Source organism: Schistocerca americana, unplaced genomic scaffold, assembly GCF_021461395.2.
Source record: "Schistocerca americana isolate TAMUIC-IGC-003095 unplaced genomic scaffold, iqSchAmer2.1 HiC_scaffold_17, whole genome shotgun sequence".
Lineage (NCBI taxonomy): Eukaryota > Metazoa > Arthropoda > Insecta > Orthoptera > Acrididae > Schistocerca > Schistocerca americana.
Window position 1 is genome coordinate 4,335,259 of NW_025725790.1, and position 72,089 is coordinate 4,407,347.

A 72,089-nucleotide genomic window follows, 5' to 3' on the forward strand; every position below is an offset into this window, starting at 1 on the left:
TCTATTGCTGCCTCGGTCACCTTATGGTCGTTCTCCTGTAAGTCTAGATTGTCGAATCCGACGCAAAACTGATAATTAATTGTAACGTACAGGGCCTCCTAATGACGATGGAACACTCAAATTGCGTCGAGATTCGCTACATCGACCTTCAGCCGACCTGTCACCAAGGGTCGTTCTCCTGTGTGTCTAGATTTTCGAGTCCGACGCAAAACTGATTGTTAATGTAACGTACAGTGCCTTCAAATGACAATGGAACACAGAAATTGCGTCGAGATTGAATACATCGTCCTCCAGCCGACTAGTCTCCAAGGGGATATTGCTGCCTCGGGCACCGTAAGGTCCGACTCCTGTGGGTCTAGATTTTTGAATTCGACTCAAAACCGATAGTTAATTGTAACGTTCAGGGCCTCCTAATGACGATGGAACACTTAAATTGCGTCAATATTCATTACATCGTTCCCCAGCCGATTTGTCTGTAAGGGTCTATTGCTGCCTCGGGCACCTTATGGTCTTTCTCCTGTGTGTCTAGATTTTCGAACCCTACGCGTAACTGATAGTTAATTGTAACGCTCAGGGCCTCCTAATGACGATGGAACACTCAAAATACATCGAGGTTCAATACATCGTCCTCCAGCCGACGTGCCTCCAAGGGGATATTGCTGCCTCGGGCACCATATGGTCCGTCTCCTGTGAGTCTGGAATTTCGACTCCGACGCAAAAATAATAGTGAGATATAACGATCAGCGCCTCCTAACGATGACGGAACACTCAAATTGCGTCGAGATTCAACACATCGTCCTCCAGCCGACTAGTCTCCAAGGGGATATTGCTGCCTCGGGCTCCGTATGGTCCGACTCCTGTGAGTCTAGATTTTTGAATCCGACGCAAAACTAATAGTTAATTGTAACGTTCAGGGCCTCCTAATGACGATGGACAACTCAAATCGTGTCGAGATTCAATACATCGGCCACCAGCCGACTTGTCTCCAAGGGTCTATTGCTGCCTCGGGCACCTTATGGTAGTTCTCCTGTGAGTCTAGAGTTTTGAATCCGACGCATAACTGATAGTTAATTGTAACGTTTAGCGCCTCCTAATGACGATGGAACACTCAAATTGTGTCGAGATTCAATACATCGTCCTCCAGCCGACTTGTCTACAACTGGATATTGCTGCCTGGGGCACTATGTTGTCCTTCACTGTGAGTCTAGATTTTCGAATCCGACGCGATACTGATGGATAATTGTAACGTTCAGGTCCTCCTAATCACGATGGAACAGTCAAATTACGTCGAGATTCCATACATCGGCCACCACCTGACTTTTCAACAAGGGTCTATTACTGCCTCGGGCACCTTATGGTCGTTCTCCTGTGAGTCTAGATTTTCGAATCCGACGCATAACTGATAGTTAATTGTAACGTTCAGGGCCTCCTAATGACGATGGAACACTTAAATTGCGTCAATATTCATTACATCGTTCCCCAGCCGATTTGTCTGTAAGGGTCTAATGCTGCCTCGGGCACCTTGTGGTCGTTCTCCTGTGAGTCTAGATTTTTAAATCCGACGCAAATCTGATAGTTAATTCTGACGTTCAGGCCCCGCGAATGACGATGGAACACTCAAATTGCTTCGAGATTCAATACATCGTCCTCCAGCCGAATTGTCCCCAAGGGCATATAGCTTCCACGGGCGCCATACGTTCCGTCTTCTGTGAGTCTAGATTTTCGGATCCGACGCGAAACTGATAGTTAATTGTAACGTTCAGGGCCTCCTAATGACGATTTAACACTCAAATTGCGTCGAGATTCATCACATCGCCCTCCTGCCGATTTGTCTCCAAGGGTCTATTGGTGCCTCGGGCACTTTATGGTCGATGCCCTGTAAGTCTAGATTGTCGAATCCGACGCAAAACTGATAGTTAAATGTAACGTGCAGGGCATCCTAATGACGATGGAAAACTCAAATTGCGTCGAGATCAATACATCGTCCTCCAGCCGACTTGTCTCCAAGGGGATATTGCTGCCTCGGGTACCATATGATACTTCTCCTGTGGGTCTAGATTTTCGAATCCGACTCAAAACCGATAGTTAATTGTAACGTTCAGGGCCTCCTAATGACGATGGAACACTTAAATTGCGTCAATATTCATTACATCGTTCTCCAGCCGATTTGTCTGTAAGGGTCTATTGCTGCCTCGGGCACCTTATGGTCTTTCTCCTGTGAGTCTAGATTTTCGAACCCTACGCGTAACTGATAATTAATTGTAACGCTCAGGGCCTCCTAATGACGATGGAACACTCAAATTACATCGAGGTTCAATACATCGTCCTCCAGCCGACGTGCCTCCAAGGGGATATTGCTGCCTCGGGCACCATATGGTCCGTCTCCTGTGAGTCTGGAATTTCGACTCCGGCGCAAAAATAATAGTGAGATATAACGATCAGCGCCTCCTAACGATGACGGAACACTCAAATTGCGTCGAGATTCAACACATCGTCCTCCAGCCGACTAGACTCCAAGGGGATATTGCTGCCTCGGGCTCCGTATGGTCCGACTCCTGTGAGTCTAGATTTTTGAATCCGACGCAAAACTGATAGTTATTTGTAACGTTCAAGGCCTCCTAATGACGATGGACAACTCAAATCGTGTCGAGATTCAATACATCGTCCTCCAGCCGACTAGTCTCCAAGGGGATATTGCTGCCTCGGGCTCCGTATGGTCCGACTCCTGTGAGTCTAGATTTTTGAATCCGACTCAAAACTGATAGTTAATTGTAACGTTCAGGGCCTCCTATTGACGATGGAACACTCAAATTGCGTCGAGATTCAATACATCGGCCACCAGCCGACTTGTCTCCAAGGGTCTATTGCTGCCTCGGGCACCTTATGGTCATTCTCCTGTGAGTCTAGATTTTTGAATCCGACGCATAACTGATAGTTAATTGTACTGCTTAGCGCCTCCTAATGACGATCGAACACTCAAATTGTGTCGAGATTCAATACATCGTCCTCCAGCCGACTTGTCTACAACTGGATATTGCTGCCTCGGGCACTATGTTGTCCTTCACTGCGAGTCTAGATTTCCGAATCCGACGCGATACTGATAGATAATTGTAACGTTCAGGTACTCCTAATCACGATGGAACAGTCAAATTACGTCGAGATTCCATACATCGGCCACCACCTGACTTTTCAACAAGGGTCTATTACTGCCTCGGGCACCTTATGGTCGTTCTCCTGTGAGTCTAGATTTTCGAATCCGACGCATAACTGATAGTTAATTGTAACGTTCAGCGCCTCCTAATGACGATGGAACACTCAAATTGCGTCGAGATTCAATACATCGTCCTTCAGCCGACTTGTCTCCAAGGGTCTAATGCTGCCTCGGGCACCTTGTGGTCGTTCTCCTGTGAGTCTAGATTTTTAAATCCGACGCAAATCTGATAGTTAATTCTAACGTTCAGGCCCCGCGAATGACGATGGAACACTCAAATTGCTTCGAGATTCAATACATCGTCCTCCAGCCGAATTGTCCCCAAGGGCATATAGCTTCCACGGGCGCCATACGGTCCGTCTCCTGTGAGTCTAGATTTTCGGATCCGACGCGAAACTGATAGTTAATTGTAACGATCAGCGCCTCCTAACGATGACGGAACACTCAAATTGCGTCGAAATTCAACACATCGTCCTCCAGCCGACTAGTCTCCAAGGGGATATTGCTGCCTCGGGCTCCGTATGGTCCGACTCCTGTGAGTCTAGATTTTTGAATCCGACGCAAAACTGATAGTTATTTGTAACGTTCAAGGCCTCCTAATGACGATGGACAACTCAAATCGTGTCGAGATTCAATACATCGTCCTCCAGCCGACTAGTCTCCAAGGGGATATTGCTGCCTCGGGCTCCGTATGGTCCGACTCCTGTGAGTCTAGATTTTTGAATCCGACTCAAAACTGATAGATAATTGTAACGTTCAGGGCCTCCTATTGACGATGGAACACTCAAATTGCGTCGAGATTCAATACATCGGCCACCAGCCGACTTGTCTCCAAGGGTCTATTGCTGCCTCGGGCACCTTATGGTCATTCTCCTGTGAGTCTAGATTTTTGAATCCGACGCATAACTGATAGTTAATTGTACTGTTTAGCGCCTCCTAATGACGATCGAACACTCAAATTGTGTCGAGATTCAATACATCGTCCTCCAGCCGACTTGTCTACAACTGGATATTGCTGCCTCGGGCACTATGTTGTCCTTCACTGTGAGTCTAGATTTTCGAATCCGACGCGATACTGATAGATAATTGTAACGTTCAGGTACTCCTAATCACGATGGAACAGTCAAATTACGTCGAGATTCCATACATCGGCCACCACCTGACTTTTCAACAAGGGTCTATTACTGCCTCGGGCACCTTATGGTCGTTCTCCTGTGAGTCTAGATTTTCGAATCCGACGCATAACTGATAGTTAATTGTAACGTTCAGCGCCTCCTAATGACGATGGAACACTCAAATTGCGTCGAGATTCAATACATCGTCCTTCAGCCGACTTGTCTCCAAGGGTCTAATGCTGCCTCGGGCACCTTGTGGTCGTTCTCCTGTGAGTCTAGATTTTTAAATCCGACGCAAATCTGATAGTTAATTCTAACGTTCAGGCCCCGCGAATGACGATGGAACACTCAAATTGCTTCGAGATTCAATACATCGTCCTCCAGCCGAATTGTCCCCAAGGGCATATAGCTTCCACGGGCGCCATACGGTCCGTCTCCTGTGAGTCTAGATTTTCGGATCCGACGCGAAACTGATAGTTAATTGTAACGTTCAGGGCCTCCTAATGACGATGGAACACTCAAATTGCGTCGAGATTCATCACATCGCCCTCCTGCCGATTAGTCTCCAAGGGTCTATTGGTGCCTCGGGCACTTTATGGTCGTTCTCCTGTAAGTCTAGATTGTCGAATCCGACGCAAAACTGATTTTTAAATGTAACGTGCAGGGCATCCTAATGACGATGGAAAACTCAAATTGCGTCGAGATCAATACATCGTCCTCCAGCCGACTTGTCTCCAATTGGATATTGCTGCCTCGGGTACCATATGATACTTCTCCTGTGGGTCTAGATTTTCGAATCCGACGCGAAACTGACAGTTAAATGTAACGTGCAGGGCTTCCTAATGACGATGGAACACTCAAATGGCGTCGAGATTCGTTACATCGACCTTCAGCCGACCTGTCTCCAAAGGTCTATTGCTCCCTCGGGCACCTTATGGTCGTCCTCCTGTGCGTCTAGATATTTGAATCCGACGCAAAACTGATAGTTAATTGTAACGTTCAGGGCCTTGAAATGACAATGGAACACTCAAATTGTCTCGAGATTCAATACATCGTCCTCCAGCCGACTAGTCTCCAGGGCGATATTGCTGCCTCGGGCACCGTATGCTGCGACTCCTGTGCGTCTAGATTTTTGAATCCGACGCAAAACTGATAGTTAATTGTAACGTTCATGGCCTCCTAATGACGATGGAACACTCAAATTGCGTCGATATTCAATATATCGACCTCCTGGCGACTAGTCTCCAAGGGGATATTGCTGCCCCGGGCACCTTATGGTCGTTCTCCTGTAAGTCTAAATTGTCGAATCCGACGCCAAATTGATAGTTAATTGTAACGTTCAGGGCCTCCTAATGACGATGGAACACTCAAATTGCGTCGAGATTCAATACATCGACCTAGAGCCGACTTGTCTCCAAAAGGATATTGCTGCCTCGGGCACCTTATGGTCCCTCTCCTGTGAGTCTAGATTGACGAATACGGCGCGAAACTGATAGTGAATTTTAATGTTCAGGGCCTCCTAATGACGATGGAACAATCAAATTGCGTCCAGATTCAATAAATCGTCCTCCAGCCGATTTGTCTCCAAGGGGGTATTGCTGCCTCGGGCACCATATGGTCCGTCTCCTGTGCGTCTTGATTTTCGAATCCAAGGCGAAACTGATAGATAATTGTAACGTTCAGGTCCTCCTAATGACGATGACACACTCATATTGCGTCCAGATTCAGTACATCGTCCTTCAGCCGACATGTCTCCAAGGATCTACTGCTGCCTCGGGCACCTTATGGTCGTTCTCCTGTGAGTCTAGATTTTCGAATCCGACGCAAAACTGATAGTTAATCGTAACGTTCAGGGCCTCCTAATGTCGATGGAACACTCAAATTGCGTCGAGATTCAATACATCGTCCTCCAACCGACTAGTCTCCAATTGGATATTGCTGCCACGGGCACCGTATGGTCCGAATCCTGTGAGTCTAGTTTTTCGAATCCGACGCAAAACTGACAGTTAATTGTAACGTTCAGGGCCTCCTAATGACGATGGAACACTCAAATTGCGTCGAGATTCAGTACATCCGCCACCAGCCGACTTCTCTCCAAGGGTCTATTGCTGCCTCGGGCATCTTATAGTCGTTCTCCTGTGAGTCTAGATTTTCGTATCCGACGCATAAGTGATAGTTAATTGTGACATTTAGCGCCTCCTAAAGACAATGACACACTCAAATTGCGTTGAGATTCAGTACATCGTCCTCCAGCCGACATGTCTCCAAGTGGATATTGCTGCCTCGGGAACCATTAGCTGATAGTTAGTTGTAACATTCAGGGCCTCCTAACGACGATGGATCACTCAAATTGCGTCGATATTCAATTCATCGTCCTCCTGCCGACTTGTCTCCAAGGGTCTATTGGTGCCTCGGGCACTTTATGGTCGTTCTCCTGTAAGTCTAGATTGTCGAATCCGACGCAAAACTGATAGTTAATTGTAACGTGCAGGGCATCCTAATGAAGATGCAACACTCAAATTGCGTCGAGATTCAATACACCCGACTTGTCTCCATGGGGATATTGCTGCCTTGGGCACCTTATGGTCGTCCTCCTGTGAGTCTAGATTTTCGTATCCGACGCATAACTGATAGTTAATTGTAACGTTCAGGGCCTTCAAATGACAATGGAACACTCAAATTGCGTCGATATTCAATTCATCGTCATCCTGCCGACTTGTCTCCAAGGGTCTATTGGTGCCTCGGGCACTTTATGGTCGTTCTCCTGTAAGTCTAGATTGTCGAATCCGACGCAAAACTGATAGTTTATTGTAACGTGCAGGGCATCCTAATGAAAATGCAACACTCAAATTGCGTCGAGATTCAATACACCCGACTTGTCTCCATGGGGATATTGCTGCCTTGGGCACCTTATGGTCGTCCTCCTGTGAGTCTAGATTTTCGTATCCGACGCATAACTGATAGTTAATTGTAACGTTCAGGGCCTTCAAATGACAATGGAACACTCAAATTGCGTCGAGATTCAATACATCGTCCTCCAGCCGACTTGTCTACAATTGGATTTTGCCGCCTCGGGCACTATATTGTCCTTCCCTGTGAGTCTAGTTTTTCGAAACCGACGCGAAACTGATAGATAATTGTAACGTTCAAAGCCTCCTAATGACGATGTCACACTCATATTGCGTCGATATTCAGTACATCGTCCTCCAGCCGACTTGTCTCCAAGTGGATATAGCTGCCTCGGGAACCATTAGCTGATAGTTAATTGTAACATTCAGGGCCTCCTAATGACGATGGGACACTCAAATTGCGTCGAGATTCGTTACATCGACCTTCAGCCGACCTGTCACCAAGGGTCTATTGCTGCCTCGGGAACCTTATGGTCGTTCTCCTGTAAGTCTAAATTGTCGAATCCGACGCAAAATTGATAGTTAATTGTAACGTTCAGGGCCTCCTAATGACGATGGAACATTCAAATTCCGTCGAGATTCAATACATCGTCCTTCAACCGACTTGTCTCCAAAGGTCTGTTGCTCCCTCGGGCACCTTATGGTCGTCCTCCTGTGAGTCTTGATTTTTGAATCCGACGCAAAACTGATAGTTAATTGTAACGTTCAGGGCCTCCTAAGGACGATGGAACACTCAAATTGCGTCGAGATTTGTTACATCGACCTTTAGCCGAACTGTCTCCAAGGGTCTACTGCTGCCTCGGGCACCTTATGCTCGTTCTCCTGTAAGTCTAAATTGTCGAATCCGACGCAAAATTGATAGTTAATTGTAACGTTCAGGGCCTCCTAATGACGATGGAACATTCAAATTGCGTCGAGATTCAATACATCGTCCTAGAGCCGACTTGTCTCCAAGGGGATATTGCTGCCTCGGGCACCTTATGGTGCGTCTCCTGTGAGTCTAGATTGTCGAATCCGGCGCGAAACTGATAGTGAATTCTAACGTTCAGGGCCTCCTAGTGACGATGGAACACTCAAATTGCGTCGAGATTCAATAAATCGTCCTCCAGCCGATTTGTATCCAAGGGGGTATTGCTGCCTCGGGCACCATATGGTCCGTCTCCTGTGCGTCTTGATTTTTGAATCTGAGGCGAAACTGAAAGATAATTGTAACGTTCAGATCCTCCTAATGACGATGACACACTCAAATTTCGTCGAGATTCAATACATCGTCCTAGAGCCGACTTGTCTCCAAGGGTCTATTGCTGCCGCGGGCACCGTATGGTCCGACTCCTGTGGGTCTATATTTTTGAATCCGACGCAAAACTGACAGTTAATTGTAACGTTCAGGGCCTCCTAATGATTATGTCACACTCTTATTGCGTCGATATTCAGTACATCGTCCTCCAGCCGACTTGTCTCCAAGTGGATATAGCTGCCTCGGGAACCATTAGCTGATAGTTAATTGTAACATTCAGGGCCTCCTAATGACGATGGAATACTCAAATTGCGTCGAGACTCGTTACATCGACCTTCAGCCGACTTGTCTCCAAGGGTCTATTGCTGCCTCGGGCACCTTATAGTCGTCCTCATGTGAGTCTAGATTTTCGTATCCGACGCAAAACTGATAGTTAATTGTAACGTGCAGGGCATCCTAATGAAGATGCAACACTCAAATTGCGTCGAGATTCAATACATCGTCCTCCACCCGACTTGTCTCCATGGGGATATTGCTGCCTTGGGCACCTTATGGTCGTCCTGCTTTGAGTATAGATTTTCGAATCCGACGCAAAACTGATAGTTAATTGCAACGTTCAGGGCCTTCAAATGACAATGGAACACTCAAATTGCGTCGAGATTCAATACATCGTCCTCCAGCCGACTAGTCTCCAAGGGGATATTGCTGCTTCGGGCACTGTATGGTCCGACTCCTGTGGGTCTAGATTTTTGAATCCGACGCAAAACTGATAGTTAAGTGTAACGTTCAGGGCCTCCTAATGACGATGGACATTCAAATTGCGTCGATATTCATTACATCATCCTCCAGCCGACTTGTCTCTAATTGTCTATTGCTGCTTCGGGCACCTTATGGTCTTTCTCCTGTGAGTCTAGATTTTCGAATCCTACGCATAACTGATAGTTAATTGTAACGCTCAGGGCCTCCTAATGACGATGGAACACTCGAATTGCATCGAGGTTCAATACATCGTCCTCCAGCCGACAAGTCTCCAAGGGGATATTGCTGCCTCGGTCACCGTATGGTTCGACTCCTGTGAGTCTAGATTTTTGAATCGGACGCAAACCTGATAGTTAATTGTAACGTTCAGGGCCTCCTAATGACGATGGAACACTCAAATTGCGTCGAGATTCAATACATCGGCAACCAGCCGACTTGTCTCTAAGGGTCTATTGCTGCCTCGGGCACTTTATGGTCTTTCTCCTGTGAGTCTAGATTTTCGAATCCTACGCATAACTGATAGTTAATTGTAACGCTCAGGGCCTCCTAATGACGATGGAACACTCATATTGCGTCGAGATTCGTTACATCGACCTTCAGCCGACCTGTCTCCAAGGGTCGTTCTCCTGTGTGTCTAGATTTTCGAATCCGACGCAAAACTGGTTGTTATTTGTAACGTTCAGTGCCTTCAAATGACAATGGAACACTCAAATTGCGTCGAGATTGAATACATCGTCCTCCAGCCGACAAGTCTCCAAGGGGATATTGCTGCCTCGGGCACCTAATGGTCGTTCTCCTGTGAGTCTAGATTTTCTAATCCGACGCATAACTGATAGTAAAATGTAAAGCTTAGCGCCTCCTAATGACGATGAAACACTCAAATTGTGTCGAGATTCAATACATCGTCCTCCAGCCGACTTGTCTACAACTGGATATTGCTGCCTCGGGCACTATATGGTCCTTCCCTGTGAGTCTAGATTTTAGAAACAGACGCGAAACGGATAGTAAAATGTAACGTTCAGGGCCTCCTAATGACGATGGAACACTCAAATTGCGTCGAAATTCAATACATCGTCATCCAACCGACTTGTCTCCAAGGGTCTATTGCTGCCTCGGTCACCTTATGGTCGTTCTCCTGTAAGTCTAGATTGTCGAATCCGACGCAAAACTGATAGTTAATTGTAACGTACAGGGCCTCCTAATGACGATGGAACACTCAAATTGCGTCGAGATTCGTTACATCGACCTTCAGCCGACCTGTCTCCAAGGGTCGTTCTCCTGTGTGTCTAGATTTTCGAATCCGACGCAAAACTGGTTGTTATTTGTAACGTTCAGTGCCTTCAAATGACAATGGAACACTCAAATTGCGTCGAGATTGAATACATCGTCCTCCAGCTGACTAGTCTCCAAGGGGATATTGCTGCCTCGGGCACCGTAAGGTCCGACTCCTGTGGGTCTAGATTTTTGAATCCGACTCAAAACTGATAGTTAATTGTAACGTTCAGGGCCTCCTAATGACGATGGAACACTCAAGTTGCGTCAATATTCATTACATCGTTCTCCAGCCGATTTGTCTGTAAGGGGCTATTGCTGCCTCGGGCACCTTATGGTCTTTCTCCTGTGAGTCTAGATTTTCGAACCCTACGCGTAACTGATAGTTAATTGTAACGCTCAGGGCCTCCTAATGACGATGGAAAACTCAAATTGCATCGAGGTTCAATACATCGTCCTCCAGCCGACGTGCCTCCAAGGGGATATTGCTGCCTCGGGCACCTTATGGTCCGTCTCCTGTGAGTCTGGAATTTCGACTCCGACGCAAAAATAATAGTGAGATATAACGATCAGCGCCTCCTAACGATGACGGAACACTCAAATTGCGTCGAGATTCAACACATCGTCCTCCAGCCGACTAGTCTCCAAGGGGATATTGCTGCCTCGGGCTCCGTATGGTCCGACTCCTGTGAGTCTAGATTTTTGAATCTGACGCAAAACTGATAGTTAATTGTAACGTTCAGGGCCTCCTATTGACGATGGAACACTCAAATTGGATCGAGATTCAATACATCGACCACCAGCCGACTTGTCGCCAAGGATCTATTGCTGCCGCGGGCACCTTATGGTCGTTCTCCTGTGAGTCTAGATTTTTGAATCCGACGCTAAACTGATAGTTAATTGTAACGTTTAGCGCCTCCTAATGACGATGGAACACTCAAATTGTGTCGAGATTCAATACATCGTCCTCCAGCCGACTTGTCTACAACTGGATATTGCTGCCTCGGGCACTATATTGTCCTTCACTGTGAGTCTAGATTTTCGAATCCGACGCGAAACTGATTGTTAAATGTAACGAGCAGGGCATCCTAATGACGATGGAAAACTCAAATTGCGTCGAGATTCAATACATCGTACTCCAGCCGAATTGTCTCCAAGGGGATATTGCTGCCTCGGGTACCATATGGTACTTCTCCTGTGGGTCTAGATTTTCGAATCCGACGCGAAACTGATAGTTAATTGTAACGTTCGAGGCATCCTAATGAAGATGGAACTCTCAAATTCCGTCGAGATTCAATACATTTTCCTTCAGCCGACTTGTCTCCAAGGGACTATTGCGGCCACGGGCACCTTATGGTCGTTCTCCTGTGAGTCTAGATTTTCGAATCCGACGCATAACTGATAGTTAATTGTAACGTTTAGCGCCTCCCAATGACGATGGAACACTCAAATTGTGTCGAGATTCAATACATCGTCCTCCAGCCGACTAGTCTCCAGGGGGATATTGCTGCCTCGGGCACCGTATGCTGCGACTCCTGCGCGTCTAGATTTTTGAATCCGACGCAAAACTGATAGTTAATTGTAACGTTCAGGGCCTCCTAATGACGATGGAGCACTCAAATTGCGTCGATATTCAATATATCGACCTCCAGGCGACTAGTCTCCAAGGGGATATTGCTGCCTCGGGCACCTTATGGTCGTTCTCCTGTAAGTCTAAATTGTCGAATCCGACGCAAAATTGATAGTTAATTGTAACGTTCAGGGCCTCCTAATGACGATGGAACACTCAAATTGCGTCGAGATTCAATACATCGTCCTAGAGCCGACTTGTCTCCAAGGGGATATTGCTGCCTCGGGCACCTTATGGTCCCTCTCCTGTGAGTCTAGATTGTCGAATCCGGCGCGAAACGGATAGTGCATTTTAACGTTCAGGGCCTCCTAATGACGATGGAACACTCAAATTGCGTCCAGATTCAGTACATCGTCCTTTAGCCGAAATGTCTCCAAGGATCTATTGCTGCATCGGGCACCTTATGGTCGTTCTCCTGTGAGTCTAGATTTTCGAATCCGACGCAAAACTGATAGTTAATCGTAACGTTAAGCGCCTCCTAATGACAATGACACACTCAAATTGCGTCGAGATTCAGTACATCGTCCTCCAGCCGACTTGTCTCCAAGTGGATATTGCTGCCTCGGGAACCATTAGCTGATAGTTAGTTGTAACATTCAGGGCCTCGTAATGACGATGGAACACTCAAATTGCGTCGATATTCAACACATCGTCCTCCTGCAGACTTGTCTCCAAGGGTCTATTGGTTTCCTCGATCACTTTATGGTCGTTCTCCTGTAAGTCTAGATTGTCGAATCCGACGCAAAACAGATAGTTAATTGTAACGTGCAGGGCATCCTAATGAAGATGCAACACTCAAATTGCGTCGAGATTCAATACACCCGACTTGTCTCCATGGGGATATTGCTGCCTTGGGCACCTTATGGTCGTCCTCCTGTGAGTCTAGATTTTCGTATCCGACGCATAACTGATAGTTAATTGTAACGTTCAGGGCCTTCAAATGACAATGGAACACTCAAATTGCGTCGAGATTCAATACATCGTCCTCCAGCCGACTAGTCTCCAAGGGGATATTGCTGCCTCGAGCACCGTATGGTCCGTCTCCTGTGAGTCTGGATTTTCGACTCCGACGCAAAAATAATAGTGAGATATATCGATCAGCGCCTCCTAATGATGACGGAACACTCAAATTGCGTCGAGATTCAATACATCGTCCTCCAGCCGACAAGTCTCCAAGGGGATATTGCTGCCTCGGGCACCGTATGGTCCGACTCCTGTGAGTCTAGATTTTTGAATCGGACGCAAAACTGATAGTTAATTGTAACGTTCAGGGCCACCTATTGACGATGGAACACTCCAATTTTGTCGAGATTCAATACATCGGCCACCAGCCGACTTGTCTCCAAGGGTCTATTGCTGCCTCGGGCACCTTATGGTCGTTCTCCTGTGAGTCTAGATTTTCGAGTCCGACGCATAACTGATAGTTAATTGTAAAGTTTAGCGCCTCCTGATGACGATGGAACACTCAAATTGTGTCGAGATTCAATACATCGTCCTCCAGCCGACTTGTTTACATCTGGATATTGCTGCCTCGGGCACTTAATGGTCCTTCCCTGTGAGTCTAGATTTTAGAATCAGACGCGAAACTGATACTTAATTGTAACGTTCAGGGCCTCCTAATGACGATGGAACATTCAAATTGCGTCAATATTCATTACATCGTCCTCCAGCCGATTTGTCTCTAAGGGTCTATTCCTTCCTCGGGCACCTTATGGTCTTTCTCCTGTGAGTCTAGATTTTGCGAATCCTACGCATAACTGATAGTTAATTGTAAAGTTTAGCGCCTCCTAATGACGATGGAACACTCAAATTGTGTCGAGATTCAATACATCGTCCTCCAGCCGACTTGTCTACAACTGGATATGGCTGCCTCGGGCACTATATGGTCCTTCCCTGTGAGTCTAGATTTTCGAATCCGACGCATAACTGATAGTTAATTGTAACGTTTAGCGCCTCCTAATGACGATGGAACACTCAAATTGTGTCGAGATTCAATACATCGTCCTCCAGCCGACTTGTGCTTCACTGTGAGTCTAGATTTTCGAATCCGACGCGATACAGATAGATAATTGTAACGTTCAAGGTCTCCTAATGACAATGACACACTCATATTGCGTCGAGTTTCAGTACATCGTCTTCCAGCCGAGTTGTCTCCAAGTGGATATTGCTGCCTCGGGCACCATAGGTTGCGTCCCCTGTGAGTCTAGATTTTCGAATCCGACGCGAAACTGATAGTTAATCGTAACGTTCAGGGCCTCCAAATGACGATGGAACTCTCAAATCGTGTCGAGATTCAATACATCGTCCACCAGCCGACTTGTCTACATGGGGATATTGCTGCCTCGGGCACTAAATGGTCCTTCCCTGTGAGTCTAGATTTTCAAATCCGACGCAAAACTGATAGTTAATTGTAACGTTCAGTGCCTCCTAATGTCGACGGAACACTCGAATTGCGTCGAGATTCAATACATCGTCCTCCAGCCGACTTGTGTCCAAGGGTATATTGGTGCCTCGGGCACTTTATGTTCGTTCTCCTGTAAGTCTAGATTGTCGAATCCGACGCAAAACTGATAGTTATTTGTAACGTTCAGGTCCACCTAATCACGATGGAACACACAAATTACGTCGAGATTCCATACATCGGCCACCATCTGACTTTTCAACAAGGGTCTATTGCTGCCTCGGGCACCTTATGGTCGTTCTCCTGTGAGTCTAGATTTTCGAATCCGACGCATAACTGATAGCTAATTGTAACGTTCAGCGCCTCCTAATGACGATGGAAGACTCAATTTGTGTCGAGATTTAATTTATCGTCCTCTGGCCGACTTGTCAACAAGGGTATATTGCTGCCTCGGGCACTATATTGCCCTTCCCTGTGAGTCTAGATTTTCGAATCAGACGAGAAACTGATACTGAATTGTAACGTTCAGGGCCTCCTAATGACGATGGAACATTGAAATTGCGTCCCGATTCAATACATCGTCCTCCAGCCGACTTGTCCCCAAGGGGATATTGCTGCCTCGGGCACCATATGGTCCGTCTGCTGTGAGTCTAGGTTTTCGAATCCTACGCGAAACTGATAGTTAATTGTATCGTTTAGGGCCTCCTAATGACGATGGAACACTCAAATTGCGTCGAGATTCAATACATCGTCCCTCAGCCAAATTGTCTCCAAGGGTTTATTGCTGCCATGGGCACCTTATGGTCGTTCACCTGTGAGTCTAGATTTTCGAATCCGACGCAAAACTGCTAGTTAATTGTAACGTCCTGGGCCTCCTAATGACGTTGGAACATTGAAATTGCGTCCCGATTCAATACATCGTCCTCCAGCCGACTTGTCCCCAAGGGGATATTGCTGCCTCGGGCACCATATGGTCCGTCTGCTGTGAGTCTAGGTTTTCGAATCCTACGCGAAACTGATAGTTAATTGTATCGTTTAGGGCCTCCTAATGACGATGGAACACTTAAATTGCGTCGAGATTCAATACATCGTCCTTAAGCCGACTTGTCTCCAAGGGTCTATTGCTGCCTCGGGCACCTAATGGTCGTTCTCCTGTGAGTCTAGATTTTCGATTCCGACGCAAAACCGATAGTTAATTGTAACGTTCAGGGCCTCCTAATGACGATGGAACACTCAAATTTCGTCGAGATTCAATACATCATCCTCCAGCTGACTTGTCTCCAAGGGGATATTGCTGCCTGGGGCACTATTTGGTCCTTCCCTGTGGGTCCAGATTTTAGAATCAGACGCGCAACTGATAGTTAATTGTAACGTTCAGGGCCTCCTAATGACGATGGGACACTCAAATTGCGTCGAGGTTCACTACACCGTCATCCAACCAACTTGTCTACCTCGGGCACCTTGTGGTCGTTCTCCTGTAAGTCTAGATTGTCGAATCCGACGCAAAACTGATAGTTGCTTGTAACGTTCAGGGCCTCCTAATATCGACGGAACACTCGAATTGCGTCGAGATTCAATACATAGTCCTCCAGCCGACTTGTGTCCAAGGGTATATTGGTGCCTCGGGCACTTTATGTTCGTTCTCCTGTAAGTCTAGATTGTCGAATCCGACGCAAAACTGATAGTTATTTGTAACGTTCAGGTCCTCCTAATCACGATGGAACACTCAAATTACGTCGAGATTCCATACATCGGCCACCACCTGACTTTTCAACAAGGGTCTATTGCTGCCTCGGCCACCTTATGATAGTTCTCCTGTGAGTCTAGATTTTCGAATCCGACGCATAATTGATAGTTAATTGTAACGTTCAGCACCTCCTAACGACGATGGAAGACTCAAAGTGTGTCGAGATTTAATTCATCGTCCTCTGGCCGACTTGTCAACAAGGGTATATTGCTGCCTCGGGCACTATATTGGCCTTCCCTGTGAGTCTAGATTTTGTAATCAGACTAGAAACTGATAGTTAATTGAAACGTTCAGGGCCTCCTAATGACGATGGAACACTCAAATTGCGTCCAGATTGAGTACATTGTCCTTCAGCCGAAATGTCTCCAAGGATCTATTGCTGCCTCGGGCACCTTATGGTCGTTCTCCTGTGAGTCTAGATTTTCGAATCCGACGCAAAACTGATAGTTAATCGTAACGTTAAGCGCCTCCTAATGACAATGACACACTCAAATTGCGTCGAGATTCAGTACATCGTCCTCCAGCCGACTTGTCTCCAAGTGGATATTGCTGCCTCGGGAACCATTAGCTGATAGTTAGTTGTAACATTCAGGGCCACCTAATGACGATGGAACACTCAAATTGCGTCGATATTCAACACATCGTCCTCCTGCAGACTTGTCTCCAAGGGTCTATTGGTTTCCTCGATCACTTTATGGTCGTTCTCCTGTAAGTCTAGATTGTCGAATCCGACGCAAAACAGATAGTTAATTGTAACGTGCAGGGCATCCTAATGAAGATGCAACACTCAAATTGCGTCGAGATTCAATACACCCGACTTGTCTCCATGGGGATATTGCTGCCTTGGGCACCTTATGGTCGTCCTCCTGTGAGTCTAGATTTTCGTATCCGACGCATAACTGATAGTTAATTGTAACGTTCAGGGCCTTCAAATGACAATGGAACACTCAAATTGCGTCGAGATTCAATACATCGTCCTCCAGCCGACTAGTCTCCAAGGGGATATTGCTGCCTCGGGCACCGTATGATCCGTCTCCTGTGAGTCTGGATTTTCGACTCCGACGCAAAAATAATAGTGAGATATATCGATCAGCGCCTCCTAATGATGACGGAACACTCAAATTGCGTCGAGATTCAATTCAATCGTCCTCCAGCCGACAAGTCTCCAAGGGGATATTGCTGTTTCGGGCACCGTATGGTCCGACTCCTGTGAGTCTAGATTTTTGAATCGGACGCAAAACTGATAGTTAATTGTAACGTTCAGGGCCACCTATTGATGATGGAACACTCCAATTTTGTCGAGATTCAATACATCGGCCACCAGCCGACTTGTCTCCAAGGGTCTATTGCTGCCTCGGGCACCTTATGGTCGTTCTCCTGTGAGTCTAGATTTTCGAGTCCGACGCATAACTGATAGTTAATTGTAAAGTTTAGCGCCTCCTGATGACGATGGAACACTCAAATTGTGTCGAGATTCAATACATCGTCCTCCAGCCGACTTGTTTACATCTGGATATTGCTGCCTCGGGCACTATATGGTCCTTCCCTGTGAGTCTAGATTTTAGAATCAGACGCGAAACTGATACTTAATTGTAACGTTCAGGGCCTCCTAATGACGATGGAACCATCAAATTGCGTCAATATTCATTACATCGTCCTCCAGCCGATTTGTCTCTAAGGGTCTATTCCTTCCTCGGGCACCTTATGGTCTTTCTCCTGTGAGTCTAGATTTTGCGAATCCTACGCATAACTGATAGTTAATTGTAAAGTTTAGCGCCTCCTAATGACGATGGAACACTCAAATTGTGTCGAGATTCAATACATCGTCCTCCAGCCGACTTGTCTACAACTGGATATGGCTGCCTCGGGCACTATATGATCCTTCCCTGTGAGTCTAGATTTTCGAATCCGACGCATAACTGATAGTTAATTGTAACGTTTAGCGCCTCCTAATGACGATGGAACACTCAAATTGTGTCGAGATTCAATACATCGTCCTCCAGCCGACTTGTCTACAACTGGGTATTGCTGCCTCGGGCACTATATTGTGCTTCACTGTGAGTCTAGATTTTCGAATCCGACGCGATACAGATAGATAATTGTAACGTTCAAGGTCTCCTAATGACAATGACACACTCATATTGCGTCGAGTTTCAGTACATCGTATTCCAGCCGAGTTGTCTCCAAGTGGATATTGCTGCCTCGGGCACCATAGGTTGCGTCCCCTGTGAGTCTAGATTTTCGAATCCGACGCGAAACTGATAGTTAATCGTAACGTTCAGGGCCTCCAAATGACGATGGAACACTCAAATCGTGTCGAGATTCAATACATCGTCCACCAGCCGACTTGTCTACAGGGGGATATTGCTGCCTCGGGCACTAAATGGTCCTTCCCTGTGAGTCTAGATTTTCAAATCCGACGCAAAACTGATAGTTAATTGTAACGTTCAGCGCCTCCTAATGACGATGGAAGACTCAATTTGTGTCGAGATTTAATTCATCGTCCTCTGGCCGACTTGTCAACAAGGGTATATTGCTGCCTCGGGCACTATATTGCCCTTCCCTGTGAGTCTAGATTTTCGAATCAGACGAGAAACTGATACTGAATTGTAACGTTCAGGGCCTCCTAATGACGATGGAACATTGAAATTGCGTCCCGATTCAATACATCGTCCTCCAGCCGACTTGTCCCCAAGGGGATATTGCTGCCTCGGGCACCATATGGTCCGTCTGCTGTGAGTCTAGGTTTTCGAATCCTACGCGAAACTGATAGTTAATTGTATCGTTTAGGGCCTCCTAATGACGATGGAACACTCAAATTGCGTCGAGATTCAATACATCGTCCCTCAGCCAAATTGTCTCCAAGGGTTTATTGCTGCCATGGGCACCTTATGGTCGTTCACCTGTGGGTCTAGATTTTCGAATCCGACGCAAAACTGCTAGTTAATTGTAACGTTATGGGCCTCCTAATGACGTTGGAACATTGAAATTGCGTCCCGATTCAATACATCGTCCTCCAGCCGACTTGTCCCCAAGGGGATATTGCTGCCTCGGGCACCATATGGTCCGTCTGCTGTGAGTCTAGGTTTTCGAATCCTACGCGAAACTGATAGTTAATTGTATCGTTTAGGGCCTCCTAATGACGATGGAACACTTAAGTTGCGTCGAGATTCAATACATCGTCCTTCAGCCGACTTGTCCCCAAGGGTCTATTGCTGCCTCGGGCACCTAATGGTCGTTCTCCTGTGAGTCTAGATTTTCGATTCCGACGCAAAACCGATAGTTAATTGTAACGTTCAGGGCCTCCTAATGACGATGGAACACTCAAATTTCGTCGAGATTCAATACATCATCCTCCAGCTGACTTGTCTCCAAGGGGATATTGCTGCCTCGGGAACTATATGGTCCTTCCCTGTGGGTCCAGATTTAAGAATCAGACGCGGAACTGATAGTTAATTGTAACGTTCAGGGCCTCCTAATGACGATGGAACACTCAAATTGCGTCGAGGTTCACTACACCGTCATCCAACCAACTTGTCTACCTCGGGCACCTTGTGGTCGTTCTCCTGTAAGTCTAGATTGTCGAATCCGACGCAAAACAGATAGTTGCTTGTAACGTTCAGGGCTTCCTAATATCGACGGAAAAATCGAATTGCGTCGAGATTCAATACATAGTCCTCCAGCCGACTTGTGTCCAAGGGTATATTGGTGCCTCGGGCACTTTATGTTCGTTCTCCTGTAAGTCTAGATTGTCGAATCCGACGCAAAACTGATAGTTATTTGTAACGTTCAGGTCCTCCTAATCACGATGGAACACTCAAATTACGTCGAGATTCCATACATCGGCCACCACCTGACTTTTCAACAAGGGTCTATTGCTGCCTCGGCCACCTTATGATAGTTCTCCTGTGAGTCTAGATTTTCGAATCCGACGCATAACTGATAGTTAATTGTAACGTTCAGCACCTCCTAACGACGATGGAAGACTCAAAGTGTGTCGAGATTTAATTCATCGTCCTCTGGCCGACTTGTCAACAAGGGTATATTGCTGCCTCGGGCACTATATTGGCCTTCCCTGTGAGTCTAGATTTTGTAACCAGACTAGAAACTGATAGTTAATTGAAACGTTCAGGGCCTCCTAATGACGATGGAACACTCAAATTGCGTCGAGATTCAATACATCGTCCCTCAGCCAAATTGTCTCCAAGGGTTTATTGCTGCCTCGGGCACCTAATGGTCGTTCTCCTGTGAGTCAAGATTTTCGATTCCGACGCAAAACCGATAGTTAATTGCAACGGTCAGGGCCTCCTAATGACGATGAAACACTCAAATTGCGTCGAGATTCAATACATTGTCCTTCAGCCGACTTGTCTCCAAGGGTCTATTGCTGTCCCGGGCACCTTATGGGCGTTCTCCAGTGAGTCTAGATTTTCGAATCCGACGCGAAACTGATTGTTAACTGTAACGTTCAGGGCTTTCTAATTATGATGGAACACTCAAATTGCGTCGAGACTCAATACATCGTCATTCAGCCGACTTGTCTGTAGGGGTCTAATGCTGCCTCGGGGACCTTATGGTCGTTCTCCTGTGAGTCTAGATTTAAGAATCCGACGCAAAACTGATAATTAATTGTAACGTTCAGGGCCACCTAATGACGATGGAACACTCAAATTGCGTCGAGATTCAATACATCGTCCTTCAGCCGACTTGTCTCCAAGGGTCTATTGCTGCCCCGGGCACCTTATGGTCGTTCTCCAGTGAGTCTAGATTATCGTATCCGACGCGAAACTGATTGTTAATTGTAACGTTCAGGGCTTCCTGATTAGGATGGAACACTCAAATTGCGTCGAGATTCAATTCATCGTCATTCAGCCTACTTGTCTGCAGGGGTATATTGTTGCCTCTGTCTCCATATGGTCCGTCTCCTGTGAGTCTAGATTATCGTATCCGACGCGAAACTGATTGTTAATTGTTACGTCCAGGGCCTCCTAATGACGATGGAACAATCAAATTGCGTCGAGATTCAATACATCGTCTTTCAACCGACTTGTCTCCAAGGGTCTTATGCTGCCTCGGGCACCTTATGGTCGTTCTCCTGTGAGTCTAGATTTTGGATTCCGACGCAAAACTGATTGTTAATTGTAACGTTTAGGGCCTCCTAATGACGATGGAACACTCAAATTGCGTCGAGATTCAATACATCGTCCTCCAGCCGGCTTGTATCCAAGGGGATATTGCTGTCTCGGGCACCATATGATCCTTCTCCTCAGCGTAGATTTTCGAATCCGTCCCTAAAATGATAGTTAATTGTAACCTTCAGCGCCTCCTAATGCCGATGGAACACTCAAATTGCGTCGAGAGTCAACACATCGTCCTCCAGCCGACTTGTATCTAAGGGGATATTGCTGTCCCGGGCACCAAATGATCCTTCTCCTGTGAGTCTAGATTTTCCAATACGACGCCAAAATGATAGTGAATTGTAACGTTCAGCGCTTCCTAAAGACGATAGAAAAATCAAATTGCGTCGAGATTCAATACATCGGTCTCCAGCCGACTTGTCTCCAAGGGGATATTGCTGCCTCGGGCACCTTATGGTCGTTCTCCAGTGAGTCTAGATTTTCGAATTCGACGCGAAACTGATAGTTAATTGTAACATTCAGGGCCTCCTAATGACGATGGAACACTCAAATTGCGTCGCGAACCAATACATCGTTCGCCAGCCGACTTGTCTCCAAGGGTCTATTGCTGCCTCGGGCACCTTGTGGTCGTTCTCCTGTGAGTCTAGATTTTAGAATCCGAAGCATAACTGGTAAATAATTGTAACTTTCAGGGCCACCTAATGGCGATGGAACACTCAAATTGCGTCGAGATTCAATGCATCGGCCTCCAGCCGACTTGTCTCCAAGGGGATATTGCTGTCTGGGGCACCAAATGATCCTTCCCTGTGAGTCTAGATTTTCGAAACCGACGCAAAAATAATAGTGCGATGTAACGATCAGCACCTCCTAATTATGATGGAGCACTCAAATTGCGTCGAGATTCAATACATAGTCCTCCAGCCGACTTGTCTCAAGGGGATATTGCTGCCTCGGGCTCCATATGGTCCGTCCCTGTGAGTCTAGATTTTTGAATCCAAAGCGAAACTGATAGTTAATTGTGACGTTCAGGGCCTCCTAATGACGATGGAACACTCAAATTGCGTCGAGATTCAATACATCGTCCTTCAGCAGACTTGCCTGCAATGGTCTATTACTGCCTCGGGCACCTTATGGTCGTTCTCCTGTGAGTCTAGATTTTCGAATCCATAGCAAAACTGATTGTTAATTGTAACGTTCAGGGCCTCCTAATGACGATGGAACACTCAAATTGCGTCGAGATTCAATACATCGTCCTCCAGCCGACTTGTCTCCAAATAGTTGCCTCGGGCACCATTTGGTCCGTCTCCTGTGAGTCTAGATTTTTGAATCCGACGCGAAACTGATAGTTAATTGTAACGTTCAGGGCCTCCTAATGCCGATGGAACATTCAAATTGCGTCGAGACTCAATACATCGTCCTTCAGCCGACTTGTCTCCAAGGGGAGATTGCTGCCTCAAGCACCTTATAGTCCGTCTCCAGTGAGTCTAGATTTTCGAATCCGACGAAAAACTGATAGTTAATTGTAACATTCAGGGCCTCCTAATGATGATGGAACACTCAAATTGCGTCGCGAACCAATACATCGTTCTCCAGCCGACTTGTCTCGACGGGTCTATTGCTGCCTCGGGCACCTTATGGTCGTTCTCCTGTGAGTCCAGATTTTGGAATCCGACGCAAAACTGATTGTTAATTGTAACGTTCAGGGCCTCCCATTGACAATGGAACACTCAAATTGCGTCGAGATTCAATACTTCGTCCTCCAGCCGACTTGTATCCAAGCGGATATTGCTGTCTCGGGCGCCAAATGATCCTTCTTCTGTGAGTCTAGATTTTCGAATCCGACGCCAAAATGATAGTGAATTGTAACGGTCAGCGCTTCCTAAAGACGATAGAAAAATCAAATTGCGTCGAGATTCAATACATCGGTCTCCAGCCGACTTGTCTCCAAGGGTATATTGCTGCCTCGGGCACCATATGGTCCGTCTTCTGTGAGTCCAGAATTTTGAATCCGACTCGAAACTGACAGTTAATTGTAACGTTCAGGGCCCCCTAATGACGACGGAACACTGAATTTGCGTCGAGACTCAATACATCGTCCTTCGGCCGACTTGTCTCCAAGGGTCTATTGCTGCCTCTGGCACCTTATGGTCCGTCTCCAGTGAGCCTAGCATTTCGAATCCGACGAAAAACTGATAGATAATTGTAACATTCAGGGCTTCCTAATGACGATGGAACACTCAAATTGCGTCGAGAGTCAATACATCGTCCTCCAGCCGACTTGTCTACAAGGGAATATTGCTGCCTCGGGCTCCATGTGGTCCGTCTCCTGTTAGTCTAGATTTTCGAATCCCACGCAAAAATGATTGTTAATTATAACGTTCAGGGCCACCTAATGACGATGGAACACTCAAATTGCGTCGAGATTCAATTCATCGTCCTCCAGCTGACTTGTATCCAAGGGGATATTGCTGTCTTCGGCACCATATGGTCCTTCTCCTCAGCGTAGATTTTCGAATCCGACCCTAAAATGATAGTTAATTGTAACGTTCAGCACCTCCTAATGACGATGGAACTCTCAAATTGCGTCGCGATCCAATACATCGTTCTCCAGATGACTTGTCTCCAAGGGTCTATTGCTGGCTCGGGCACCTTATGATTGTTCTCCTGCGAGTCTAGATTTTCGTACCCGACGCCAAACTGATAGTTAATTGCAACATTCCGGTCCTCCTGATGACGATGGAACACTCAAATTGCGTCAGGATTCAATACATCGTCCTCCAGCCGACTTGTATCCATGGGGATATTGCTGCCTCGGGCACCTTATGGTCGTTCTCCAGTGAGTCTAGATTTTCGAATCCGACGCGAAACTGATAGTTAATTGTAACATTCAGGGCCTCCTAATGACGATGGAACACTCAAATTGCGTCACGAACCAATGCATCGTTCTCCAGCCGACTTGTCTCCAAGGGTCTATTTCTGCCTCGGGCACCTTAAAGTCGTTCTGCTGTGAGTTTAGATTTTCGAATCCGACGCGAAACTGATTGTTAATTGTAAATATCAGGGCTTCCAAATGACGATGGAACACTTAAAATTGCGTCAAGATTCAATACATCGTCATTCAGCCGACTTGTCTCCAAGGGTCTATTGCCGCCTCGGGCACCTTATGGTCGTTCTCCTGTGAGTATCGATTTTCGAATCCGAAGCGAAACTGATTGTTAATTGTAACGTTCCGGTCCTCCTGATGACGATGGAACACTCAAATTGCGTCAGGATTCAATACATCGTCCTCCAGCCGACTTGTATCCATGGGGATATTGCTGCCTGGGGCACCTTATGGTCGTTCTCCAGTGAGTCTAGATTTTCCAATCCGACGCGAAACTGATAGTTAATTGTAACATTCAGGGCCTCCTAATGACGATGGAATACTCAAATTGCGTCAAGAACCAATACATCGTTCTCCAGCCGACTTGTCTCCAAGGGTCTATTGCTGCCTCGGGCGCCTTGTGGTCGTTGTCCTGTGAGTCTAGATTTTAGAATCCGACGCATAACTGGTAATTAATTGTAACGTTCAGGGCCACCTAATGACGATGGAACACTCAAATTGCGTCGAGATTCAATACATCGTCCTCCAGCCGACTTGTCTCCAAATAGCTGCCCCGGCTCCATTTGGTCCGTCTCCTGTGAGTCTAGATTTTTGAATCCGACGCGAAACTGATAGTTAATTGTAACGTTCAGGGCCTCCTAATGACGATGGAACATTCAAATTGCGTCGAGACTCAATACATCGTCCTTCTGCCGACTGGTCTCCAAGGGGAGATTGCTGCCTCAAGCACCTTATGGTCCGTCTCCAGTGAGTCTAGATTTTCGAATCCGACGATTAACTGATAGTTAATTGTAACATTCAGGGCCTCCTAATGATGATGGAACACTCAAATTGCGTCGCGAACCAATACATCGTTCTCCAGCCGACTTGTCTCGAAGGGTCTATTGCTGCCTCGGGCACCTTATGGTCGTTCTCCTGTGAGTCCAGATTTTGGAATCCGACGCAAAACTGATTGTTAATTGTAACGTTCAGGGCCTCCCAATGACGATGGAACACTCAAATTGCGTCGAGATTCAATACATCGTCCTCCAGCCGACTTGTCTCCAAGGGTATATTGCTGCCTCGGGCACCATATGGTCCGTCTTCTGTGAGTCTAGATTTTTGAATCCGACGCGAAACTGACAGTTAATTGTAACGTTCAGGGCCCCCTAATGACGATGAAACACTGAAATTGCGTCGAGACTCAATACATCGTCCTTCGGCCGACTTGTCTCCAAGGGTCTATTGCTGCCTCTGGCACCTTATGGTCCGTCTCCAGTGAGCCCAGCTTTTCGAATCCGACGAAAAACTGATAGATAATTGTAACATTCAGTGCTTTCTAATGACGATGGAAACTCAAATTGCGTCGAGAGTCAATACATCGTCCTCCAGCTGACTTGTCTACAAGGGGATATTGCTGCCTCGGGCTCCATGTGGTCCGGCTCCTGTTAGTCTAGATTTTCGAATCCCACGCAAGAATGATTGTTAATTGTAACGTTCAGGGCCACCTATTGACGATGGAACACTGTAATTGCGTCAGGATTCAATAAATCGTCCTCCAGCCGACTTGTCTCCATGGGGATATTGCTGCCTCGGGCACCATATGGTCCGTCTCCTGTGAGACTAGATTTTCGATTCCGACGCAAAAATGATAGTGCGATGCAACGATCAGCGCCTCCTAATGATGACGGAACACTCAAATTGCGTCGAGATTCAATACATTGTCCTCCAGGCGACTTGTCTCCAAGGGGATATTGCTGCCTCTGGTTCCATATGGTCCGTCTCCTGTGAGCCTGGATTTTTGAATCCGACGCGAAACTGATTGTTAATTGTAACCGTCAGGGCCCCCTAATGACGATGGAACACTCAAATTGCGTCGAGATTCAATACATCGTCGTTCAGCCGACTTGTCTCCAAGGGGAGATTGCTGCCTCAAGCACCTTATGGTCCGTCTCCAGTGAGTCTAGATTTTCGAATCTGACGAAATACTGATAGTTAATTGTAACATTCAGGGCCTCCTAATGACGATGGAACACTCAAATTGCGTCAGGAACCAATGCATCGTTCTCCAGCCGACTTGTCTCCAAGCGTCTATTGCTGCCTCGGGCACCTTAAGGTCGTTCTGCTGTGAGTTTAGATTTTCGAATCCGACGCGAAACTGATTGTTAATTGTAAATATCAGGGTTTCCAATTGACGATGGAACGCTTAAAATTGCGTCAAGATTCAATACATCGTCATTCAGCCGACTTTTCTCCAAGGGTCTATTGCCGCCTCGGGCACCTTATGGTCGTTCTCCTGTGAGTATCGATTTTCGAATCCGAAGCGAAACTGATTGTTAATTGTAACGTTCCGGTCCTCCTGATGACGATGGAACACTCAAATTGCGTCAGGATTCAATACATCGTCCTCCAGCCGACTTGTATCCATGGGGATATTGCTGCCTCGGGCACCTTATGGTCGTTCTCCAGTGAGTCTAGATTTTCGAATCCGACGCGAAACTGATAGTTAATTGTAACATTCAGGGCCTCCTAATGACGATGGAACACTCAAATTGCGTCGCGAGCCAATACATCGTTCTCCAGCCGCCTTGTCTCCAAGGGTCTATTGCTGCCTCGGGCGCCTTGTGGTCGTTCTCCTGTGAGTCTAGATTTTAGAATCCGACGCATAACTGGTAATTAATTGTAACGTTCAGGGCCACTAAATGAAGATGGAACACTCAAATTGCGTCGAGATTCAATACATCGGCCTTAAGCCGACTTGTCTCCAAGGGGATATTGCTGTCTCGGGCACCAAATGATCCTTCCCTGTGAGTCTATATTTTCGAAACCGACGCAAAAATAATAGTGCGATGTAACGATCAGCACCTATTAATTATGATGGAGCACTCAAATTGCGTCGAGATTCAATACATAGTCCTCCAGCCGACTTGTCTCAAGGGGAAATTGCTGCCTCGGGCTCCATATGGTCCGTCCCTGCGAGTCTAGATTTTTGAATCCAAAGCGAACCTGAAAGTTAATTGTGACGTTCAGGGCCTCCTAATGACGATGGAACACTCAAATTGCGTCGAGATTCAGCACATCGTTATTTAGCCGACATGCCTCCAACGGGATATTGCTGCCTCGGGCACCAAATGGTCCGTATCCTGTGAGACTAGATTTTCGATTCCGACCAAACATGATAGTGAGATGTAACGATCAGTGCCACCTAATGATGATGGAACACTCAAATTGCGTCGAGATTCAATACATCGTCCTCCAGCCGACTTGTCTCTAAGGGGATATTGTTGCCTCGGGCTCCATATGGTCCGTCTCCTGTGAGTCTAGATTTTTGAATCCGAAGCGAAACTGATAGTTAATTGTTACGTTCAGGGCCTCCTAATGACGATGGAACACTCAAATTGCGTCGAGATTCAATACATTGTCCTCCAGGCGACTTGTCTCCAAGGGGATATTGCTGCTTCGGGTTCCATATGGTCCGTCTCCTGTGAGCCTGGATTTTTGAATCCGACGCGAAACTGATAGTTAATTGTAACGGTCAGGGCCTCCTAATGACGATGGAACACTCAAATTGCGTCGAGTTTCAATACATCGTCCTTCAGCCGACTTGTCTCCAAGGGTCTATTGCTGCCCCGGGAACCTAATGGTCGTTCTCCTGTGAGTCTAGATTTTCGAACCCGATGCCAAACTGATAGTTAATTGTAACATTCAGGTCCTCCTGATGACGATGCGACACTCAAATTGCGTCGGGATTCAATACATCGACCTCCAGCCGACTCGTCTCCATTGGGATATTGCTGCCTCGGGCACCTTATGGTCGTTCTCCAGTGTGTCTAGATTTTCGAATCCGACGCGAAACTGATTGTTAGTTGTAACGTTCAGGGCTTCCTAATCACAATCTAACACTCAAATATCGTCGAGATTCAATACATCGTCATTCAGCCGACTTGTCTGCAGGGGTCTATTGCTGCCTCGGGCCCCTTATGGTCGTTCTCCTGTGAGTCTAGATTTTAGAATCCGACGCAAAACTGATAATTAATTATAACGTTCAGGGCCACTTAATGACGATGGAACACTCAAATTGCGTCGAGATTCAATACATCGGCCTCCAGCCGAATTGTCTCCATGGGGATATTGCTGCCTCGGGCACCTTATGGTCGTTCTCCAGTGAGTCTAGATTATCGAATCCGACGCGAAACTGATTGTTAATTGTAACGTTCAGGGCTTCCTGATTACGATGCAACACTCAAATTGCGTCGAGATTCAATACATCGTCATTCAGCCGACTTGTCTGCAGGGGTCTATTGCTGCTTCGGGCACCTGTGAGTCTAGATTTTAGAATCCGACGCAAAACTGATAATTAATTGTACCGTTCAGGGCCACCTAATGACGATGGAACACTCAAATTGCGTCGAGATTCAATACGTCGGCCTCCAGCTGACTTCTCTCCAAGGGGATATTGCTGTCTCGGTCACCAAATGATCCTTCCCTGTGCGTCTAGATTTTTGAATCCGACGCAAAAATAATAGTGAGATGTAAAACCAGCGCCTCCTAATGATGATGGAACACTCAAATTGCGTCGAGATTCAATACATCATCCTCCAGCCGACCTGTCTCCTTGGGGAAATTGTTGCCTCGGGCTCCATATGGTCCGTCTCCTGTGAGTCTACTTTTTTGAATCCGAAGCGAAACTGATAGTTAATTGTTACGTTCAGGGCCTCCTAATGACGATGGAATACTCAAATTGCGTCGAGATTCAATACATCGTCTTTCAACCGACTTGTCTCCAAGGGTCTATTGCTGCCTCGGGCACCTTATGGTCGTTCTCCTGTGAGTCTAGATTTAGGAATCCAACGCAAAACTGATTGTTAATTGTAACGTTCAGGGCCTCCTAATGACGATGGAACACTCAAATTGCGTCGAGATTCAAAACATCGTCCTCCAGCCAACTTGTATCCAAGGGGATATTGCTGTCTCGGGCATCAAATGATCCTTTTCCTGTGAGTCTAGATTTTCGAATCTGACGCCAGAATGATAGTGAATTGTAACGTTCAGCGCTTCCTAACGACGATAGAAAAATCAAATTGCGTCGAGATTCAATGCATCGGTCTCCAGCCGACTTGTCACCAAGGGTATATTGCTGCCTCGGGCACCATATCGTCCGTCATCTGTGAGTCTAGATTTTTGAATCCGACGCGAAACTGATAGTTAATTGTAACGTTCAGGGCCCCCTAATGACGACGGAACACTGAACTTGCGTCGAGACTCAATACATCGTCCTTCGGCCGACTTGTCTCCAAGGGTCTATTGCTGTTTCTGGCACCTTATGGTCCATCTCCAGTGAGTCTAGATTTTCGAATCCGACGAAAAACTGATAGTTAATTGTAACATTCAGGGCCTCCTAATGACGATGGAACACTCAAATTGCGTCACGAACCAATGCATCGTTCTCCAGCCGACTTGTCTCCAAGGGTCTATTGCTGCCTCGGGCACCTTAAGGTCGTTCTGCTGTGAGTTTAGACTTTCGAATCCGACGCGAAACTGATTGTTAATGGTAAATATCAGGGCTTCCAAATGACGATGGAACACTTAAAATTGCGTCAAGATTCAATACATCGTCATTCAGCCGACTTGTCTCCAAGGGTCTATTGCCGCCTCGGGCACCTTATGGTCGTTCTCCTGTGAGTATCGATTTTCGAATCCGACGCAAAACTGATAGTTAATTGTAACGTTCAGGACCTCCTAATGACGATGGAACACTTAAATTGAGTCGAAATTCAATACATCGTTATTTAGCCGACATGCCTCCAACGGGATATTGCTGCCTCGGGCACCAAATGGTCGGTATAATGTGAGACTAGATTTTCGATTCCGACGCAAAAATGATAGTGAGATGTAACGATCAGTGCCACCTAATGATGATGGAACACTCAAATTGCGTCGAGATTCAATACATCGTCCTCCAGCCGACTTGTCTCTAAGGGGATATTTGTAAAGGATGAGCCAGACAGTAGGAGATTTTACTTTATTGTATGAGCCTCCAACCAGTAACTTCATTTTTCCATTGCGGCCAAGCCCCTTCCGGCAGTGTTAGCTGCCTGTAAATTCTTTCGTCCCACGGTCTAGTAACAGGAAGTCAGCACCGAGAAAGGGCACCTTGTTCACGCGCCTCTCTCGTGTGCTGACGAGGTAACGCCGTCCCAGGCGTCGCTTAGCAGGCAACGCTTTGGAAAGTTCCATGCCGCCCGCACGGTTTGCTCGGTCCTGACCAATCAGGGTGGAGGAAGCCGCGTGGTGCGTCGAACATACCCGGCCGCCCGTCGCCGGGCCCGCTCTCTTGTATTCTTGCTCACCCGCGAGTCGGATGCGCGCCCTGTAGCATTGATCATCTCCCGCTTCTCCCGGTGCTGCGGCACTGTGGACTTAGTTTTGGCAGACAACCACTTTCGGTAGCTTCGCGAACAATGTTCGCCAAATTGCAAGCTTTGGCTCACCCTCACCTCCCTAGGCCTATGTAGCCCCTTTCATCATGCTTTAGCCAATAAATGGCCTTTCTCTAAAAATTACACTATTATTCCATAATGCCCACCGCCTGCCCATACCCGCCATCCTGTACAATTGGTGTCAGGAGTGTGGATGCGTTCCCGTAGTGAATTTGTCGCTACACAAAAATTTTCCCGGCGAGACGCCGTGAACTTCGCGCATGGAATGCACCAACCGGCCGCCACGTTTGCTCCACGTGGGCCGTGGCTGCTCCACTAAACACGCACAGGGCGCGTGCTGCAGCGAGGCAGCCCACGCTAGTCAGCCACGTGAGCCGGACGCCGCCGCGGTGCCCGCTGCCTGAGTTCGAGGGGCCTGCGCTGCGCTGCCCGACCGGCCGGGCCGCCGTCATCCGCCGCCGTCATCCGCCACGCCGCCGCCGCCCGCCGCTATCACCGACGCGCCAGGGGCTGCCGCCATCGCCGACCGGCCGAGCCAGCGCCGTCCGCCGCCAACAAATCTGCCGCCGCCCGAGGGTCCGGACACCGCCGCCGCCGCCCGCTACCGCCCGCCGACCACCGACCACCGCCGCCGCAGTCACTGCACCGCGCCGTCGCCGCCACCAATGCGTCGCACCGCCGCCATCACCATGTAAGTCACCGCGATGCTTACAACTATAGCTTCGACGATCTTCCGCCGCTGGATTGAGAATCTTTGTGGCCGTCCTTTTTTTGTAACAATCATTATTTTTTTCTGGTCACTAGCGTCCCATAAAATTGTAAACATGCCGATAGGAACACGAGCGACGGAACGGGATACCCCCGTAGAGGCACCTGCCTCGCAAGACCCGCTCGAGGCCATAAATGCACAAATGCGCCAGTTATTCGCACAAAATCAGGAGCTACTTGAGCAAAACCGTGTCTTGAAACAGACGCTGGAAGCTAGTGCGCGAACTTCCATAGCTGTGGCTAGCTCCGCCCCTGCAACTAACACTAATTCTGTCTCTAATACAAACGCCACAATTTCTGCTAACGTGGCGACTGTAAGCAATTTTCCTGCGGCTGATTTCATTCCCACCTTTTCTGGGAAGTCCCACGAAAATGTAGCTATGTTCTTACAAAATATTCGTGATGTGGGTCGCACGTGTGCCTGGCCGGATGATCTATTGGTCAATGTAGCCAGACTCAAGTTGACAATGGAAGCCCGAATGTTCATAGAAACAGTGGACGAATTGCGTGACACGCACGAATTTGAAGTATTGGCCCGCGGATTGACTACGCGTTATTCCGATACCAGAGGTACCGCATATTACAGAGATCAATTATCAACCCTTAGGCAGAAGCCTAATGAGGATTTTGATGCCTTTGCAGATCGCATACGAGCAGTGTCTTGTCGTACCTACAAGCTAGGTGAAAATGCCAGTGAAAACAGAATTTTGCGCTCAGAAGCTGAAGCGCGTGCAATTGATGCATTTGTTCGCGGTATTGACCCCCGCATCGGAGGAGAAGTCAAAGCTGCCTCCCCCACTTCTCTGATTGAAGCTGTTCGTTTGGCAATGCTACGCGAAGAGGTATTGCGTTTTTGCGCTGCCGCACCGCGCCCAACGGACCCAGTACCGGTCCCAGCAAAAGAAGTATTTTGTCAGCGTTGTGGGAAGCCCAACCATACGGCAATGCGCTGTCGCGCGCCGTATTGCACTATTTGCCAGACAGTAGGCCATGCTAATAATGTTTGCCCCACAAAGCCTCCATTTTCTAATCAGATGCGCGGCCACCGCCGCAACGCGGGGTCGAATCAGGGAAACGCTTGGGGGGCAGGTTCCGCCACCCACCCGCGCCCCCGACAAAAATAATACACCCGGTTAGGACCGAAAAATGTAAAGAGGTGGAACACGTTAGTCTATTTGGCGTACTCGGGAACAAATCAGTTAGAATTTTAGTTGATACTGGTGCTCAAGTTAGTGTATTGTTTGTGGAGAAAAATGATCGAAGGGTGTTACAGCCACCCCGGTACCATATCAGTGGCCTTGGAGAGGAAGTAATTGTCCCTGCAGGTTCGTGTGTAGTGAACCTGCAAATCGACGAGGGTAAATACAGTCAGATGATGGAGGTAGTAAGGCTAAAGAAGGGTGAATTTGACATCATACTAGGGAATGACTTCCTGCACCGTTATCAGGGGATAGTGGATTATCGAACGCGAACTGTGCAGTTCGGCGAAGCAATTCACCGATTTGGCAGTGCGCACCCCCGTCAGACGCGAGGGAGCTGCGAAAGGCGCCGTTCACAGTCTCCCATAAAACCGCAGATGTGGGCGATAAAAACCACTGACCCTGTGAGGATAAAAGGCGGAAGTGGAAAGATTCTCTGGATAGATGTCAAAAATCAAGAACATTCTGGTTGACCCGCTCACCCACAATGATGTTTTAGATCGTCAGTCAGTACATATAAAGAGAAGTATCTGCCGACCGGAGAGGAGACAGAAGGGTTTTGCGATACCAGTAAGTATAGATAATTTTGGTGTAGAAGTTGTCGTGATACCAAAGGGTACTATTGTTGCCAGTGGACAGGAAATTTTTGAGGGAATAAGAGGAGCTAAGAAGCAGCGAGATAAAGATGACAAAGGAAGGAGAAGAAAGAAATGTTCACTTAGAGAAGTGCGATACGTCGCGTCGACGTTAAAGAGTCAGTTAACAGAGAAGTTAGGTTGTTTAAACAGTGAGGAGAAAAGGATGTTGCAGCTAGTATCAGAGGAATTTTCGTGGTTATTTGAAGAGAGGCAGTTTCTACCGGCTACGGATTTGGTCCAGCACGGAATTCCGACCGGAGAAGTTCGGCCTATTGCGCCAGTAGTTCCACCCAAAAAAGCAAGAAAGAAGGTAATACAACCGCCTAGACAGCAACGTAGATATGCTCTAAGGTCAAACCCCTATGATTTGCGTTCCTGAAAGTAGGTCTGGAATGGTATGTAAACAGTTGGCAAAGTCCTGCATGCAGCAAGAGAATTAATTGACGGAAAACACCGTAGTTACTATACATTTAATTAAATTGTGCATGTTAGTTATAAGTAGACATAAGAATTGGCAACTGTTGGTAACTGGTAATAGAATTTATGACGTCACATGTTAATGGAAGTGACTGAAGTTATGTAATCATTTTGTCTTGTCATTTAACGTCTCCAGTAATGTTATCGTAGCAGTCGAGAATTAAAACCACAAACATTCTTTAATCATGGAATTAAGGTGAAAGTTGTCCTTGTCAAAAGAACACGTAGAGAAAGAATCAGTTAATCTTGTATATTTCAAAGAGATTCACATTTCACTTGTTAATTTAGTGAATAGTGCACGAACACAGGTATTAAAGCTTTACCATAAAAACATGATACTAATACGCCTTCGTAATTGCCAGTAGATCAGTGACTACATGCAGCCGTCTACCTGTACTTTGAAAGACGCCCTATTACATGCATGTTTTGCAAAATGATCACACAACGATAATAACAAGAATAAATACGTCCAAGTTAAACAACAAATAGGCTACTCTAAAGTAAAAGGAGTCTTCCTGAAGTGCTATTTTATTGTTTTCGTGATGCGATGTTGAACAGACAACGAGGTAAGTTTTTTGGTACCACGTATTTCTGTATATTAAATGCCACGGAAGGAGTGCGTAAATACCTCCACTGTGGTCTACAGCTGTTCACATGCGCCGAGTCCCGCCCCTCCCTGTCAGCTGGCGACGCGGCCCCCTCCCCTCCCCATCCACCGGCCTGCCGAGAGAGCGGCCATTGCAGTTCCCCCTTCCCCACCCACCGCCTCTGTCCTTGGTGCGTGCAGCATCTGCACCTCTCCCCTCGCCCCTCCTCACCAGCCCAACCATAGCCCTGCAGGCCACGTGCCTCAGCCACGCTACACATTCGTATATTCGTACGTTGCAGTTTAAACAGCAAACCTAAAGTGATAGTTATAAAAATAAAATCACCAGCTTAATATTGCCCTACAGATTTTATTAGTCTTATCTAAAGACGGGAATCTATGTGTATTGTCTATTTGAATTTTCAGTATGGAACAAAAATCGTGAGAGAGAACTTTTCCTGGTACGCATTGTCTAAACCATCAGGATTAGTAAATGTTGGAATTTCAGATCGATCTCCGGCTATGTTGTATCACCACCACGGTTAATAAACGGATCTATATGGCGTCAAGAAAGCCGGCACTTGCCGCTATATCTGTCCTGTAAACGACCGCTGTGTGGGGAACGCGTTAGCCAAGGAGTTGGGTTTGGAATGCCATTGCAAAATACAGTTTATCTAGAAGCCTAACACCTGCCATTTACCTAAATTTTAGAAGAACAGAGTGTTTAAGTAAAATAATTGGAACCCGATAGTTTTGTGACCTCTAGCGATTTGAGTTATTAGAGTCCCTTAGAAAAGAACAACCTCCATGCATAACTGTCGTGAACAACATAACTCTGGAAGGAAATTTCGTGACTGTACCGAGAGGTTAACTCCACGCGTAGCAAGAGGACGGACCCAGCGTGAACGCCAGTTCTGCCGCCCAGCCAGTGAAACCGGACGCAGCCGTACTGTCAGCTGTGCTGTCAGCAACTTTACAATCTCACGAGCGCGACGCGTGTCGCACCTTAGCACCTCAAGCTGCACTGAATCTTAACACAGAAATTCTTAACCATTATATAACGAACCCTTTGAATAACTTTGCGCACATTTTCAATAGTAAGGAACATCCTTTGCTCCCTACACACTCTTTATATGACAGATGAACTCTAATTTTATTAAAACCCAAAGCACCGACAGGTAAATCATATCGACGTCTTCGAGATGCAACTAGCTTCGTCAAGCCGCCAATATTGATTATATGGAAGCAGGTAAGTGAGAGAATGAACAAAAGGAACAACCAATACACACCGGAACGATTGGTTGGGTGACTGATGATCGTCAATATTTGCAAATACAAATCAACACAGGAAACGGTTTATCCCACGTTTAATAATTTTTGGGCTGTTCATTGAAGGAGACATAAAATCATTTTTCATCAGAATCTTGTTACAGGAAGTATTAACGTGACATTACACTATTCCACAGCATTACACACAACATTGCCATCACTTAATGACAGTTTTCCTGTGGGTAGAAGTACCAAAGATCGGTTGGAATGAAAATACAAACGAGAGCTTAAAGGAATACCAGGGGATGCTTACATTCATTTTGCTACGAAATGTAACTGGAGAGTAAGGAAGTTTTGTTTGAAGGAAATAATATTTTAAACTTTTGCTTTTGTTACGGCTTTGCCACCGCTTATATCACTATGACGAGTTGCCAATTACTTATGTCAAATTGCTTGTGCCTAATTGATTACGTCCAATTACTTATGTCTAATTACTTGTGTCCAATTACTTAAGTCCATGTATTATCTTATTGTTGTTCATTTTGACTGTTTTATTACTAACTATTTAGAGAATTTTGCTAAAGTTTTGCCAGCACCAGTAATTTAGTATTTGTATCAGCCTAGTGTTTCCATGTGTCGCTGTGTTACTAGATTGATGAGGATAATCATTTTGTATGATTTCGAGTATGCTAGAATAAGTTCCCGAGTACTGCCAATTATTTGTATAATAATAAGGATGTCTTAGGTGATAAATTGTTTTAGAAGAGTAGTTTAGGATGTAACCATGCTTTATTTTGATTTGTATTTGAATGTTCATCTGGAGGGATATACCACATGCCTGCCGCCGTGATAGATAACATAAACAGAGCGAATCACGCCCACAGAACGAGCAAGCTTTGGCCATATATCTAGTCTATTGGATGAACAAGAGAACCACACCCGCAAGGGCACGTGCCTTACGTGACGCGGCTGGCACCCGCGCGGTCCCTTAGTTGTCTGTGTCGTTACTTCACTTTTCCGTTTCGCGGCATAGTCCGTTTTACCCACTTTGATCTGTCAACTTTCAACAGACATAAAACTATTCAGCCCAGACTTTGATCTTCCATCTCGAAGAAGAGTTCACGAGAACAGTGTTCCGTGCTCTCTGACGACAGCTGATCAGGCAACATCAGACGCTAACCGCGTCTAGCCCGCAGCTAAACGCCAGTAAGCGGAAATCTCTGTTCAAAACCTTGAGCCTTCTTTGTTTCCCCATTGTATTTTCCGAAGGAATACCGACTATTGAAGTAGTAGCATTTAACTGTATGACGTGTCCCAGGACACTGCGATACAAGCAAGGATAGACGGAGTTTGAAGCAACCAGCTGGGCCCAATGAGGCCAGCACCATGGAGTTATAGAGACGGCGAGTTTAGTCGCAAAATGTTGAGAGGATGAAGACTGCGAATTTGGTCGCAAAGTAAAGTTAGTCGCAAGATGTTGAGAGAATGAAGACGGTGAATTTTGTCGCGCAGTAAAGTTTTTTTTTATGTGAGAGAAGTCGAGTTTGAAGAAGAAGAAGAAGTATGAAGTAGCTATCTTGGAGTCGCAGAATTGTCATTTACACAGTTAAGGAGGCGATAACGTCGTGTCAACGATGCGCCGCGCACTATACCTTCATGAAGGAAAAGTCCTTCAGAAATTACGCTCAACTTAGTTGATTCTAATTTAAATCCTTACACTTTCTGTTCCCACTATGGAAATCTCTAAAATCTCGTCGAGTTTTGTTCTTCTCGCCTCATTAGAAACAGCGATGACATCCAACGACACAATCTACGCCCCACCTGCACAAAACTGGTGTCACTTTTCTTTGTCAATTTTACTTGATATGTTCAGCAAAAATGTTGATGCATGAGAAACTTCTCATAATGTGAACGTTATTACACGTAGAGAGTCAGCCCAAAGAGGCACTTACTTTGTTTAGCGATATGGAATATGCAGCAAAATAATATGATATTTGAGTGCTTCGTTTTTATATTTTCATGTTTGAGTAAGAATTATGTTTGGGCTCAAATGGATTTCATAGGAACTTGGTTACGAACCAACTTACTGATGCATAATGTAATTTTAAACAGAACCCACTGTAACAGCTCATCTAGCTTTATGTCACGCGTAATCCCACTTCTATTTTGTTGCATTTGACAGTCGGCATTTGACAGTCATAGACCCCTCAGCTGCCACGTGCAGCCCTGACGACGCGCTGGCCTTTGAAGTTATCTGCCGCGCGCCTTTCTGACGTAGCCTCCGCGCAGGTCTTTAGCAAACGGTTCCCGTTGGAACACCACTTATAACCTTTCATGCCACTACGCCTTACTTAGTATTCGCACCCCTTTAATTATGTTTTTTATACCTGAAAGCTCATTCATGATTCCCTTGTCAGCTAACGTTCAAGTTTTACCTAAAAAATCAAATAATCACATCCTAACGTCAATTGATGATTTGCTAAAACATGAAAGAGGACAAATTTCTTACGTTCGCCTGTTGGCACTTAAATGAATGGTAAACAGCCACAAACTGGACTCAACAATAAAGAGAAAACAATAACCTATCAGGCATGTGCCCTCCCTTAGTTTTAAGAGTGCAATTCTAATATTGGAGAAACTAGTGCAGTGCAGTGAAGTGTTCCCTTAGTAATAACTCCCTTTTCAACTGTGTTTTGAAACGTGTGAATCTCCCCTCATACTCCCCCTGCGCTGAGTTCCAGTGCACGGACCTGGCCACGGCCACGCCCCCTTCCCGCCGGCAGCCTGCGCGCTGCCCGCTGCGGACAACACACCACGCCGCCTCGCGCCAGGCGCCCTCGCCGTGACTCACCAGTGGTGATGTGTTAATATTTTCAACTTATTCAAACAAAAGCAAAAAAAAAAAAGACAGTTTTACCTCAACTTAGCAACAAGAACACCTGACATATTTATCTAATTCACACTGCTATGTTTTGTTCTAATTTTGTTTTGATATTTTATGATGTTTTGATATTCTATGATGATTTGATGTCTTATGATGATTCTTGCATGCACACAATATTGTTGATGTAAGTCCCCTTGCGACCCTTAGGAGGTCTTTAGAGTCTCTATACCCTCCCATAGATTAAGACCCCTGCCGTCTTCCGTGAGGGCCATTCTTAATCAAGTGAAGTTCACTTTCTTTTGCAAGATACATTTGTTTACATTCAAATAATAATTACATTGAGCAAATTCACGCACGTTCTCCGCTCCCACGGAAGGGGGAGGAATGTAAAGGATGAGCCAGACAGTAGGAGATTTTACTTTATTGTATGAGCCTCCAACCAGTAACTTCATTTTTCCATTGCGGCCAAGCCCCTTCCGGCAGTGTTAGCTGCCTGTAAATTCTTTCGTCCCACGGTCTAGTAACAGGAAGTCAGCACCGAGAAAGGGCACCTTGTTCACGCGCCTCTCTCGTGTGCTGACGAGGTAACGCCGTCCCAGGCGTCGCTTAGCAGGCAACGCTCTGGAAAGTTCCATGCCGCCCGCACGGTTTGCTCGGTCCTGACCAATCAGGGTGGAGGAAGCCGCGTGGTGCGTCGAACATACCCGGCCGCCCGTCGCCGGGCCCGCTCTCTTGTATTCTTGCTCACCCGCGAGTCGGATGCGCGCCCTGTAGCATTGATCATCTCCCGCTTCTCCCGGTGCTGCGGCACTGTGGACTTAGTTTTGGCAGACAACCACTTTCGGTAGCTACGCGAACAATGTTCGCCAAATTGCAAGCTTTGGCTCACCCTCACCTCCCTAGGCCTATGTAGCCCCTTTCATCATGCTTTAGCCAATAAATGGCCTTTCTCTAAAAATTACACTATTATTCCATAATGCCCACCGCCTGCCCATACCCGCCATCCTGTACATATTGTTGCCTCGGGCTCCATATGGTCCGTCTCCTGCGAGTCAAGATTTTTGAATCCGAAGCGAAACTGATAGTTAATTGTTACGTTCAGGGCCTCCTAATGGCGATGGAACACTCAAATTGCGTCGAGATTCAATACATTGTCCTCCAGGCGACTTGTCTCCAAGGGGATATTGCTGCCTCGGATTCCATATGGTCCGTCTCCTGTGAGCCTGGATTTTTGAATCCGACGCGAAACTGATAGTTAATTGTAACGGTCAGGGCCTCCTAATGACGATGGAACACTCAAATTGCGTCGAGTTTCAATACATCGTCCTTCAGCCGACTTGTCTCCAAGGGTCTATTGCTGCCCCGGGAACCTAATGGTCGTTCTCCTGTGAGTCTAGATTTTCGAACCCGATGCCAAACTGATAGTTAATTGTAACATTCAGGTCCTCCTGATGACGATGCGACACTCAAATTGCGTCGAGATTCAATACATCGTCCTCCAGCCGACTCGTCTCCATTGGGATATTGCTGCCTCGGGCACCTTATGGTCGTTCTCCAGTGTGTCTAGATTTTCGAATTCGACGCGAAACGGATTGTTAGTTGTAACGTTCAGGGCTTCCTAATCACGATCTAACACTCAAATAGCGTCGAGATTCAATACATCGTCATTCAGCCGACTTGTCTGCAGGGGTCTATTGCTGCCTCGGGCCCCTTATGGTCGTTCTTCTGTGAGTCTAGATTATAGAATCCGACGCAAAACTGATAATTAATTATAACGTTCAGGGCCACTTAATGACGATGGAACACTCAAATTGCGTCGAGATTCAATACATCGGCCTCCAGCCGAATTGTCTCCATGGGGATATTGCTGCCTCGGGCACCTTATGGTCGTTCTCCAGTGAGTCTAGATTATCGAATCCGACGCGAAACTGATTGTTAATTGTAACGTTCAGGGCTTCCTGATTATGACGCAACACTCAAATTGCGTCGAGATTCAATACATCGTCATTCAGCCGACTTGTCTGCAGGGGTCTATTGCTGCCTCGGGCACCTGTGAGTCTAGATTTTAGAATCCGACGCAAAACTGATAATTAATTGTACCGTTCAGGGCCACCTAATGACGATGGAACACTCAAATTGCGTCGAGATTCAATACATCGGCCTCCAGCTGACTTCCCTCCAAGGGGATATTGCTGTCTCGGTCACCAAATGATCCTTCCCTGTGCGTCTAGATTTTTGAATCTGACGCAAAAATAATAGTGAGATGTAAAATCAGCGCCTCCTAATGATGATGGAACACTCAAATTGCGTCGAGATTCAATACATCGTCCTCCAGCCGACTCGTCTCCAAGGAGATATTGTTGCCTCGGACTCCATATGGTCCGTCTCCTGTGAGTCTACATTTTTGAATCCGAAGCGAAACTGATAGTTAATTGTTACGTTCAGGGCCTCCTAATGACGATGGAACACTCAAATTGCGTCGAGATTCAATACATCGTCTTTCAACCGACTTGTCTCCAAGGGTCTATTGCTGCCTCGGGCACCTTATGGTCGTTCTCCTGTGAGTCTAGATTTTGGAATCCGACGCAAAACTGATTGTTAATTGTAACGTTCAGGGCCTCCTAATGACGATGGAACACTCAAATTGCGTCGAGATTCAAAACATCGTCCTCCAGCCGACTTGAATCCAAGGGGATATTGCTGTCTCGGGCATCAAATGATCCTTTTCCTGTGAGTCTAGATTTTCGAATCTGACGCCAGAATGATAGTGAATTGTAACGTTCAGCGCTTCCTAACGACGACAGAAAAATCAAATTACGTCGAGATTCAATACATCGGTCTCCAGCCGACTTGTCTCCAAGGGAATATTGCTGTCTCGGGCACCAAATGATCCTTCCCTGTGAGTCTAGATTTTCGAATCCGACGCAAAAATAATAGTGCGATGTAACGATTAGCGCCACGTAATTATGATTGAGCACTCAAATTGCGTCGAGATTCAATACATTGTCCTCCAGCCGACTTGTTTCCAAATAGCTGCCTCGGGCACCATATGGTCCGTCTCCTGTGAGTCTACATTTTTGAATCCGACGCAAAACTGATAGTTAATTGTAACGTTCACCGCCTCCTAATGACGATGGAACAGTCAAATTGCGTCGAGACTCAATACATCGTCCTTCAGCCGACTTGTCTCCAAGGGGAGTTTGCTGCCTCAAGCACCTTATGGTCCGTCTCCAGTGAGTCTAGATTTTCGAATCCGACGAAAAACTGATAGTAAATTGTAACATTTAGGGCCTCCTAATGACGATGGAACACTCAAATTGCGTCACGAACCAATGCATCGTTCTCCAGCCGACTTGTCTCCAAGGGTCTATTGCTGCCTCGGGCACCTTAAGGACGTTCTGCTGTGAGTTTAGATTTTCGAATCCGACGCGAAACTGATTGTTATTTGAAAAGATCAGGGCTTCCAAATGACGATGGAACACTTAAAATTGCGTCAAGATTCAATACATCGTCATTCAGTCGACTTGTCTCCAAGGGTCTATTGCCGCCTCGGGCACCTTATGGTCGTTCTCCTGTGAGTATCGATTTTCGAATCCGACGCGAAACTGATAATTAGTGGTAACGTTCAGGGCATCCTAATTACGATAGAACACTCAAATAGCGTCGAGATTCAATACATCGTCATTCAGCCGACTTTTCTGCAGGGGTCTATTGCTGCCTCGGGCCCCTTATGTTCGTTCTCCTGTGAGTCTAGATTTTAGAATCCGACGCAAAACTGATAATAAATTATAACGTTCAGGGCCACTTAATGACGATGGAACACTCAAATTGCGTCGAGATTCAATACATCGGCCTCCAGCCGAATTGTCTCCATGGGGATATTGCTGCCTCGGGCACCTTATGGTCGTTCTCCAGTGAGTCTAGATTATCGAATCCGACGCGAAACTGATTGTTAATTGTAACGTTCAGGGCTTCCTGATTACGATGCAACACTCAGATTGCGTCGAGATTCAATACATCGTCATTCAGCCGACTTGTCTGCAGGGGTCTATTGCTGCCTCGGGCACCTGTGAGTCTAGATTTTAGAATCCGACGCAAAACTGATAATTAATTGTACCGTTCAGGGCCACCTAATGACGATGGAACACTCAAATTGCGTCGAGATTCAATACATCGGCCTCCAGCTGACTTCTCTCCAAGGGGATATTGCTGTCTCGGTCACCAAATGATCCTTCCCTGTGCGTCTAGATTTTTGAATCCGACGCAAAAATAATAGTGAGATGTAAAATCAGCGCCTCCTAATGATGATGGAACACTCAAATTGCGTCGAGATTCAATACATCGTCCTCCAGCCGACTTGTCTCCAAGGGGATATTGTTGCCTCGGGCTCCATATAGTCCGTCTCCTGTGAGTCTACATTTTTGAATCCGAAGCGAAACTGATAGTTAATTGTTACGTTCAGGGCCTCCTAATGACGATGGAACACTCAAATTGCGTCGAGATTCAATACATCGTCTTTCAACCGACTTGTCTCCAAGGGTCTATTGCTGCCTCGGGCACCTTATGGTCGTTCTCCTGTGAGTCTAGATTTAGGAATCCGACGCAAAACTGATTGTTAATTGTAACGTTCAGGGCCTCCTAATGACGATGGAACACTCAAATTGCGTCAGGATTCAATACATCGTCCTCCAGCCGACTTGTATCCATGGGGATATTGCTGCCTCGGGCACCTTATGGTCGTTCTCCAGTGAGTCTAGATTTTCGAATCCGACGCGAAACTGATAGTTAATTGTAACATTCAGGGCCTCCTAATGACGATGGAACACTCAAATTGCGTCGCGAGCCAATACATCGTTCTCCAGCCGCCTTGTCTCCAAGGGTCTATTGCTGCCTCGGGCGCCTTGTGGTCGTTCTCCTGCGAGTCTAGATTTTAGAATCCGACGCATAACTGGTAATTAATTGTAACGTTCAGGGCCACTAAATGAAGATGGAACACTCAAATTGCGTCGAGATTCAATACATCGGCCTTAAGCCGACTTGTCTCCAAGGGGATATTGCTGTCTCGGGCACCAAATGATCCTTCCCTGTGAGTCTATATTTTCGAAACCGACGCAAAAATAATAGTGCGATGTAACGATCAGCACCTATTAATTATGATGGAGCACTCAAATTGCGTCGAGATTCAATACATAGTCCTCCAGCCGACTTGTCTCAAGGGGATATTGCTGCCTCGGGCTCCATATGGTCCGTCCCTGCGAGTCTAGATTTTTGAATCCAAAGCGAACCTGAAAGTTAATTGTGACGTTCAGGGCCTCCTAATGACAATGGAACACTCAAATGGCGTCGAGATTCAGTACATCGTTATTTAGCCGACATGCCTCCAACGGGATATTGCTGCCTCGGGCACCAAATGGTCCGTATCCTGTGAGACTAGATTTTCGATTCCGACCAAACATGATAGTGAGATGTAACGATCAGTGCCACCTAATGATGATGGAACACTCAAATTGCGTCGAGATTCAATACATCGTCCTCCAGCCGACTTGTCTCTAAGGGGATATTGTTGCCTCGGGCTCCATATGGTCCGTCTCCTGTGAGTCTAGATTTTTGAATCCGAAGCGAAACTGATAGTTAATTGTTACGTTCAGGGCCTCCTAATGACGATGGAACACTCAAATTGCGTCGAGATTCAATACATTGTCCTCCAGGCGACTTGTCTCCAAGGGGATATTGCTGCTTCGGGTTCCATATGGTCCGTCTCCTGTGAGCCTGGATTTTTGAATCCGACGCGAAACTGATAGTTAATTGTAACGGTCAGGGCCTCCTAATGACGATGGAACACTCAAATTGCGTCGAGTTTCAATACATCGTCCTTCAGCCGACTTGTCTCCAAGGGTCTATTGCTGCCCCGGGAACCTAATGGTCGTTCTCCTGTGAGTCTAGATTTAGGAATCCGACGCAAAACTGATTGTTAATTGTAACGTTCAGGGCCTCCTAATGACGATGGAACACTCAAATTGCGTCGAGATTCAAAACATCGTCCTCCAGCCGACTTGTATCCAAGGGGATATTGCTGTCTCGGGCATCAAATGATCCTTTTCCTGTGAGTCTAGATTTTCGAATCTGACGCCAGAATGATAGTGAATTGTAACGTTCAGCGCTTCCTAACGACGATAGAAAAATCAAATTGCGTCGAGATTCAACGCATCGGTCTCCAGCCGACTTGTCACCAAGGGTATATTGCTGCCTCGGGCACCATATCGTCCGTCATCTGTGAGTCTAGATTTTTGAATCCGACGCGAAACTGATAGTTAATTGTAACGTTCAGGGCCCCCTAATGACGATGGAACACTGAAATTGCGTCGAGACTCAATACATCGTCCTTCGGCCGACTTGTCTCCAAGGGTCTATTGCTGTTTCTGGCACCTTATGGTCCATCTCCAGTGAGTCTAGATTTTCGAATCCGACGAAAAACTGATAGTTAATTGTAACATTCAGGGCCTCCTAATGACGATGGAACACTCAAATTGCTTCACGAACCAATGCATCGTTCTCCAGCCGACTTGTCTCCAATGGTCTATTGCTGCCTCGGGCACCTTAAGGTCGTTCTGCTGTGAGTTTAGATTTTCGAATCCGACGCGAAACTGATTGTTAATTGTAAATATCAGGGCTTCCAAATGACGATGGAACACTTAAAATTGCGTCAAGATTCAATACATCGTCATTCAGCCGACTTGTCTCCAAGGGTCTATTGCCGCCTCGGGCACCTTATGGTCGTTCTCCTGTGAGTATCGATTTTCGAATCCGACGCAAAACTGATAGTTAATTGTAACGTTCAGGACCTCCTAATGACGATGGAACACTTAAATTGAGTCGAGATTCAATACATCGTTATTTAGCCGACATGCCTCCAACGGGATATTGCTGCCTCGGGCACCAAATGGTCGGTATAATGTGAGACTAGATTTTCGATTCCGACGCAAAAATGATAGTGAGATGTAACGATCAGTGCCACCTAATGATGATGGAGCACTCAAATTGCGTCGGGATTCAATACATCGTCCTCCAGCCGACTTGTCTCCAAGGGGATATTGCTGCCTCGGGTTCCAAATGGTCCGGCTCCTGTGAGCCTGGATTTTTGAATCCGACGCGAAACTGATAGTTAATTGTAACGGTCAGGGCCTCCTAATGACGATGGAACACTCAAATTGCGTCGAGTTTCAATACATCGTCCATCAGCCGACTTGTCTCCAAGGGTCTATTGTTGCCCCGGGAACCTAATGGTCGTTCTCCTGTGAGTCTAGATTTTCGAACCCGATGCCAAACTGATAGTAATTGTAACATTCAGGTCCTCCTGATGACGATGCGACACTCAAATTGCGTCGAGATTCAATACACCGTCCTCCAGCCGACTCGTCTCCATTGGGATATTGCTGCCTCGGGCACCTTATGGTCGTTCTCCAGAGTGTCTAGATTTTCGAATCCGACGCGAAACTGATTGTTAGTTGTAACGTTCAGGGCTTCCTAATCACGATCTAACACTCAAATAGCGTCGAGATTCAATACATCGTCATTCAGCCGACTTGTCTGCAGGGGTCTATTGCTGCCTCTTGCCCCTTATGGTCGTTCTCCTGTGTGTCTAGATTTTAGAATCCGACGCAAAACTGATAATTAATTGTACCGTTCAGGGCCACCTGATGACGATGGAACACTCAAATTGCGTCGAGATTCAATACATCGGCCTCCAGCTGACTTCTCTCCTAGGGGATATTGTTGCCTCGGGCTCCATATGGTCCGTCTCCTGTGAGTCTACATTTTTGAATCCGAAGCGAAACTGATAGTTAATTGTTACGTTCAGGGCCTCCTAATGACGATGGAAAACTCAAATTGCGTCGAGATTCAATACATCGTCTTTCAACCGACTTGTCTCCAAGGGTCTACTGCTGCCTCGGGCACCTTATGGTCGTTCTCCTGTGAGTCTAGATTTTGGAATCCGACGCAAAACTGATTGTTAATTGTAACGTTCAGTGCCTCCTAATGACGATGGAACACTCAAATTGCGTCGAGATTCGAAACATCGTCCTCCAGCCGACTTGTATCCAAGGGGATATTGCTGTCTCGGGCATCAAATGATCCTTTTCCTGTGAGTCTAGATTTTCGAATCTGACGCCAGAATGATAGTGAATTGTAACGTTCAGCGCTTCCTAACGACGATAGAAAAATCAAATTGCGTCGAGATTCAATACATCGGTCTCCAGCCGACTTGTCTCCAAGGGAATATTGCTGTCTCGGGCACCAAATGATCCTTCCCTGTGAGTCTAGATTTTCGAATGCGACGCAAAAATAATAGTGCGATGTAACGATTAGCGCCTCGTAATTTTGATGGAGCACTCAAATTGCGTCGAGATTCAATACATCGTCCTCCAGCCGACTTGTCTCCAAGGGGATATTGCTGCCTCGGGCTCCATATGGTCCTTCTCCTGTGAGTCTAGATTTTAGAATCCAAAGCGAAACTGATAGTTATTTGTGACGTTCAGGGACTCCTAATGACGATGGAACACTCAAATTGCGTCCAGATTCAATACATCGTCCTTCAGCCGACTTAACTCCAAGGGTGTATTACTGCCGCGGGCACCTTATGTTCGTGCTCCTGTGAGTCTAGATTTTGGATTCCGACGCAAAAGTGATTGTTATTTGTAACGTTCAGGGCCTCGTAATGACGATGTAACACTCAAATTGCGTCGAGATTCAATACATTGTCCTCCAGCCGACTTGTTTCCAAATAGCTGCCTCGGGCACCATATGGTCCGTCTCCTGTGAGTCTACATTTTTGAATCCGACGCGAAACTGATAGTTAATTGTAACGTTCAACGCCTCCTAATGACGATGGAACAGTCAAATTGTGTCGAGACTCAATACATCGTCCTTCAGCCGACTTGTCTCCAAGGGGAGATTGCTGCCTCAAGCACCTTATGGTCCGTCTCCAGTGAGTCTAGATTTTCGAATCCGACGAAAAACTGATGGTAAATTGTAACATTCAGGGCCTCCTAATGACGATGGAACACTCAAATTGCGACACGAACCAATGCATCGTTCTCCAGCCGACTTGTCTCCAAGGGTCTATTGCTGCCTCGGGCACCTTATGATCGTTAGCCTGCGAGTCTAGATTTTCGATCCCGACGCCAAACTGATAATCAATTGTAACATTCAGGGCCTCCTAATGACGATGGAACACTCAAATTGTGTCGAGACACAATACATGATCCTCCAGCCGACTTGTCTCCATGGGGATATTGCTGCCTCGGGCACCTTAAGGACGTTCTCCTGTGAGTCTAGATTTTAGAATCCGACGCAAAACTGATAGTTAATTGTAAAGTTCAGGGCCTCCTAATGACGATGGAACACTCAAATTGCGTCGAGGTTGAGTACATCGTCCTCCAGCTGACGAGCCTCCAAGAGGATATTGCTGCCTCGGGCACCATATGGTCCGTCTCCTGTGAGACTAGATTTTCGATTCCGACGCAAAAATGATCGTGAGATGTAACGATCAGCGCCTCCTAATGATGATGGAACACTCAAATTGAGTCGAGATTCAATACATCGTCCTCCAGCCAACTTGTCTCCAAGGGGATATTGCTGCCTCGGGTTCCATATGGTCCGTCTCCTGTGAGCCTAGATTTTTGAATCCGACGCGAAACCGATAGTTAATTGTAACGGTCAGTGCCTCCTAATGACGATGTAACACTCAAATTGCGTCGAGAGTCAATACATTGTCCTCCAGGCGACTTGTCTCCAAGGGGATATTGCTGCCACGGGTTCCAAATGGTCCGTCTCCTGTGAGCCTGGATTTTTGAATCCGACGCGAAACTGATAGTTAATTGTAACGGTCAGGGCCTCCTAATGACGATGGAACACTCAAATTGCGTCGAGATTCAATACATCGTCCTTCAGCCGACTTGTCTCCAAGGGTCTATTGCTGCCCCGGGAACCTGATGGTCGTTCTCGTGTGAGTCTAGATTTTCGAACCCGATGCCAAACTGATAGTTAATTGTAACATTCAGGTCCTCCTGATGGCGATGCATCACTCAAATTGCGTCGAGATTCAATACATCGTCCTCCAGCCGACTTGTCTCCATTGGGATATTGCTGCCTCGGGCACCTTATGGTCGTTCTCCAGTGTGTCTAGATTTTTGAATCCGACGCGAAACTGATTGTTAGTTGTAACGTTCAGGTCTTCCCAATTACGATGGAACACTCAAATAGCGTCGAGATTCAATACATCGTCATTCAGCCGACTTGTCAGCAGGGGCCTATTGCTGCCTCGGGCCCCTTATGGTCGTTCTCCTGTGAGACTAGATTTTCGAAGCCGACGCGAAACTGATTGTTAGTTGTAACGTTCAGGGCTTCCTAATTACGATGGAACACTCAAATAGCGTCGAGATTCAATTCATCGTCATTCAGCCGACTTGTCTGCAGGGGTCTATTGCTGCCTCGGGCCCCTTATGGTCGTTCTCCTGTGAGTCTAGATTTTAGAATCCGACGCAAAACTGATAGTTAATTACAACGTTCAGAGCCACTTAATGACGATGGAACACTCAAATTGCGTCGAGATTCAATACATCGGCCTCCAGCCGAATTGTCTCCATGGGGATATTGCTGCCTGGGGCACCTTATGGTCGTTCTCAAGTGAGTCTAGATTATCGAATCCGACGCGAAACTGATTTTTAATTGTAACGTTCAGGGCTTCCTGATTACGATGCAACACTCAAATTGCGTCGAGATTCAATACATCGTCATTCAGCCGACTTGTCTGCAGGGGTCTATTGCTGCCTCGGGCACCTGTGAGTCAAGATTTTAGAATCCGACGCAAAACTGATAATTAATTGTGCCGTTCAGGGCCACCTAATGACGATGCAACACTCAAATTGCGTCGAGATTCAATACATCGTCCTCCAGCCGACTTGTCTCCAAGGGGATATTGTTGCCTCGGGCTCCATATAGTCCGTCTCCTGTGAGTCTAGATTTTTGAATCCGAAGCGAAACTGATAGTTAATTGTTACGTTCAGAGCCTCCTAATGACGATGGAACACTCAAATTGCGTCGAGATTCAATACATCGTCTTTCAACCGACTTGTCTCAAAGGGTCTATTGCTGCCTCGGGCACCTTATGGTCGTTCTCCTTTGAGTCTAGATTTTGGAATCCGACGCAAACCTGATTGTTAATTGTAACGTTCAGGGCCTCCTAATGACGATGGAACACCCAAATTGCGACGAGATTCAAAACATCGTCCTCCAGCCGACTTGTATCCAAAAGGATATTGCTGTCTCGGGCATCAAATGATCCTTTTCCTGTGAGTCTAGATTTTCGAATCTGACGCCAAAATGATAGTGAATTGTAACGTTCAGCGCTTCCTAACGACAATAGAAAAAACAAATTGCGTCGAGATTCAATACATCGGTCTCCAGCCGACTTGTCTCCAAGGGGATATTGCTGTCTCGGGCACCAAATGATCCTTCCCTGTGAGTCTAGATTTTCGAATCCGACGCAAAAATAATAGTGTGATGTAACGATCAGCGCCTCGTAATTATGATGGAGCACTCAAATTGCGTCGAGATTCAATACATCGTCCTCCAGCCGACTTGTCTCCAAGGGGATATTGCTGCCTCGGGCTCCATATGGTCCGTCTCCTGTGAGTCTAGATTTTTGAATCCAAAGCGAAACTGATAGTTAATTGTGACGTTCAGGGACTCCTAATGACGATGGAACACTCAAATTGCGTCGAGATTCAATACATCGTCCTTCAGCCGACTTGTCTGCAAGGGTGTATTACTGCCGCGGGCACCTTATGTTCGTTCTCCTGTGAGTCTAGTTTTTCAATTCCGACGCAAAAGTGATTGTTATTTGTAACGTTCAGGGCCTCCTAATGACGATGTAACACTCAAATTGCGTCGAGATCCAATACATCGTTTTCCAGCCGATTTGTTTCCAAGTAGCTGCCTCGGGCACCATATGGTCCGTCTCCTGTGAGTCTAGATTTTTGAATCCGACGCGAAACTGTTAGATAATTGTAACGTTCAACGCCTCCTAATGACGATGGAACAGTCAAATTGTGTCGAGACTCAATACATCGTCCTTCAGCCGACTTGTCTCCAAGGGGAGATTGCTGCCTCAAGCACCTTATGGTCCGTCTCCAGTGAGTCTAGATTTTCGAATCCGACGAAAAACTGATAGTTAATTGTAACGTTCAGGGCCTCCTAATGACTATGGAACACTCAAATTGCGTCGAGGTTGAGTACATCGTCCTCCAGCCGACGTGCCTCCAAGGGGATTTTGCTGCCTCGGGCACCATATGGTCCGTCTCCTGTGACACTAGATTTTCGATTCCAACGCTAAAATGATAGTGAGATGTAACGATCAGCGCATCCTAATGATGATGGAACACTCAAATTGAGTCGAGATTCAATACATCGTCCTCCAGCCGACTTGCTCCAAGGGGATATTGCTGCCTCGGGTTCCATATGGTCCGTCTCCTGTGAGCCTAGATTTTTGAATCCGACGCGAAACCGATAGTTAATTGTAACGGTCAGGGCCTCCTAATGACGATGTAACACTCAAATTGCGTCGAGATTCAATACATTGTCCTCCAGGTGATTTGTCTCTAATGGGATATTGCTGCCTCGGGTTCCATATGGTCCGTCTCCTGTGAGCCTGGATTTTTGAATCCGACGCGAAACTGATAGTTAATTGTAACGGTCAGGGCCTCCTAATGACGATGTAACACTCAAATTGCGTCGAGATTCAATACATCGTCCTCCAGCCGTCTTGTTTCCAAGTAGCTGCCTCGGGCACCATATGGTCCGTCTCCTGTGAGTCTAGATTTTTGAATCCGACGCGAAACTGATAGTAAATTGTAACGTTCAACGCCTCCTAATGACGATGGAACAGTCAAATTGCGTCGAGACTCAATACATCGTCCTTCAGCCGACTTGTCTCCAAGGGTCTATTACTGCCGCGGGCACCTAATGGTCGTTCTGCTGTGAGTTTAGATTTTCGAATCCGACGCGAAACTGATTGTTAATTGTGAAGATCAGGGCTTCCAAGTGACGATGGAACACTTAAAATTGCGTCAAGATTCAATACATCGTCATTCAGCCGACTTGTCTCCAAGGGTCTATTGCCGCCTCGGGCACCTTATGGTCGTTCTCCTGTGAGTATCGATTTTCGAATCCGACGCAAAACTGATAGTTAATTGTAACGTTCAGGGCCTCCTAATGACGATGGAACACTCAAATTGCGTCGAGGTTGAGTACATCGTCCTCCAGCCGCCGTGCCTCCAAAGGGATATTGCTGCCTCGGGCACCATATGGTCCGTCCCCTGTGAGACTAGATTTTCGATTCCGACGCAAAAATGATAGTGAGATGTAACGATCAGCGCCTCCTAAAGATGATGGAACACTCAAGTTGAGTCGAGATACAATACATCGTCCTCCAGCCGACTTGTCTCCAAGGGGATATAGCTGCCTCGGGTTCCATATGGTCCGTCTCCTGTGAGCCTAGATTTTTGAATCCGACGCGAAACCGATAGTTAATAGTAACGGTCAGGGCCTCCTAATGACGATGTAATACTCAAATTGCGTCGAGATTCAGTACATCGGCCTCCAGCCGAATTGTCTCCATGGGGATATTGCTGCCTCGGGCACCTTATGGTCGTTCTCCAGTGAGTCTAGAATATCGAATCCGACGCGAAACTGATTGTTAATTGTAACGTTCAGGGCTTCCTGATTACGATGCAACACTCAAATTGCGTCTAGATTCAATACATCGTCATTCAGCCGACTTGTCTGCAGGGGTCTATTGCTGCCTCGGGCTCCTTATGGTCGTTCTCCTGTGAGTCTAGATTTTAGAATCCGACGCAAAACTGATAAATAATTGTACCGTTCAGGGCCAACTAATGACGATGGAACACTCAAATTGCGTCGAGTTTCATTACATCGGCCTCTAGCTGACTTGTCTCCAAGGGGATATTGCTGCCTCGGGCTCCGTTCGGTCCGTCTCCTGTGACTCTAGATTTTTGAATCCAAAGCGAAACTGATAGTTAATTGTGACGTTCAGGGACTCCTAAAGACGATGGAACACTCAAATTGCGTCGAGATTCAATACTTCGTCCTTCAGCCGACTTGTCTCCAAGGGTCTATTACTGCCGCGGGCACTTTATGGTCGTTCTCCTGTGAGTCTAGATTTTGGATTCCGACGCAAAAGTGATTGTTATTTGTACCGTTCAGGGCCTCCTAATGACGATGTAACACTCAAATTGCGTCGAGATTCAATACATCGTCCTCCAGCCGACTTGTTTCCAAATAGCTGCCTCGGGCAGCATATGGTCCGTCTCCTGTGAGTCTAGATTTTTGAATCCGACGCGAAACTGATAGTAAATTGTAACGTTCAACGCCTCCTAATGACGATGGAACAGTCAAATTGCGTCGACACTCAATACATCGTCCTTCAGCCGACTTGTCTCCAAGGGTCTATTATTGCCGCGGGCACCTTATGGTCGTTCTCCTGTGAGTATAGATTTTGGATTCCGACGCAAAAGTGATTGTTATTTGTACCGTTCAGGGCCTCCTAATGACGATGTAACACTCCAATTGCGTCGAGATTCAATACATCGTCCTCCAGCCGACTTGTTTCCAAATAGCTGCCTCGGGCACAATATGGTCCGTCTCCAGTGAGTCTAGATCTCGAATCCCACGAAAAACCGATAGTTAATTTAACTTTCAGGGCCTTCTAATGACGATGGAACACTCAAATTGCGTCACGAACCAATGCATCGTTCTCCAGCCGACTTGTCTCCAAGGGTCTATTGCTGCCTCGGGCACCTTATGATCGTCTTCCTGCGAGTCTAGATTTTTGATCCCGACGCCAAACTGATAGTCAATTGTAACATTCAGGGCCTCCTAATGACGATGGAAAACTCAAATTGAGTCGAGACACAATACATCGTCCTCCAGCCGACTTGTCTCCATGGGGATATTGCTGCCTCGGGCACCTTAAGGTCGTTCTGCTGTGAGTTTAGATTTTCGAATCCGACGCAAAACTGATAGTTAATTGTAACGTTCAGGGCCTCCTAATGACGATGGAACACTCAAATTGCGTCGAGTTTGATTACATCGTCCTCCAGCCGACGTGCCTCCAAGGGGATATTGCTGCCTCGGGCACCATATGGTCCGTCCCCTGTGAGACTAGATTTTCGATTCCGACGCAAAAATGATAGTGAGATGTAACGATCAGCGCCTCCTAATGATGGTGGAACACTCAAATTGAGTCGAGATTCATTACATCGTCCTCCAGCCGACTTGTCGCCAAGGGGATATTGCTGCCTCGGGTTCCATATGGTCCGTCCCCTGTGAGCCTAGATTTTTGAATCCGACGCGAAACCGATAGTTAATAGTAACGGTCAGGGCCTCCTAATGACGATGTAACACTCAAATTGCGAAGAGATTCAATACATCGGCCTCCAGCCGAATTGTCTCCATGGGTATATTGCTGCCTCGGGCACCTTATGGTCGTTCTCCTGTGAGTATCGATTTTCGAATCCGACGCAAAACTGATAGTTAATTGTAACGTTCAGGGCCTCCTAATGACGATGGAATACTCAAATTGCGTCAAGGTTGAGTACATCGTCCTCCAGCCGACGTGCCTCCAAGGGGATATTGCTGCCCTGGGCACCATATGGTCCGTCTCCTGTGAGACTAGATTTTCGATTCCGACGCAAATATGATAGTGAGATGTAACGATCAGCGCCTCCTAATGATGATGGAACACTCAAATTGCGTCGAGATTCAATACATCGTCCTCCAGCCGACTTGTCTCTAAGGGGATATTGCTGTCAGGGGTTCCATATGGTCCGTCTCCTGTGAGCCTAGGTTTTTGAATCCGACGCGAAACTGATAGTTAATTGTAACGGTCAGGGCCTCCAAATGACGATGTAACACTCAAATTGCGTCAATATTCAATACATCGTCCTCCAGCCGACTTGTCTCCAAATAGCTGCCTCGGGCACCATATGGTCCGTCTCCTGTGAGTCTAGATTTTTGAATCCGCCGCGAAACTGATAGTTAATTGTAACGTTCAACGCCTCCTAATGACGATGCAACACTCAAATTGCGTCGCGAACCAATACATCGTTCTCCAGCCTACTTGTCTCCAAGGGTCTATTGCTGCACCGGGCACCTTATCGTCGTTCTCCAGTGAGTCTAGATTTTCGAATCCGACGCGAAACTGATTGTTAATTGTAACGTTCAGGGCTTCCTAGTTACGATGGAACACTCAAATTGCATCGAGATTCAATACATCGTCATTTAGCCGACTTGTCTGCAGGGGTCTATTGCTGTCTCGGGCACCAAATGATCCTTCCCTGTGAGTCTAGATTTTCGAATCCGACGCAAGACTGATAGTTAATTGTAACGTTAAGGGCCTCCTAATGACGATGGAACACTCAAATTGCGTCGAGATTCAATACATAGATATTCAGCTGACTTGTCTGCAGTTGTCTATTGCTGCCTCGGGCACCTTATGGTCGTTCTCCTGTGAGTCTAGATTTTAGAATACGTCGCAAAACTGATAATTAATTGTAACTTTCAGGGCCACCTAATGAAGATGGAACACTCAAATTGCGTCGAGATTCAATACATCGGCCTCGAGCCGACTTGTCTCCATGGGGATATTGCTGCCTCGGGCACCTTAAGGTCGCTCTGCTGTGAGTTTAGATTTTCGAATCCGACGCGAAACTGATTGTTAATTGTAACGATCAGGGCTTACTAATGACGATGGAACACACAAATTCCGTCGAGATTCAATACATCGTCATTCAGCCGAATTGTCTCCAAGGGTCTATTGCCGCCTTGGGCACCTTATACTCGTTCTCCTATGAGTCTCGATTTTCGAATCCGACGCAAGACTGACAGTTAATTGTAAGGTTCAGGGCCTCCTAATGACGATGGAACACTCAAATCGCGTCGAGGATCAGTACATCGTCCTCCTGCCGACGTGCCTCCAAGGGGATATTGCTACCTCGGGCACCATATGATCCGTCTCCTGTGAGACTAGATTTTCGATTCCGACGCAAAAATGATAGTGAGATGTAACGATCAGCGCCTCCTAATGATGATGGAAGACTCAAATTGCGTCGAGATTCAATACATCGTCCTCCAGCCGACTTGTATCCAAGGGGATATTGCTGTCTCGGGCACCATATCATCCTTATCTTGAGAGTAGATTTTCGAATCCGACGCTAAAATGATAGTTAATTGTAACGTTCAGCGCCTCCTAATGACGATGGAACAGACAAATTGCGTCAAGGGTCAATACATCGTCCACCAGCCGCCTTGTCTACAAGGGGATATTGCTCCATCGGGCTACATGTGGTCCGTCTCCTATTAGTCTAGATTTTCGGATCCGACGCAAAATTGATAGTTAATTGTAAAGTTCAGGGCCTCCCACTGACGATGGAACACTCAAATTGCGTCGAGATTAAATACATCGTCTTCCAGCCGACATGTCTCCAAGGGGATATCGCTGCCTCGGGCACCAGATGGTCCGTCTCTGGTGCTTCTACATTTTCGAATCGGACGCAAAACTGATAGTTAATTGTAACATTCAGGGCCTCCTAATGACGATGGAACACTCAAATTGCGTCGCGAACCAATACATCGATCTCCAACCGACTTGTCTCCAAGGGTCTATTTCTGCTCGGGCACCTTATGATCGTTCTCCTGTGAGTCTAGATTTTCGAACCCGACGCAAAACTGATAGTTAATTGTAACATTGAGGTCCTCCTAATGACGATTGAACACTCAAATTGCGTCGAGATTCAATACATCGTCCTCCAGCCGAATTGTCTCCGTGGGGATATTGCTGCCTCGGGCACCTTACGGTCGTTCTCCAGTGAGTCTATATTATCGAATCCGACGCGAAACTGATTGTTGATTGTAACGTTCAGGGCTTCCTGATTACGATGGAACACTCAAATTGCGTCGAGATTCAATACATCGTCATTCAGCCGACTTGTCTGCAGAGGTCTATTGCTGCCTGGGGCACCTTATGGTCGTTCTCCTGTGAGTCTAGATTTTAGAATCCGACGCAATACTGATAATTAATTGTAACGTTCAGGGCCACCTAATGACGATGGAACACTCTAATTGCGTCGAGATTCAATACATCGGCCTCCAGCCGACTTGTCTCCAAGGGGATATTGCTGCCTCGGGCACCTTATGGTCGTTCTCCTGTGAGTCTAGTTTTCGTATCCGACGCGAAACTGATAGTTAATTGTAACGTTCAGAGCTTCCTGATTACGATGGAACACTCAAATTGCGTCGAGATTCAATACATCGTCATTCAGCCGACTTGTCTGCAGGGGTCTATTGCTGCCTCTGGCACCTTATGGTCGTTCTCCTGTGAGTCTAGATATTAAAATCCGACGCAAAACTGATAATTAATTGTAACATTCAGGGCCTCCTAATGACGATGGAACACTGAAATTACGTCACGAACCAATGCATCGTTCTCCAGCCAACTTGTCTCCAAGGGTCTATTGCTGCCTCGGGCACCTTATGATCGTTTCCCTGCGAGTCTTGATTTTTTATCCCGACGCCAAACTGATAGTCAATTGTAACATTCAGTGCCTCCTATTGACGATGGAACACTCAAATTGAGTCGAGACGCAATACATCGTCCTCCAGCCGACATATCTCCATGGGGATATTGCTGCCTCGGGCACCTTAAGGTCGTTCTGCTGTGAGTTTAGATATTCGAATCCGACTCGAAACTGATTGTTAATTGTAACGATCAGGGCTTCCAAATGACGATGGAACACTCAAATTGCGTCGGGGTTGAGTACATCGTCCTCCAGCCGACGTGCTTCCAAGGGGATATTGCTGCCTCGGGCTCCATATGGTCCGTCTCCTGTGAGCCTAGATTTTTGAATCCGTCGCGAAACTGATAGTTAATTGTAACGGTCAGGGCCTTCTAATGACGATGTAACACTCAAAGTGCGTCGATATTCAATACATCGTCCTCCAGCCGACTTGTCTCCAAATAGCTGCCTCGGGCACCATATGGTCCGTCTCCTGTGAGTCTAGATTTTTGAATCCGCCGCGAAACTGATAGTTAATTGTAACGTTCAACGCCTCCTATTGACGATGGAACACTCAAATTGCGTCGCTAACCAATACATCGTTCTCCAGCCGACATGTCTCCAAGGGTCTATTGCTGCCCCGGGCACCTTATGGTCGTTCTCCTGTGAGTCTAGATTTTCGAACCCGACGCCAAACTGATAGTTAATTGTAACATTCAGGTCCTCCTGATGACGCTGGAACACTCAAATTGCGTCGAGATTCAATACATCGTCCTCCAGCCGACTTGTCTCCATGGGGATATTGCTGCCTCGGGCACCTTATGGTCGATCTCCAGTGAGTCTAGATTTTCGAATGGGACGCGAAACTGATTGTTAATTGTAACGTTCAGGGCTTCCTAATTACGATGGAACACTCAAATTGCATCGAGATTCAATACATCGTCATTTAGCCGACTTGTCTGCAGGGGTCTTTTGCTGTCTCGGGCACCAAATGATCCTTCCCTGTAAGTCTAGATTTTCGAATCCGACGCAAAAATAATAGTGCGATGCAACGATCAGCGCCTCCTAAATATGATGGAGCACTCAAATTGCGTCGAGATTCAATACATCGTCCTCCAGCCGACTTGACTCCAAGGGGATAATGCTGCCTCGGCCACCATATGGTCCGTCTCCTGTGAGACTAGATTTTCGATTCCGACGCAAAAATGATAGTGAGATGTAACGATCAGCGCCACCTAATGATGATGGAACACTCAAATTGCGTCGAGATTCAATACATCGTCCTCCAGCCGACTTGTATCCAAGGGGATATTGCTGTCTCGGGCACTATATCATCCTTATCTTGAGAATAGATTTTCGAATCCGACGCTAAAATGATAGTTAATTGTAACGTTCAGCGCCTCCTAATGACGATGGAAAACTCAAATTGCGTCGAGGGTCAATACATCGTCCTCCAGCCGACTTGTCTACAAGGGGATATTGCTCCCTCGGGCTCCATGTGGTCCGTCTCCTGTTAGTCTAGATTTTCGAATCCGACGCAAAATTGATAGTTAATTGTATAGTTCAGGGCCTCCTACTGACGATGGAACACTCAAATAGCGTCGCGAACCAATACATCGATCTCCAACCGACTTGTCTCCAAGGGTCTATTTCTGCTCGGGCACCTTATGATCGTTCTCCTGTGAGTCTAGATTTTCGAACCCGACGCCAAACTGATAGTTAATTGTAACATTCAGGTCCTCCTAATGACGATTGAACACTCAAATTGCGTCGAGTTTCAATACATCGTCCTCCAGCCGAATTGTCTCCATGGGGATATTGCTGCCTCGGGCACCTTATGGTCGTTCTCCAGTGAGTCTATATTATCGAATCCGACGCGAAACTGATTGTTGATTGTAACGTTCAGGACTTCCTGGATACGATGGAACACTCAAATTGCGTCGAGATTCAATACATCGTCATTCAGCCGACTTGTCTGCCGAGGTCTATTGCTGCCTCGGGCACCTTATGGTCGTTCTCCTGTGAGTCTAGATTTTAGAATCCGACGCAAAACTGATAATTAATTGTAACGTTCAGGGCCACCTAATGACGATGGAACACTCAAATTGCGTCGAGATTCAATACATCGGCCTCCAGCCGACTTGTCTCCAAGGGGATATTGCTGCCTCGGGCACCTTATGGTCGTTCTCCTGTGAGTCTAGTTTTCGAATCCGACGCGAAACTGATAGTTAATTGTAACTTTCAGGCTCTCCTAATGACGATGGAACTCACAAATTGCGTCGAGACTCAATACATCGCCCTCCAGCCGACATGTCTGCAAGGCGCTATTGTTGCCTCGGGCACCTTATGGTCGTTCTCCTATGAGTATAGATTTTCTAATCCGAAGCAAAAGTGATTGTTATTTGTAACGTTCAGGGCCTGCTAATGACGATGGAACACTAAAATTGCGTCGGGATTCAAGACATCGTCCTCCAGTGGACTGGTCTCCAAGGGGATATTGCTGCCTCGGGAACCTTATCGTCCGTCTCCAGTGAGTCTAGATTTTCGAATGCGAAGAAAAACTGATAGATAATTGTAACATTCAGGGCCTCCTATCGACGATGGAACACTCAAATTGCGTAGAGATTCAATACATCGTCATTCGGCCGACTTGTCTCCAGCGGTCTATTGCTGCCTCGGGCACCTTATGGTCGTTCTCCTGTGAGTCTAGATTTTAGAATCCGACGCAAAACTGATAGTTAATTGTAACGATCAGCGCCATCTAATGACGATGGAACACTCAAATTGCGTCGAGATTCAATCTATCGGCCTCCAACCATCTTGTCTCCAAGGGGATATTACTGTCTCGGTCATCTTATGCTAATTCCCCAGTGAGTCTAGATTTTCGATTCCGATGCGAAACTGATAGTTAATTGTAACGTTCAGGGCCTCCTAATGACGATGGAAAACTCATATTGCGACAAGATTCAATACATCGTCCTCCAGCCGACTTGTATCCCAGTGGATATTGCTGTCTCGTGCACCATCCTTCTCTTGAGAGTAGATTTTCGAATCCGACGCAAAAATGATAGTTAATTGTAACGTTCAGCGCCTCCTAATGACGATGGAAAACTCAAATTGCGTCGAGGGTCAATACATCGTCCTCCAGCCGACTTGTCTACAAGGGGATATTGCTCCCTCGGGCTCCATGTGGTCCGTCTCCTGTTAGTCTAGATTTTCGAATCCGACGCAAAATTGATAGTTAATTGTATAGTTCAGGGCCTCCTACTGACGATGGAACACTCAAATAGCGTCGCGAACCAATACATCGATCTCCAACCGACTTGTCTCCAAGGGTCTATTTCTGCTCGGGCACCTTATGATCGTTCTCCTGTGAGTCTAGATTTTCGAACCCGACGCCAAACTGATAGTTAATTGTAACATTCAGGTCCTCCTAATGACGATTGAACACTCAAATTGCGTCGAGTTTCAATACATCGTCCTCCAGCCGAATTGTCTCCATGGGGATATTGCTGCCTCGGGCACCTTATGGTCGTTCTCCAGTGAGTCTATATTATCGAATCCGACGCGAAACTGATTGTTGATTGTAACTTTCAGGACTTCCTGGATACGATGGAACACTCAAATTGCGTCGAGATTCAATACATCGTCATTCAGCCGACTTGTCTGCCGAGGTCTATTGCTGCCTCGGGCACCTTATGGTCGTTCTCCTGTGAGTCTAGATTTTAGAATCCGACGCAAAACTGATAATTAATTGTAACGTTCAGGGCCACCTAATGACGATGGAACACTCAAATTGCGTCGAGATTCAATACATCGGCCTCCAGCCGACTTGTCTCCAAGGGGATATTGCTGCCTCGGGCACCTTATGGTCGTTCTCCTGTGAGTCTAGTTTTCGAATCCGACGCGAAACTGATAGTTAATTGTAACTTTCAGGCTCTCCTAATGACGATGGAACTCACAAATTGCGTCGAGACTCAATACATCGCCCTCCAGCCGACATGTCTGCAAGGCGCTATTGTTGCCTCGGGCACCTTATGGTCGTTCTCCTATGAGTATAGATTTTCTAATCCGAAGCAAAAGTGATTGTTATTTGTAACGTTCAGGGCCTGCTAATGACGATGGAACACTAAAATTGCGTCGGGATTCAAGACATCGTCCTCCAGTGGACTGGTCTCCAAGGGGATATTGCTGCCTCGGGAACCTTATCGTCCGTCTCCAGTGAGTCTAGATTTTCGAATGCGAAGAAAAACTGATAGATAATTGTAACATTCAGGGCCTCCTATCGACGATGGAACACTCAAATTGCGTAGAGATTCAATACATCGTCATTCGGCCGACTTGTCTCCAGCGGTCTATTGCTGCCTCGGGCACCTTATGGTCGTTCTCCTGTGAGTCTAGATTTTAGAATCCGACGCAAAACTGATAGTTAATTGTAACGATCAGCGCCATCTAATGACGATGGAACACTCAAATTGCGTCGAGATTCAATCTATCGGCCTCCAACCATCTTGTCTCCAAGGGGATATTACTGTCTCGGTCATCTTATGCTAATTCCCCAGTGAGTCTAGATTTTCGATTCCGATGCGAAACTGATAGTTAATTGTAACGTTCAGGGCCTCCTAATGACGATGGAAAACTCATATTGCGACAAGATTCAATACATCGTCCTCCAGCCGACTTGTATCCCAGTGGATATTGCTGTCTCGTGCACCATCCTTCTCTTGAGAGTAGATTTTCGAATCCGACGCAAAAATGATAGTTAATTGTAACGTTCAGCGCCTCGTAATGACGATGGAAAACTCAAATTGCGTCGCGATTCAATACATCGTTCTCCAGCGGACTGGTCTCCAAGGGGATATTGCTGCTTCGGGCACCTTATGGTCCGCCTCCAGTTAGTCTAGATTTTCGAATCCGACGAAAAACTGATATTTAATTGTAACATTCAAGGCCTCCTAGTTACGATGGAACACAGAAATTGCGTCGCGATCCAATACATCGTCCTCCAGCCGACTCGTCTGCAAGGGTCTATTGCTGCCCGGGGCACCATATGATCGTTCTCCTGTGAATCTAGATTTTCGAATCCGACGCAAAACTGATTGTTAATTGATCGTTCAGGCCTTCCTAATGACGATGGAACACTTTAATTGCGTCGAGATTCAATACATCGGCATTCAGCCGACTTGTCTTCAGGGTTCTATTGCTGCCTCGGGCACCATATAGTTGTTCTCCTGTGAGTCTTGATTTTCGAATCCGACGCAAAACTGATAGTTAATTGTAACGTTCAGGGCCTCCTAATGACGATGGAACACTCAAATTGCGTCGAGGTTCAATACATCGTCCACCAGAGTACTGGTCTCCAAGGGGATATTGCTGCTTCGGGTTCCATATGGTCTGTCTCCTGTGAGTCTAGATTTTGGAATCCGACGCAAAAGTCATTGTTATTTGTACCGCTCAGGGCCTCCTAATGACGATGTAACACTCAAATTGCGTCGAGATCCAATACAACGTCTTTCAGCCGACGTTTCTCCAAGGGTAGCCTCAGGCAACTTATGGTCGTTCTCTTGTGAGTCTAGATTATCGAATCCGACGCAAAACTGATTGTTAATAGTAACGTTCAGGGCCTCCTATTGACGATGGAACACTCAAATTGCGTCGAGATTCAATACATCGTCCTCTAGCCGACCTGTCTCCATGAGGCTGCCTCCGGCACCTTATGGTCGATCTCCAGTGAGTCTAGATTTTCGAATCCGACGGCAAAATGATAGTGAATTGTATCGTTCAGGGCCTCCTAATGACAATGGAACATTCAAATTGCGTCGAAATTCAATACATCGGACTCCAGTCGACTTGTCTCCAAGGCGACATTGCTGCCTCGGGCACCATATGGTCCGTCTCCTGTGAGTCTAGATTTTCGATTCCGATGCGAAACTGATAGTTTATTGTAACGTTCAGGGCCTCCTAATGACGATGGAACACTCAAATTGCGCCGAGATTCAATACATCGTCTTTCAGCCGACTTGTCTTCAAGGTTCTATTGCTGCCTCGGGCACCTTATGGTTGTTCTCCTGTGAGTCTCGATTTTCGATTCCGACGTAAAACTGGTAGTTAATTGTGACGTTCAGGGCCTCCTAATGACGATGGAACACTTAAGTTGCGTCGAGATTCAATACATCGGCCTCTAGCCGACTTGTCTCCAAGGGTCTATTGCTGCCTCGGGCACCTTATGGTCGTTCTCATGTGAGTCTAGATCTTCGAATCCGACGCATAACTGATGGTTAATTGAAACGTTCAGCGCCTCCTAATGACGATGGTGCTCTCAAATTGGTTCGAGATTCAATACATCGTCCTCCTGCCGACTTGTCTCCAAGTGGATATTGCTGCCTCGGGCACCTTATGGTTAATCTCCTGTGAGTCAAGATTTTCGAAAGCGACGCATAACTGATAGTTAATTGTAACGTTCAGGGCATCCTAATGACGATGGAACACTCAAATTGCGTCGAGATTCAATACATCGTCCTCCAGCCGACTTGTCTCCAAGGTGATTTCGCTGCCTCGGATACAACATGGTCCGTCTCCGGTGTACATTTTCGAATCCGACGCGAAACTGATAGTAAATTGTAATGTTCAGCGCCTTCTAATGACGTTGGAACACTCAAATTGCGTCAAGATTCAATACATCGTCCTCCAGGCGACTTGTCTCCAACAGGATTTTGCTGCTTCGGGTACAATATGTTCCACCTCCTGTGAGTCTAGATTTTTGAATCCGACGGAAACTGATAGTTAATTGTAACGTTCAGGGCCTCCTAATGGCGATGTATCATTTTAATTGCGTTGAGAGTCAATACATCGTCCTCCAGCCGACTTGCTCCAACAGGATATTGCTGCCTCGGGCACAATATGGTCCGTCTCCTGTGAGTCTAGATTTTTGAATCCGACGCGAAACCGATAGTTAATTGTAACGTTCAGGGCCTCCTAATGACGATGGTGCTCTCAAATTGGTTCGAGATTCAATACATCGTCCTCCAGCTGACTTGTCTCCTAGGGGATATTGCTGCCTCGGGCACCATGTGGTCCGTCGCCTGTGAGGGTAGATTTTTGAATCCGACGCAAACCTGATTGTTGATTGTAACGTTCAGGGCCTCCTAATGACGATGGAACACTCAAATTGCGTCGAGATTCAATACATCGTCCTCCAGCCGACTTGTATCTCAGGGGATATTGCTGTCTCGTGCACAATATGATCATTCTCTTTACAGTAGATTTTAGAATGCGACCCAAGAATGATAGTTAGTTGTAACGTTCAGCGCCTCCTAATGACGATGGAACACTCAAATTGCGTCGAGATTCAGTACATCGTCCTCCAGCCGACTTGTCTCCAAGGGGATATTGCTGCCTTGGCCACCATACGGTCCTTCTCCTGTGAGTCTAGATTTTCGAATCCGACGCAAAACTGATAGCTAATTGTAACGTTCAGGGCCTCCTAATGACGATGGAAAACTCATATTGCGACAAGATTCAATACATCGTCCTCCAGCCGACTTGTATCCCAGTGGATATTGCTGTCTCGTGCACCATCCTTCTCTTGAGAGTAGATTTTCGAATCCGACGCAAAAATGATAGTTAATTGTAACGTTCAGCGCCTCCTAATGACGATGGAAAACTCAAATTGCGTCGAGGGTCAATACATCGTCCTCCAGCCGACTTGTCTACAAGGGGATATTGCTCCCTCGGGCTCCATGTGGTCCGTCTCCTGTTAGTCTAGATTTTCGAATCCGACGCAAAATTGATAGTTAATTGTATAGTTCAGGGCCTCCTACTGACGATGGAACACTCAAATAGCGTCGCGAACCAATACATCGATCTCCAACCGACTTGTCTCCAAGGGTCTATTTCTGCTCGGGCACCTTATGATCGTTCTCCTGTGAGTCTAGATTTTCGAACCCGACGCCAAACTGATAGTTAATTGTAACATTCAGGTCCTCCTAATGACGATTGAACACTCAAATTGCGTCGGGTTTCAATACATCGTCCTCCAGCCGAATTGTCTCCATGGGGATATTGCTGCCTCGGGCACCTTATGGTCGTTCTCCAGTGAGTCTATATTATCGAATCCGACGCGAAACTGATTGTTGATTGTAACGTTCAGGACTTCCTGGATACGATGGAACACTCAAATTGCGTCGAGATTCAATACATCGTCATTCAGCCGACTTGTCTGCCGAGGTCTATTGCTGCCTCGGGCACCTTATGGTCGTTCTCCTGTGAGTCTAGATTTTAGAATCCGACGCAAAACTGATAATTAATTGTAACGTTCAGGGCCACCTAATGACGATGGAACACTCAAATTGCGTCGAGATTCAATACATCGGCCTCCAGCCGACTTGTCTCCAAGGGGATATTGCTGCCTCGGGCACCTTATGGTCGTTCTCCTGTGAGTCTAGTTTTCGAATCCGACGCGAAACTGATAGTTAATTGTAACTTTCAGGCTCTCCTAATGACGATGGAACTCACAAATTGCGTCGAGACTCAATACATCGCCCTCCAGCCGACATGTCTGCAAGGCGCTATTGTTGCCTCGGGCACCTTATGGTCGTTCTCCTATGAGTATAGATTTTCTAATCCGAAGCAAAAGTGATTGTTATTTGTAACGTTCAGGGCCTGCTAATGACGATGGAACACTAAAATTGCGTCGGGATTCAAGACATCGTCCTCCAGTGGACTGGTCTCCAAGGGGATATTGCTGCCTCGGGAACCTTATCGTCCGTCTCCAGTGAGTCTAGATTTTCGAATGCGAAGAAAAACTGATAGATAATTGTAACATTCAGGGCCTCCTATCGACGATGGAACACTCAAATTGCGTAGAGATTCAATACATCGTCATTCGGCCGACTTGTCTCCAGCGGTCTATTGCTGCCTCGGGCACCTTATGGTCGTTCTCCTGTGAGTCTAGATTTTAGAATCCGACGCAAAACTGATAGTTAATTGTAACGATCAGCGCCATCTAATGACGATGGAACACTCAAATTGCGTCGAGATTCAATCTATCGGCCTCCAACCATCTTGTCTCCAAGGGGATATTACTGTCTCGGTCATCTTATGCTAATTCCCCAGTGAGTCTAGATTTTCGATTCCGATGCGAAACTGATAGTTAATTGTAACGTTCAGGGCCTCCTAATGACGATGGAAAACTCATATTGCGACAAGATTCAATACATCGTCCTCCAGCCGACTTGTATCCCAGTGGATATTGCTGTCTCGTGCACCATCCTTCTCTTGAGAGTAGATTTTCGAATCCGACGCAAAAATGATAGTTAATTGTAACGTTCAGCGCCTCGTAATGACGATGGAAAACTCAAATTGCGTCGCGATTCAATACATCGTTCTCCAGCGGACTGGTCTCCAAGGGGATATTGCTGCTTCGGGCACCTTATGGTCCGTCTCCAGTTAGTCTAGATTTTCGAATCCGACGAAAAACTGATATTTAATTGTAACATTCAAGGCCTCCTAGTTACGATGGAACACAGAAATTGCGTCGCGATCCAATACATCGTCCTCCAGCCGACTCGTCTGCAAGGGTCTATTGCTGCCCGGGGCACCATATGATCGTTCTCCTGTGAATCTAGATTTTCGAATCCGACGCAAAACTGATTGTTAATTGATCGTTCAGGCCTTCCTAATGACGATGGAACACTTTAATTGCGTCGAGATTCAATACATCGGCATTCAGCCGACTTGTCTTCAGGGTTCTATTGCTGCCTCGGGCACCATATAGTTGTTCTCCTGTGAGTCTTGATTTTCGAATCCGACGCAAAACTGATAGTTAATTGTAACGTTCAGGGCCTCCTAATGACGATGGAACACTCAAATTGCGTCGAGGTTCAATACATCGTCCACCAGAGTACTGGTCTCCAAGGGGATATTGCTGCTTCGGGTTCCATATGGTCTGTCTCCTGTGAGTCTAGATTTTGGAATCCGACGCAAAAGTCATTGTTATTTGTACCGCTCAGGGCCTCCTAATGACGATGTAACACTCAAATTGCGTCGAGATCCAATACAACGTCTTTCAGCCGACGTTTCTCCAAGGGTAGCCTCAGGCAACTTATGGTCGTTCTCTTGTGAGTCTAGATTATCGAATCCGACGCAAAACTGATTGTTAATAGTAACGTTCAGGGCCTCCTATTGACGATGGAACACTCAAATTGCGTCGAGATTCAATACATCGTCCTCTAGCCGACCTGTCTCCATGAGGCTGCCTCCGGCACCTTATGGTCGATCTCCAGTGAGTCTAGATTTTCGAATCCGACGGCAAAATGATAGTGAATTGTATCGTTCAGGGCCTCCTAATGACAATGGAACATTCAAATTGCGTCGAAATTCAATACATCGGACTCCAGTCGACTTGTCTCCAAGGCGACATTGCTGCCTCGGGCACCATATGGTCCGTCTCCTGTGAGTCTAGATTTTCGATTCCGATGCGAAACTGATAGTTTATTGTAACGTTCAGGGCCTCCTAATGACGATGGAACACTCAAATTGCGCCGAGATTCAATACATCGTCTTTCAGCCGACTTGTCTTCAAGGTTCTATTGCTGCCTCGGGCACCTTATGGTTGTTCTCCTGTGAGTCTCGATTTTCGAATCCGACGTAAAACTGGTAGTTAATTGTGACGTTCAGGGCCTCCTAATGACGATGGAACACTTAAGTTGCGTCGAGATTCAATACATCGGCCTCTAGCCGACTTGTCTCCAAGGGTCTATTGCTGCCTCGGGCACCTTATGGTCGTTCTCATGTGAGTCTAGATCTTCGAATCCGACGCATAACTGATGGTTAATTGAAACGTTCAGCGCCTCCTAATGACGATGGTGCTCTCAAATTGGTTCGAGATTCAATACATCGTCCTCCTGCCGACTTGTCTCCAAGTGGATATTGCTGCCTCGGGCACCTTATGGTTAATCTCCTGTGAGTCAAGATTTTCGAAAGCGACGCATAACTGATAGTTAATTGTAACGTTCAGGGCATCCTAATGACGATGGAACACTCAAATTGCGTCGAGATTCAATACATCGTCCTCCAGCCGACTTGTCTCCAAGGTGATTTCGCTGCCTCGGATACAACATGGTCCGTCTCCGGTGTACATTTTCGAATCCGACGCGAAACTGATAGTAAATTGTAATGTTCAGCGCCTTCTAATGACGTTGGAACACTCAAATTGCGTCAAGATTCAATACATCGTCCTCCAGGCGACTTGTCTCCAACAGGATTTTGCTGCTTCGGGTACAATATGTTCCACCTCCTGTGAGTCTAGATTTTTGAATCCGACGGAAACTGATAGTTAATTGTAACGTTCAGGGCCTCCTAATGGCGATGGATCATGTTAATTGCGTTGAGAGTCAATACATCGTCCTCCAGCCGACTTGCTCCAACAGGATATTGCTGCCTCGGGCACAATATGGTCCGTCTCCTGTGAGTCTAGATTTTTGAATCCGACGCGAAACCGATAGTTAATTGTAACGTTCAGGGCCTCCTAATGACGATGGTGCTCTCAAATTGGTTCGAGATTCAATACATCGTCCTCCAGCTGACTTGTCTCCTAGGGGATATTGCTGCCTCGGGCACCATGTGGTCCGTCGCCTGTGAGGGTAGATTTTTGAATCCGACGCAAACCTGATTGTTGATTGTAACGTTCAGGGCCTCCTAATGACGATGGAACACTCAAATTGCGTCGAGATTCAATACATCGTCCTCCAGCCGACTTGTATCTCAGGGGATATTGCTGTCTCGTGCACAATATGATCATTCTCTTGACAGTAGATTTTAGAATGCGACCCAAGAATGATAGTTAGTTGTAACGTTCAGCGCCTCCTAATGACGATGGAACACTCAAATTGCGTCGAGATTCAGTACATCGTCCTCCAGCCGACTTGTCTCCAAGGGGATATTGCTGCCTTGGCCACCATACGGTCCTTCTCCTGTGAGTCTAGATTTTCGAATCCGACGCAAAACTGATAGCTAATTGTAACGTTCAGCGCCTCCTAATGGCGATGGAACACTTAAATTGTGTCGAGGTTCAATATCTCGTCCTCCAGCCGACTTGTCTCCAAGGGGATATTGCTGTTTCGGGCACCAAATGATCCTTCTCCTTTGAGTCTAGATGTTCGAATCCGACGCATAACTGATAGTTAATTGTAACGCTCAGCGCCTCCTAATGACGTTGGAACACTCAAATTGCGTCGAGATTCAATACATCGTCCTCCAGCCGACTTGTCTCCAAGGGGATATTGCTGCCTCGGGCACCATATGGTCCGTCTCCTGTGATTCTAGCTTTTCGAATCCGACGCGAAACTGATAGTTAATTGTAACGTTCAGGACCATTAATGACGATGGAACACTCAAATTGCGTTGAGATTCAATACATCGTCCTTCAGCCGACATGTCTCCAAGAGGCTACTGCTGCCTCGGGCACCTTATGGTCGTTCTCCTGTGAGTCCAGATTTTCGAATCCGACGCATAACTGATAGTTAATTGTAACGTTCAGGGCCTCCTAATGTCGATAGAACACTCAAAATGCGTCGAGATTCATTACATAGTCCTCCAGCCGACTAGTCTCCATTAGCATATTGCTGCCTCTGGCTCCTTATGGTCGCTCTCTTGTGAGATTAGATTTTCGAGTCCGACGCGAAACTGATTGTTAATTGTAACGTTCAGGGCATCCTAATGACGATGGAACACTCAAATTGCGTCGAGATTCAATACATCGGCATTCAGCCGATTTGTCTCCAAGTGTCTATTGCTGCCTGGGGCACCTTATGGTCATTCCCCTGTGAGTCTAGATATTAGAATCCGACGCAAAACTGATAGTTAATTGTAATGTTCAGGGCCTCCTAATGATGATGGAACACTCAAATTGCGTTGAGAGTCAATACATCGTCCTCCAGCCGACTTGTATACAAGGGGAAATTGCTGCCTCGGGCTCCATGTGGTCCGTCTCTTGTGAGTCTAGATTTTCGAATCTGACGCGAAACTGATAGTTAATTGTATCGTTCAGGGCCTCCCAATAACGTTGGAACACTCAAATTGCGTCGACATTCTATACATCGGCCTCCAGCCGACTTGTCTCCAAGGGTCTATTGCTGCCTGGGGCACCTTATGGTCATTCCCCTGTGAGTCTAGATTTTAGAATCCGACGCTAAACTGATAGTTAATTGTAATGTTCAGGGCCTCCTAATGACGATGGAACACTCAAATTGCGTTGAGAGTCCATACATCGTCCTCCAGCCGACTTGTCTACAAGGGGAAATTGCTGCCTCGGGCTCCATGTGGTCCGTCTCTTGTGAGTCTAGATTTTCGAATCTGACGCGAAACTGATAGTTTTTAAAACGTTCAGGGCCTCCTAATGACGATGGAACACTCAAATTGCGTCGAAAGTCAATACATCGGCCTCCAGCCGACTTGTCTCCAAGGGTCTATTGCTGCCTCGGGCACCCTGTGGTCGTTCTCGTGTGAGTCTAGATTTTCGAATCCGACGCATAACTGATAGTTAATTGTAACGCTCAGCGCCTCCTAATGACGTTGGAACACTAAAATATTGTCGAGATCAATACATCGTCCTCCAGCCGACTTGTCTCCAAGGGGATATTGCCGACTCGGGCACCATATGGTCCGTCTCCTGTGATTCAAGATTTTCGAATCCGACGCAGAACTGATAGTTAATTGTGACGTTCAGGGCCTCCTACTGACGATGGAACACTCAAATTGGGTTGAGATTCAATACATCGTCCTCCAGCCGACTTGTCTCCATAGGGATATTACTGCCTCGGGCTCCTTATGGTCGCTCTCCTGTGAGACTAGTTTTTCGAGTCCGACGCGAAACTGATTGTTAATTGTAACGTTCTGGGCTTCCTAATGACGATGGACCACTCAAATTGCGTCGAGATTCAATACATCGGCATTCAGCCGATTTGTCTCCAAGGGTCTATTGCTGCCTCGGGCTCCTTATGCTCATTCCCCTGTGAGTCTAGATTTTAGAATCCGACGCGAAACTGATAGTTAATTGTAACGTTCAGGGCCTCCTAAAGACGATGGAACACTGAAACTGCGTCGAGATTCAATACTTCGTCCTTCAGCCGACTTGTCTCCAAGAGTCTATTGCTGCCTCGGGTTCCTTATGTTCGTTCTCCTGTGAGTCTAGATTTTCGAACGCGACGCAAAACCGATAGTTAATTGTAACGTTCAGGGCCACCTAATGACGATGGAACACTCAAATTGCGTCGAGATTCAATACATCAGCCTCGAGCCGACTTGTCTCCAAGGGTCTATTGCTGCCTCGGGCAGCTTATGGTCCGTCTCCTGTGGGTCTAGATTTTTGAATCCGACGCGAAACTGAAAGTTAATTGTAACGTTCAGGGCCTCCTAAAGACGATGGAACACTCAAATTGCTTCGAGATTCAATACATCGTCCTCCAGCCAACTTGTATCCTGGGGGATATTGATGTCTCGGACACAATATGATCCTTCTGTTGTGAGTAGATTTTCGAATCCGACTCTAAAATGATAGTTAATTGTAACGTTCAGCGCCTCCTAATGACGATGGAACACTCAAATAGCGTCGAGATTCAATACATAGTCCTCCAGCCGATTTGTCTCCATGGGGATATTGCTGCCTCGGGCTCCTTATGGTCGCTCTCCTGTGACT